This window comes from Nesoenas mayeri, assembly GCF_963082525.1.
Source record: "Nesoenas mayeri genome assembly, chromosome: 2".
Classification (NCBI taxonomy): domain Eukaryota; kingdom Metazoa; phylum Chordata; class Aves; order Columbiformes; family Columbidae; genus Nesoenas; species Nesoenas mayeri.
This window is the reverse complement of record NC_137543.1, coordinates 164,361,009-164,429,689: the sequence shown is the minus strand read 5'-3', so window position 1 is coordinate 164,429,689 and position 68,681 is coordinate 164,361,009. Positions and strand designations below refer to the sequence as shown.

Sequence of the window (68,681 nt, the reverse complement as noted above, 5' to 3'; positions counted from 1 at the left end):
GGGCGCGGTTGCCGTGGGGCCGGGCCGGTGGGGGAGCGCTCCGCCGGCTCCGCGCTCCCGGCCCCCGGGGGCGGCCCCGCGGGGCTGCGCTTCGCCCCGGCGGGAGCTGCCGCCGGGACCGCTCCGCCGGGACCGCTCCGCCAGCCCCGCTCCGCCGGGACCGCTCCGCACGGCCCGCGACACGGGGTGAGGGGACGGGCCGGCTCCGCCGCGGGCGGGCGCTCCGCTCCTGGGGCAGCCGCCGCCTCTACCGGGGCAGCCCCGCGGCGGGCGCCCGGGCCGGGCGGGGAGCGGGGCGCGGGGCGGCTCCGCTCCATCCTGCCCGTCCCTCCCGCTGACCCGGTGCGGAGCGGCCGCCCCGGCTGCTGCTGCAGCGCAGGGAGAGAGCGGCCGGGCTCCCCCGCTCCCCTCCCGCCGGGCCCGGCTCCAGCGGCTCGGCCTGAGCAAGGGGCGGGAGGAGACAGCGCTCCGGCGCCGCGGAGCCGGCCGGGGCAGCGGTGTGCGAATTGCCGTCTGAGATGGAGCGGGAGGACGCCGGGGGAGCGGTGCGTGAATTGCCGTCTGAGCTGCAGCGGGGAGGACGCCGGGGGTCGGGGGAGCGGTGTGTGAATTGCGGTGTGTGGATTGCCGTCTGAGATGGAGCGGGAGGACGCCGGGGGTGAGGGTGGGTGCTCTCCCCATGCTGCTTCGCGGGGTGGTGCCTGGGGCCTGGCCCACCCAGTGTGTGCTGAAGATCCAGAACAGGATTGAGCACGAATCCGTTACATTTATCATAGAGTGCATAGAGTTACCTTTCACGTGCTCGTCTTTAGGGAAGTTACGGGGGAACCTCAGTGTGGGGCGCACGGCCTGGAAGTTTCACACAAGCTGGTGAATTTGCTGTGGCACCCAAATATTCTGCAGTTTTCCAGCACAGCCCTTCGCAGCTTGAATCTGCAGTTTTGCCCCTTTACAATGAATAAGGGTGACCCAGCCACTGGACTTGCAAGTTTGTTGCTGTTGAGGTCTTGTCCTTATCATAAATATGATGAGCAGATGGAAAACCTCTGTGTTTGTCACACTTCAAAGGAAGTAAACTGAAGTTTTCTGTCCAAGTAACTTCAAGAAGGTGAGGGGCACGGTGAGATGTTGTGTGTTCTTAACGCTTTTCAGACGTTTGTAGGTTAGGACCTGCTGATGAAGTGAGCTCAAAGCTGGACTGAAAGTCAAACCTGGTTCTTAGAAAGCTGCAGCGGGGTGGTGGAGGGTGGTGTGACAAAGATCTAGCGTAGATGGTAGGTGGAAAACACTTGGCTGCAAGCGTTAAGGGGAATTAAAAACATCTGTAGATAGTAGAGATAATACAAGACTCTACATGGAAAGAACAGCAACAACAAAATCTTGGAATGATGAAGTACACAGTAAGTACAGAAATACAATCTGTTTATTAGAAACTTTTCTTCTGTTTGATTAAAAAAATATTATTGAAACAAACAAAAAGCCACTTTGTTAGTTTATAGGTAAAAAACAAGACAAAACCAAATAAACCCTGTTAATTAGCAGCTAAATGGGACACCTGGTTCACGATCAGTACAGCTGTAACTCCTACCAGGGCTGGAGTTCTCTGGGCTGCCAGTGTTTATTAAAATGAAAACCAAAAAGAGCAAGTAAAGCAGCAGGACGTGGTGGCGGATCGGGGGGAAGCGTCTCGGTGTGAGGAAGGGCGGGAGGGGGACGGCTCGGTTAGCTGTGGGTCCGCGCAAATGAAGGAAACCTGCTCTGAGCCCTGATAGCAAACTAAGGGGTTGGAACATCAGTAATTGAAGCGGTTTATGTAGACTATACCTTATTTTACTAAATAACAGGTTTGATTGATAATGCCACAGCCTTGTCATTTGTAGTTTTTAGAAAGATTCACTTTGGCTATAACGAGCTCTATGTGTGGGCTATAGAGCACCCAGCGGGTTGATTTCTCTGGGCTGTTCGGCGCTCAGCAGGTTGTGAACAGGCCGCAGTGGGGACTGTCCTGAGCGCGGCGGGCGCTGCTGCGCGGTGCTGTGCAGCTGGAGAGGCGACACCCTGCCGGCTGCTGCAGAGAGCGCGCAGAATGGCTTCAGCCTTCGCATCAGGTGTGAGGCTGGTTGGGCTGCGGCCAGACGGGTTATTTGGCGGGACTGGGGGCGCGGCTGCACCGAACGCGACCAGGAGCGAAGGCTGCGGGGCACGCTCAGAGCTGGGGTCGCCCTGGGAAGGAGGGCGGGTCCTCCCGCAGGTCTCCAGGCTCCTCGTTCCAGGTTCCCGGTTGCTAAAAGCTGCTGCTGACTCTGGATGCCCCACTGTTCCTCCCCAGGTGCCTCTCCCCTGTGCTCCGCACCCGCGCGGGTTATCGGCGCTGGTTGCCGGTTCGTACCAGTCGGAGCAGAGACTGAATCCCCGTGTCCGTGTGGCGCAGTTGGCAGCGGGTAGAGGGGTTTTCTTCTTACGTTTATAAACTGTTTTCAAATATGGTTTTTCTGGTGGGTTGTGGGGTTTGGTTTTTGTTTGGGGTTTCTGTTTCAGGTGCAGGAGGAAGAAACAGCTCAAAAGGAGCTGGACTGACAGGAGGAACAAAGGGAGTTTTCTGTTTAGGACTAGTGGACCTCATCTCTTCTTTCTTCCAGTGGCTTTGAAGAGACACCTTTGTCCTGCGGGGCTGTAAACAGGGCTGGGACTGAGCGTCCCATGCTCTGGACCGTCGAGCAGAGTCCGTCTGTCCCATGGAGCCTGTGCAGCCCGAGGCCCGAGCGCTGTGGCGGCGGTGACCGCAGGTGTGACCCCGCGGGCGGCGGCGCAGCCTGGCTGCCCAGGTGCAGGGCTGCTCCGCCGGGGCTGCCACCTCAGGTCTGTGCTGGAGAGGAGGGAAGATGAGGGTGATGTTCTGGGTGGACATGGGGCAAACATCCTTTGCCAGCTTCACATCGGGACTGGGTGTCCGGTTCTGAGGTCTTGTGAGAGTGCAGACTGGGGGGGAGTGCTGGGCGGAACCAGAGCTGTGGTAGGTCCCAGGTGACAGTGTGCGGGGTGATCTGGACCCACAAGGCTTGTGAGGTGACGCGGGGTCTCCAGAGCTATGGAGCTGTGACAGAGCCTTGTCTCTGGTCCGGCTCAGCTCGGGTCGGGGGGGTTGGCTGGACAAGACGTACGTGGTGCTGCTGGAGAAGCAGCGGAGGCAGCAGAGCTGGGGCTGAGTGTCACCCGTGGTCCCAGCTCTGCTGCTCCGGCGGGGGAGGACAAGGTTGTACCGGGTGCTCTGTTTCCCTTGGACACTGAATTCTGCTCTCTTCTTTGTAGTGCCCACCTGCCAGCTGGACCTGGTCCTGAGCGCAGGTGTTGGAGCAGCAGCTCGCCCAACAGGGCTGTACTTCCATTTGCTGTGGCGCTTGCAGCCGGCTGTGCTGTGGGGAGCGGCTGCAGCTGGTGCTGAGCAGCTGTGTCAGCACCGCCGGTGAGCCAGGCTCATCCGGAGACCTGGCTGGGTGTGGAGCGCGGGAGGAAGGCCCGGGGGAGTCAGGCGAAGAGCGGGGCTGTGAGCAGGCTGCCGCTTGCCGCTCCCAGGCGAGCCGGCCGTCCCCTGCCAGGTCCATTCCATCGCCCCCCAGGCCGCGGTGCCTGCCCTCGCTCCCCCTTCCGGCAGCGCCCCCGTGTCCCCGCTCCTGGGGTACGCGGTGGTGCTGTTAGAGGGATGGGGTGCTGGCGAAGAGCTTGGACCTGCAGTTCTGCTCGTGCCCTGCAGGTGGTTCTCTCTGACTGCCTGATGTCGAGCGTGTTTGTGCTGTGGGCGCAGCCGCCCGGCGCCCGCAGGCTGCCTGTGGACCGTCCCTTCTCCGAGCGGGGGCCCGTCTGCGCCGCAGGGGCGCTGACCCGCGGGGCGCTGCGCGGGCGGCTCCTGCGAGCGTCTGGCAGAGCGTCCAGCTCTGGGTGAGCCCGAGAGCAGCAAGGCTCGAGTCTCCAGCGCAGCACTTTGTGCATCCTGCCTCACGGCTGCCCCATCCTCACACAGTACTTTCCCCTCACTTTAAAGGCTGGAAGGATGGAATTAGTCACTGGCCTCATATCCCCCTTACCACCTCCCTGTGTCTGCCCACGGAGCTGCTCTGGTACAGCTGCACAGGCAGTTGTCCTTTCCTGCGCGCTGGTCTCGGGCTGTGTTTTGAGTGGGCTGTGTTTTGAGTGGGCTGCCCCACAGCCCGGGTTCCTCCAGCCGGGCCCGGCTCTGTGCGTGTGTGCCGCGCTGCTCCGGCGGGATCTGAGTGGCGGTGCTGTGCAGGGAGGGGCAGGGCATGCCAGCCAGCAGGGACTCACAAGACGTGAGGCGCTGTGAGAATGACCCAAAAGGACTCGGGTCACGGTAAAAGCCAATCTGAACTCGGCCCATGCGGGCACTCTTCCTAAGTGTCCTGGGACAGCCTTGGTGCGTGTGAGGCTTTTTCCAGGTCTGTGTCCTTGCGAGGCTCCCAGTGAGTTCTCGGTACTGCAGCACTGTCACGTTACGTGTCCCTCACCCGTGTCTATGTCCATAGACGTGTTCTTACCAAGTCATACATGCACATTGGCTAGAAACAATCTCTTTTTTTATCTTTGTCTGCATCAGTCTGCCCTTCAGACTCCTCACAACGAACACTATAGTGTGACAAAGTGAAGTGTTCATAGAACACAGCCTCTACTGGTATTTTCTGTTTCCTTCTGAGTTAAGAGGATGTGCTGTTTTCTCTCCCAGGGCAGGGGACCATGAGCCTGAGCATCTCTGGTGTGCGAGTGGCGCAGGTTCGAGGGGAGGAGGCTCTTTGGGAGGCGGTGCTGGCACCGCCGCGCAGCCCTGTGTGCGTTTGCGTCCCGGGCCGTGTCCCTCGGCAGCGGCGCTGCCAGGTGCCTGCCCTGGCGCATCGTTAGACACGGTTCCAAATAGTGTGGGCAGGAACCGTTCCGCACTCGGAGGTAAATGAGCTGCTGATGGATGGCTCTGGTGATGCCAAAGCTGTTAACATGTGAACCTCTGAAGTGCAGCCCGGGTTCCAGCGAGGGACTCTCATCGTCTGCGCTCGGCTGCTGCTGTGCGGGGCAGCGCTGCTCCCTCCCTGTTCTGGTTTGCTCCGGGTGGGCTCTGCCGTTGTCTCTGCGCAGTGGTAGCAATGGTAGCTCTGGGTGTGTAACTCACGGTGGGCCGCAGTCCCTGCCTGCAGAACGGGACTGGGGATGATAAAGGCTGTGCAGACGCTCCCTGCGAGCACACGCGTCGTGTCTGGGGCTCTGCTCTCGCTGACAGCTCTGTGATGGGACCGAGGAGCTGCTCTCCATCTCTGTTTTTGCCAGCAAGGACTGTTGCAAATAGTTTGTTTCCTTGTTTGTTCTCTCTTCATACTCTATTCTGAGTCCGGAGTGTAGCCAAAAATAACGCTGTTCACTTCATCTCCCTCCTTGTGATTGTGTGGTAGGGGTGGGGGAGATATTCACAACTTAATTGGGTGAAAAAGCACATCTTATTTGATATCTGTAGTTTTCAGGGCCGCATAACAATGGGGGGCAGAAGCCATCCTTGTTCCAGTGCCCTCTCCTTGTGTTACCTGCTGCTAAACGTGTGGGGAGACGGGGAGACCTGCCTGGTCAGCTCCTCTCTGATCCCTGTGCCCGGCGGTGCAGCCAGGGAGCCCCGGTGACCGACTCGTGGTGTCACCAATGCCGACGAGCTTGGGACGGGACAGAGTGCTTCCCTGGGGCCCGGGGACAAAGTGTGTTCTCACCTGAGCGCTGTGCGGGGCTCGGACAGTCACCCGGTGGTGCCCTGCGTGGTCCCCGGGCGGGAGGAGGATGCTTCCGTGTGGCCCCGTGCAGGGCGTGGGCTGGAGAAGAGGATGACATGGGCAGAGTGGCCCCATGAGGAATGGCTGCTGCAGGCCACACGCGGTTTTCCCATTAGCGAGTGTTTAGTTCAGCGTTTTAAATAATTGTGTCCTCAGAATGATATTTAAAATCCATTTGGGAGGCAATGAGGCGGGAAAGTGCCTGTGCCATTGTGATGACGCTGCGCGGGCCGCGCCACACATGCATATTACAAACTCGTTACAGGCTCGTTTACACGCGCGCTGCTACTCCCCACACAACCTCTTTCTGATGCTCCTAATGTTTCTTCCCCACCGTGGCTGCTTCTGCGTGGTACTCAGGAGAAAAGGACTCGATAAGGCAGGTCTGGTGTCACTGAGGAGCAGCGGGCATGGCCACAGCACTTGGGTGCTGCCCTTCGAGTGGGATGTGTGGGGCGTGCTTGGCGATGGGACTGTCTCAGATGTCCCGTCCTTCACCTGTGCTCCGTGCAGGACTGTGCTCATTGCTGACCAGCCCCTGCACTGGTGTCATCGCAGGCTCCAGAGCCTGCAGCCCCGAGGCTTCCGGAGAAGAGCTGCGGCTCCTGCGCCGGGCTGACTGTGGAGCTGAGCACCAGCGCCTGCTCCTGAGTGTCCCCAGCAAGCTGCACGAGCTGGAGGACGAGGCGATGGAGCAGATGGAGCAGCTCAGCAGCGGTTCCCCAGGTGCTGGTTAGTGGCTGAAGGGCAGGGTGGCCTTGTTCCTGTCCCTCTGTCCCCATCCCCTCTGCTGCACGGGCACCCACCACTGTCCTCCCAGCCTGTGCAGAACAGAAAACTGTGCGTACAAAGCTCCTGATACTGCTTCATCATTGTCCCGTTGGCCTTGGTGGTGTGAGCAGAGTTCCATGTTCTCCCCTTGTCCTCCCCCTCCTGATCATGCTCAGCCCCTTCTAGCCAGAGTCCCAGCTGTGGTTTTGCTTGGTGCCACCTGTGACTGTTGGTGGGCTGAGGATCGAGCCCCCAGGGGTACTTAATGGCACGTTGGGTTCTGACGTCTGTTCCCCTTGTAGTGACCTTGCTGCCTGCTTTCCTCAGCGGGAAATGGATGGCTCTAGCATCCTTGTCTCAGAAAAGACTGAGCAATATGAGGGCAAAAGCGAACCTGGAGTAGGGGCAGAGACTGTGAAACCAGGGGAGGAAGGGCAGGGTGTGAAACATGAGGCCCACCTGTGACTGTGGCGCAGATGTTCTCAGAGGTGAAGCTCTCCCCGTCCCGCCCAAGGGCTGGCGAGCGGGACGGCCGGCGTGCCTGGAAAGTGCATGGGCTGGAATGGCTCAGCATGGGGGGCCAGCTCCCACAGCCCTACACCGGGACGTGCTAACTGTGTAATCTGGGGCAAGGAGGCGCTGTGTGCTGAGCTGGGATGTGCTGCCCTCATCTGTGTTCCTGCCAGCGACCCACGGAGCATCCGCGATGTGCTGCCCAAGCCGGGGGGCTGCACGCTGCGCTGGGGAGGGGACTGGAGCTGCTGTAAATGCAACGCAGGTCCAGGAAGCAAACTGATACTTAATCTCTGGAACTCTGCAGGACTTACATGTGTGTGTCTGTAGATGGTTTATGTGGCATGTTGCCCTGATTGTTCCCTCCCTCTGCACACACCTGTGGGTGTCACAGGATCACAGAGTGTCAGGGGTTGAAGGGCCCTGGAAAGCTCATCCAGTCCAACCCCCTGCTGTGGCAGGAACAGCCAGATGAGGCTACACAGGAGTAGCAAGGCTTCAGCTGAAACCTTGACCCTGCTTGCAGAGAAAAGGACTGTCTGTGGTGGGTTTCACAGAAGCATAGAATAGTTTGTGTTGAAGGGACCTCGCCAGCCCCCCCTGCCATGACAGGGACATCGTCACAGCTCAGGGTGCTCAGACCCCGTCCAGCCTGGCCTGGGGTGTCTCAGGGATGGTTCATCCACCCCTCTCTGGGTACCTGGGCCAGGCTCTCACCACCCTCAGGGCAACAATTCCTTCCTCATGTCCGGCCTGAATCTCCCTCCTTTAGTTTAAGACTATTACTCCTTGTCCTATCTGTTTTGTTTTATTTCACAGGACACTACGTTTCACCTTCTATACAAAGGCTTTGGGTATCTGCTCTCCGCTTGCTGCTGCTTGTGCCTGCAGCTGCAGTACGAGAGATGTGAGCACGCCTCGGGTTTCCAGCTGCTCGCTTATTAACACGTCTTGCTGTGGGTGGGGGGCAGTGCCAAATGCAGGCGTTTGGGTTTGCACATGTATAGTTTCTTGGCTTGCCAGCAGGCTTACCAGTGAAACACAACCAGGCTTTATTAGTGCTTAACGTAAAAAATGAAGAGCGGGTAGTTCAAGACTTGAAAACAAAATGCACAGTATCGGCTCCAGTATCTTTCTATGTGTCATCAGGACCTTTTGAAGTTGGCAGCATTTAATACATCATGTTAGTGAATATGACCAGCTAATAGCTGCGTAAAATTGTGGTTTCGTGGGTAGTCTCTGGCCTGGTAGGGCTATACACTACATCTTTAGGCTTGTAGTTCACACAGATGACTCTGCCAGTAATGAGGTACTCTGCCTAAATCTGTTTTTTGGGGGCAACGTATTTTATCTTGTACTTGCAAGTGTGTCCATTTACACATGTTCATTACCGCTGGGCTAAGGATTCCATGTTCAATGCTTTCGCTCTGTCCCGTGTCACGGGCAGGTCCCCACCGTGCCTCTTCACACCAGCCTGGGTCGCTGCTGTGTTCTAAAGTCTCGTGGGGAGGTAGATGGAGCGATGCCCTCAGCTGTGCTGGCCTCGCTGTGTGCTCAGTGACTGCTGCCCATGGTGCCCGCGTGCTGTGCGGGGCGTCCCCGCAGCGGGTGGTGCCCGCGTGCTGTGCGGGGCGTCCCCGCAGCGGGCGGTGCCCGCGTGCTGTGCGGGGCGTCCCCGCAGCGGGCGGTGCCCGTGTGCTGTGCGGGGTGTCCCCGCAGCGGGCGGTGCCCGTGTGCAGTCCGGGTCGTCCCCGCAGCGGGCGGTGCCCGCGTGCTGTGCGGGGCGTCCCCGCAGCGGGCGGTGCCCGTGTGCAGTCCGGGTCGTCCCCGCAGCGGGCGGTGCCCGCGTGCTGTGCGGGACGTCCCCGCAGCGGGCGGTGCCCGCGTGCTGTGCGGGACGTCCCCGCAGCGGGCGGTGCCCGCGTGCAGTCCGGGTCGTCCCCGCAGCGGGTGGTGCCCGCGTGCTGTGCGGGGCGTCCCTGCAGCGGGAGGTGCCCGTGTGCAGTCCGGGTCGTCCCCACAGCAGGCGGTGCCCGCTCCCTGCGGGGCGCTGTGCGCTCCGGGTGTGCCCTCCCGGAGCAGCGGCTCGTCCTCCGACCCCAGGCGAGCCCACAGGCAGGACCGGACACCCCCTGGACTCCTCCGACACCTCTCGGTATGAGACGTGCCGACATCTCTCGTGCTCTGTTATACAAGAAACACGCTGTAACCTTTCTGATTCCATTCATCTTGGCCCCCCATAAGGCAAGTGTAAATGTAAAACAAACAGGTGATTTAGTAGGAGATAAAAGTAAATCTCTTGCGATGTTTAGAAGCGGACAGATTGCAGCACTGTTATTTTTCCTTTTCCCCAAGGATGTGCGTCTTCTTCCCTCTGGTCAACACTGAGTCGTGTGATTGCACGTGATCCCCTTCTGCTTCGAGGAGCCTCTTCTTCCTCACAAACAGATCCAAAGAATTTGAGAAAGGACTTGTTAAAGGCCTGAAATCGCCGGGGCTGGAAGACTTGGGGCTGCTGCTCTGTCGTCAGACAGCCCTGTGCCCTGGTAGGGACGTGTTCTGCAGCACCAGTGGGGAGGAGCTGCCCGTTCCCACCCGGACTGTGCAGCCCGCGATGCTGTGTGCAGTGACGGGGCCAGTAAACTGGTGTTGACGGTGAAACCCTGTGCCCGCGGCTGGACAAGTCCTGGCAGGTGACAGCGCTGAGGGGACAGATGGTCCCTGCTCCCTCCTGCGAGCTGCCGGAGCCAGCGGAGCCGCTCTGTGCGGCGGGGCCAGCGCAGGTGCCGGAGCTGCCGCGCCCCAGGGAGGGCTCTGCTGGGACGGGGGTGTGCTGCCTGTGTCTTGTGTGGGTGTGGTGGTCGGTGTTTTGGTGTGTGGTGGCGTTGGCCATGGGAATGGCAGCGAATCTCCAGGGTAGCTGGTGTAGAGGCAGAACTGCAGCCCCGCTCAGCCCAGGGTCTGTGAGACAGTGTGACAGCAGAGCCTGTCCCCGTGTCCCGGGTGATGCCTGGGGACATGGCCGTTCCTCCTGGGTGGCCGTGGGGGGTGTGAATAGTGCTGTGCATGAAGGACTAGGCTCGGACTCAGTGCCTGAGCCCAGGGCTGGGGAGCATGGAGCCATCGGTTCCAGTGGCAGGAGCAGCGGGAGGTGGAAAGACCAGCTGGAGTGAAACTGGGAGTTGTTCTTTTCCTCATCTCAAAGAGAGTCCAGCCTTCTCTATACTCCAGCAACACCTCGCCTCCCACACCCCCCAAAAAAAAGCCCCCGAACAACCCTCCTAACCCCAAAAATCCTTTTAGTCCCGTACGTATTTAATATGAAGAAGTGACACAGCTTGCCTGTTTTGCAGGATAGGTGGTGCAGTCCAGGCAATAAGTCAGGTGGGCCGACATGGTGGCTTCCGAACGTCTTTGTCCCGCGGGACAGTGCGCTCCAGGAGAAAGCCCCTGGTCGGCGCAGCAGCTGCAGGTAGCGGTGTGCGGTCTGCGTGCACGGCCGCCCCCGCTGCCCTCGGGCACTCTTGCAGGTCTGTGCCCAGTCACCCCCGAGACCCCAGACACTCCCACTACGGGGCTGGGGAGGGAACACCAGCTGAAATTCCCGCAGCAGCTGCTGAGTCCCCGTTGTTGCTGGCACGCACAGCCTGCCCAGCTGGGAGGTTCTCATGCTGGCAGGGACGCAGCAATTAACAGGTTAGTTACAGGAGAGCCATCCGAGGGTAAACAAAGCTTAGCAGGTCCCAAGCCTGTGCTGAGCTACCACAACGTTCTAGCTGGTGGGACCCACTCTGTGTCCTGCAGAGTGAGCTCTGGTCACTGCGGCAGGGGCTTCAGCGTCTTGCCCCTCCAGATGTGACCTGCTGGGCCGAGGGGGCTGGCAGAGCTGGGAACACCCCTCGGAAGACTGAAGACACTTGTCAGGTTCTTGAGGTTTGCACGGGAGACTGTTGCCAGGAATCGTGGTTCACGCTGCGCAGTTGCTGTTCCAGGGCTTTGCCCACCTGTGCCGGGCACCGGCCCCGCTGGACGTGCGCAGAGCAGTGTGGGCTTTGGAAGTGCTGGTGCCCGTGGGGACACCTCTGTGCTCAGTCCCATGTGGCTCTGACACCTTCTCTGGGGCCTTTCCCTGCCCGCCGTCCCGCGATCGTCCCGCCTCGCTCGGCCTTTCCGAGCGGGCGCGGGAGCAGCGGCTCTGCAGAGCGAGCCAGCAAGGGCACGGAGGTGCCGCAGGGCTGCCCGCTGCCCGGAGCGGTGCTGGTGCTTGCATCCAGCAGCTGAAAATAAGCTCTGGGAAGGAGGGGAGGTGAAGGGCAGCTGCCAAGCAGGACTATTTATACTTGGTGAGTCAGGTTGTGCTTGAGTCCAGCCAGACGCTGGGCAGCTGGAACCCAGGCACAACCTGCACAGGACACAGCCTTGGACAGGAGACCCTTGCCTGCAGCAGCTCGTTTGCTGCGACATTCAGGCTTGTGCTGCTTGCTCCCCGTGATGGACTGCAGCTTTCCCTTCAGCTCCACCGCACAACGCTTGCCGCGGCTGGATGAGGAGCAGCTGGATCCGCAGAAGGACTCTCGGCATCCAAGGTCCCGGTACCACAGCAGCGAGCACAACCTGGGCCCAGTTCACCAGGGACGCCGGGACAGCCGCTTGGAGCCACTGGAGTGCCGGGACCCACTGGTCCAGAACGCGCTCTTCACCGGGGACCTGGAGATGGTGCAGAAGTACTTCACCAGGAGCGCAGCCATCAACCTCATCATTGAGACCAGGGGTGACGAGCTGCACTGGATCAGCAGGAAACGTGGTGGGTGTGCAGGGCTGGGACATGGCGGGGTGGGAGGTGCCCGGGATGGGGACCAGAGAAAGCGCAGACACCTGAGAGCAGTGTTGAGAGGAATCCCCAGAGCTGGAGACAGGGTGGTGGGAGAAGCAGTTGGGGAGAAAGGCTTTTGGGTGAGGAAGGAGGATCCCAAGGCTGTAGAATGAATGGCAGCGGGCTTGTTGAAGGTGGCCAGAGGCAGATCTGCTGCGAAATGGTGAGAAGAGGGAGCTTGGAAGGGGTGGTGTAGAGGAACGCCATCAGGACTGTCCTGTTGGAGGCTGCTGGGATAGATATGAATTCGTGTGAGGTGGAGGCAGTGCTTGAGTGAGAAAGTATCGGGTGGCATAAGGATGCTTTTCCTGCCTCGTGTCTTAAGTTGGGTCTGTCGCTTCAGTTCGTTATAAACCGGAGGCTGTGACGTGCTTTGGGAACAACAGGGAGGACTTAGCGGAGCCCTTAGGGCAGGTTGGCTCGTGTCCTGAGGAAGAGCCGTGGCTGTGCTTCAGCCTCGTGTGCAGCTGCCTGGGCACAAGCCACAGCTGCTCCGTATCTCCCTCCTCCCGCCGCCGTGGTGAGACCCAGAGCGGCTGCGATCCCTGCTCCAAACAGAGACCTTGAGACCTGGGGGCGCTGATGCGGGAGGTTAACGGTGATCAGATGGGGGGGCGCTGTGCTACAGAACAAAAGCAGTTGCTGTTTTCTTTCCTTCACGTGTGGGGTACGCACCCCGCGAGCTCTTCTGTCCCGTGGGGTGGGCTGGGAGCCGACGTCTGCTCTGCCGAACGGCTGGTGGAACCAAGCGTGTCCTGCGGGGCAGGAGGTGGGAGCTGGTCTGTGGAGTTTCCTCCCGTCCCTACACCTCGCTGTACCTGGCCCAGGTACAACCTGTGGCTACCGCACGTGCTCTTCTGCACACTCTGGTCCTTGTTGCTGACCTTCTCATCAGTGTCATCTGTGAGCGTTTCAGTAAGCGGCACAGCTTACATGCGGTGAAGGGAGATGCGCTCAGCGACCTGGATGTGCCTTTGTCCGTGCTGCTGTCTGTCAGTCGTGTGGCGCGGACAGACTGCCGGAGTTTCAGATGGGGAGTATCAGCTATGGAGGGGCCATAACTGCCCCGCTCGTTCCTGCAGAGGTCGGTGACCAAGGCCCCCGTGCCAGCTGGAGGAGCCGCTGGTGAGCGCCGCTTTCCCAGGGGGGCGGCTCCTTTTCGGGTGGCCTGGCACAAAGCTCTGGCGCACACCAATGAACCTCGACCCTGACTGAGTGGTTTCGGGGATCCACACTTGTGAGAGACAGACGGGGTGGGCTTGCAGATGCAAGTGCTGCTGCTTGCGGGTGGTCAAGGTTAGTTACTGAGTTCCAAGGTCTTGAATTGTTACAGTCTACTTAGGAATAAAAGTACAAAAGGTATTACCCTTTGTGTAACTGGAAAATGTCAAGTGCACGTTTTGACTGCCTTGTGCTGGGCTGACAGACACTCAGCAGCAAGTCGGTCTGCTTGTGAAGATCTGTGTCCTAAAGAGAACAGGACAGCTCCCGTAAGACAACTTCACACAGAAATCGCTCTGATCAGTTTCCAGATGTGAAAAACCCAACCAAATGAGATCATTCATCAGCACAAACTGAAGATGTACTGTGAAATTTATCATATAAGGGTACAGAACAAAAACCAAACACAACTTTTGTGCTACCAGAGGCTTTGGTTCTGTATCTCACTGTCCAGCAGAACAGCTTCTTAGAACTTCCCCAGCCAGCAGCCGCAACAGTAGATTCTAGTGACCTGGTCTTTCCCAAGTCCCCCCGTTGGTGTTTCGGGAAGCCCCGAAGTGGACGGTGTAGACTGGTGTCACTGACACTAACGTGGCCTGTTGCCTGCCTGGTGATGCTGTTGTGGCTGGGGACCTCGGGCTCTCATGGGGTCCCTGCTTGTGTCCTTGGGGAAACAGATGCTGCTGTCAGGTGAGAGTCTGACGGTGCTTCCCTCTTGCCGCCCTTTCAAGCACTCCATTTGCTAGGCAAGGTGGTGAAGTCTGCACGGAGGATGCTGGACACCGTCAGCGTAAAACTTGGTCATTTATTTTCATTACCGAGAAGAGTCAGGTTCCCTATCTCACACTCTTCTCTGGTCGCCCAGGCAGTTGTTGCTTGGTGGTCCATTGGGGTTACTTAACTTGTTTTTAGCTGCATGATGTGCATAGTTCCATGACAAAATAAAGCTAACTGCTCCTAGTCTGCCATGCGGTTTGATGCGTTTAGAACATACGGTCTGAACGAGACGCACACGGTGCTGCTGAGCTGTGAGCGGAGCCGGGGATGTGGGTTTGTACTGCTGGGGGCGGGAAAGCGCCGCCCCCTGAAAGGACGGGGGGAGGAACCCCGAGTGAGGGGCTGTCGGGGTGCAAAGGGAGGACTGAAGCCGTGCAGGAGCAACCTGCAAAGCGGCGTTTCAGCGAACAGCAGGAAGGAGTCTAAAGGATAATTACCTTTTGTGGTTTTACATAACTTATAATGCACTGTTTCCTATCCTAACACCTCCTTCTACCTGTCCCCTGGCTTTAAGCTTTGATTAAAAGGACTTTCCCGTGCACTGTTTAAAAAGCCGTCTTGCAGCCAGGTCTCGGGTGGAGCTGCCGGACGGGGCAGCGGTGCCGGGGGTGCGCGGGGGTCTGGGCGCTGCTGGGCTGTGTCTGTGCCAGCCTCTTGGCCCGGGCCGTTGGTCACAAGGTTTCCCAGAATAGAACAGCTGAGACCTGAGCTGTGCCCAGCCCGGGCCAAGCGGCGATGTGACATGTCCCCGCTCCCTGCGGAGCGCTGGTGGGGCTGCACCCGCGGGCTCGCAGCCTGGCCGGGGGGCAGCAGGTCCTAGTTCCTGCAGAGGCTCTGGGTGCTGCATCATGGGCAGCATCACGGGCAGAGGAGCCGGGAGCCAGGGCCCCATCTGCACGCGGAAGGCGGACGGCCCTGCCCAGGTCTACTGGCAGGCCCTGCTGACGGGGGACCGCGCGGTTGTGGCCGAGATCCTCAGCGACGCTCAGAACAACCTGGGTCCCAACGCTGTGTTTGACACCAGTGACCTGGAAGAGTGGAAAAACTACCGCTTCAACATCCGCCGGCTGAGTATGCGGGGCAGCGGGCGGGCAGGCGCGCGGGGCTCCGAGCCGTGTGCTGCCGGGCACGCCTGTCGTTGGGATGGCGTCTTACGGTGCTGTTGGGTTACAGAGCACTGACGTGGGGGGGGGTCCCCTGCCTGTGTCTGGGGTACCTGCCCCTTCTCGCAGGACTTGTGCAAGCGCTTGGGAACTGCTGGGGTTCCCTGCCGGGCAAACAGGGCTCGAGCTCCAGGTCATGCTCCTCAGCCAGCTGGGCTCCGTGTGCCAGCTCTGCCTGTGTGCAGCCCGCGCTGCGCTGCTGGTGCTCTGTGCAGCCTGCGCTGCGCTGCTGGTGCTCTGCACAGCCCGCGCCGCTGGTGCTCTGTGCAGCCTGCACCGCTGGTGCTCTGCGCAGTCCGCGCTGCGCCGCTGGTGCTCTGTGCAGCCTGCGCCGCTGGTGCTCTGCACAGCCCGCGCCGCTGGTGCTCTGTGCAGCCTGCACTGCTGGTGCTCTGTGCAGCCTGCGCTGCGCCGCTGGTGCTCTGTGCAGCCTGCGCCGCTGGTGCTCTGTGCAGCCCGCGCCGCTGGTGCTCTGTGCAGCCTGCACCGCTGGTGCTCTGTGCAGCCTGCACTGCTGGTGCTCTGTGCAGCCTGCGCTGCTGGTGCTCTGTGCAGCCTGCGCTGCGCCGCTGGTGCTCTGTGCAGCCCGTGCTGCTGGTGCTCTGTGCAGCCCGCACCGCTGGTGCTCTGTGCAGCCCGCGCCGCTGGTGCTCTCTGCAGCCTGCGCTGCGCCGCTGGTGCTCTGTGCAGCCCGTGCTGCTGGTGCTCTGTGCAGCCCGCACCGCTGGTGCTCTGTGCAGCCTGCGCCGCTGGTGCTCTCTGCAGCCTGCGCTGCGCCGCTGGCGCGCTCTGCAGCCTGCGCCGCTGGTGCTCTGTGCAGCCCGCGCTGCGCCACTGGTGCTCTGTGCAGCCCGCGCTGCGCCACTGGTGCTCTGTGCAGCCCGTGCTGCTGGTGCTCTGTGCAGCCCGCGCCGCTGGTGCTCTGTGCAGCCCGTGCTGCGCCGCTGGTGCTCTGTGCAGCCCGCGCCGCTGGTGCTCTGTGCAGCCCGCGCCGCTGGTGCTCTGTGCAGCCCGCGCTGTGCCGCTGGTGCTCTGTGCAGGCTGCGCCGCTGGTGCTCTGTGCAGCCCACGCTGCGCCGCTGGTGCTCTGTGCAGGCTGCGCTGGGCAGGGAACTGTCACAGCTCTGCACTAGGTCCTCGAGATGGTTCAGTTTGAACCTGGCCCTGGGAAACACAGTTGGCCACGCACTGCTTCTGTGAGGAAGGGGAGAGAGGGATGTAGTGCTGAACGTGTCACCCAGTCTGGGATGCGGTTCCCCAGCCCAGCCTAGAAGGGCAGCGAGAAGCACGATTTAAAGAACCCTTTTCCTGTAACAGCTGCAGGCTGTTTGCCAGCAGACTGCGCCACCTCAGCAATGGCTCCAGCTGGGTCAGCACCTTTGAGAGCTAGCAGGTTTCAGCCCCTTGCTCTCTGCTAAATGTCCATCTCCGCTCAGCCTTCCTCATCTGCCCCGTGCCCAGGCCTTGTCTGTCTCCTGTGTGCGTGGCAGCCTGCTCCAACACCTGCGTTTTACTGCCAGGTTCTGTCTGTCTGTGCTTCGTGCACAGTGCCCTTCCAGCCACTTGCTGCTCCCGGTCTGTGCCCCGGGCCCTTCGTGCCCTGCATCCCGTCGGCAGAGCCCCGCAGGGCCGAGCCACACGGCCGTGGGCAGCGTCTGCCCCGCGGCTCCTGCCCTCTGCGCTCCCGCTCGGCCCCCGTGCGGCACGCCAGAGCTTCACCTTGACCAGCCCTCGCGGAGCAGGGCTGGCGGGGAGACGCAAAGCCCCGTGGGCAAACACACGCGTCTCGGGGGGCTGTGCGTCAGGAACCTGGGGGGAAAGGGCAGGTCTGGGCCCAGTGCTGGACGTGGCTCCCTGACCTCTCCGTCTCTGCAGGACTGTGGTCTCTGAGCTACGAGGAGGAGCTCACGGCGCCGCTGCACATCACAGCCAGCCGGGGCTACACGGACTGCCTGCGGCTGCTGCTGCTCCGCGGCGCCGCCGTCAACTTCGCCCCGGGGGGCAAGACCGCCCTGCACGAGGCCTGCGCGGCGGCCCGGGCAGACTGCGTGCGCCTGCTGCTCGGCTCCGGCGCCGACCCCGAGGCTGTCTCTGAGGATGGCTACAGGCCCCTGCACCTCTGCAAGAGCCCGGACTCCGTCCAGTGAGTTCTGCCCCGCGGCACAGCGCGGTCCCTCCCCTCCAGCCTCAGCCCCTGCCGAACGGGCTCCTGCTCATCCCGGGGTGGGCTGGTGGCTGCAGCAATGGCTGCACTGGTGGCCTCACTGCCTGTTCCTGGGCCAGGACCACCTCTGAGGTCCAACAAATGACTGCAGGCTCCAGTCTCAGCTCACGCTGAGCTTCGTGCCACTGTCTTGCTGCCCGCCAGCACTGCAGAGCCGACGGTTCACACCGTGGCGCTCAGGGCTGTGCAGACAGGGCCCCGTGGGGTGCGGGAGCTGTCTCTGGGTGTGACAACACTTCAATAAAGAGCTGTGGACAGTTAGCTGGAATTGGGATGACAGTGTCTCCGCTGACCACTCAGCCTGGCTTAAAACCACTGCTCCGGGGCACGAGGAGCAGGAGTTCTTGAACTCTTGGGAACAGTGAAAGATGTGGGACAGGACAGACGTGGGGGGTGGGAAGCAGGCTGGGAGCTGGACAGGGGCCCTGTCGCTGTCATCCTGTCCCACACAGGTGTGCCCAGCAGCTGCTGCAGCACGGTGCCAGTGTCAACAGTCGGACAGAGGAGGAAGAGGACACAGCGCTGCACGTAGCAGCACGGCATGGCCTGACAGACCACGTCCAGCTGCTGCTGCGCCACGGGGCAGAGCTGGAGGCGAAGAACGAGGAGGGGCAGACGCCGCTGAACGCTGCCTGTGCCCAGCCTCATCAGCCCCAGGACATGGACCGCTACTACCGGGTCTGCCAGCTGCTGGTGGAGAGCGGAGCCAGCATCAACGCCGCAGACAGGGACCGCCAGCACCCGCTTCACCTGGCCTGCAAGAACGCCAACGCTCGAGTGGCAGAGCTGCTGCTGGCCCGGGGTGCAAACGTCAACATCATGAACTACAGCGGCAACACGGCGCTGCACAATATCCTGCAAGCGGCTGCCTACAAGCTGGAGCATCACCCGGAGCTCGTGGTGCGAATGCTTCTCAACTACGGTGCCATCCGCATCTGGCCTGGCTCTCTGCTCAAGGTGCGGAGCTCCCGCAGTGCCGGCGGCGTGCGGGGAGGGAAGGCTGCGAGCATCGAGCCAGGACGGCAAGGCTGGTTGGGTCAGAGCAGAGCGGGGCCGGTTGGGTCAGAGCAGAGCGGGGCCGGTTGGGTCAGTGCAGAGCGGGGCTGGTGGGGTCAGTGCAGGGCTGGTTGGGTCAGAGCAGAGCGGGGCTGGTGGGGTCAGTGCAGGGCTGGTTGGGTCAGAGCAGAGCGGGGCTGGTTGGGTCAATGCAGAGCAGGGCTGGTTGGGTCAGTGCAGGGCTGGCTGGGTCAGAGAGGGGCTGGTTGGGTCAGAGCAGAGCGGGGCTGGTTGGGTCAGAGCAGAGCGGGGCTGGTTGGGTCAGTGCAGAGCGGGGCTGATTGGGTCAGAGAGGGGCTGGTTGGGTCAGTGCAGAGCGGGGCTGGTTGGGTCAGTGCAGGGCTGGTTGTGTCAGAGCAGAGCGGGGCTGGTTGGGTCAGTGCAGAGCAGGGCTGGTTGGGTCAGAGCAGAGCGGGGCTGGTTGGGTCAGAGCAGAGCGGGGCTGGTTGGGTCAGAGCAGAGCGGGGCTGGTTGGGTCAGCGCAGAGCGGGGCTGGTTGGGTCAGTGCAGGGCTGGTTGGGTCAGAGCAGAGCGGGGCTGGTTGGGTCAGCGCAGAGCGGGGCTGGTTGGGTCAGTGCAGGGCTGGTTGGGTCAGTGCAGAGCGGGGCTGGTTGGGTCAGTGCAGAGCGGGGCCGGTTGGGTCAGAGCAGAGCGGGGCTGGTTGGGTTAGTGCAGGGCTGGTTGGGTCAGTGCAGAGCGGGGCTGGTGGGGTCAGTGCAGAGCAGGGCTGGTTGGGTCAGAGCAGAGCGGGGCCGGTTGGGTCAGAGCAGAGCGGGGCCGGTTGGGTCAGAGCAGAGCGGGGCCGGTTGGGTCAGAGCAGAGCGGGGCTGGTTGGGTCAGAGCAGAGCGGGGCCGGTTGGGTCAGAGCAGAGCGGCGCTGGTTGGGTCAGAGCAGAGCGGGGCCGGTTGGGTCAGAGCAGAGCGGGGCTGGTTGGGTCAGTGCAGAGCGGGGCTGGTTGGGTCAGAGAGGGGCTGGTTGGGTCAGAGCAGAGTGGGGCTGGTTGGGTCAGAGCAGAGCGGGGCTGGTTGGGTCAGTGCAGAGCGGGGCTGGTTGGGTCAGAGCAGAGTGGGGCTGGTTCGGTCAGTGCAGGGCTGGTTGTGTCAGAGCAGATCGGGGATGGTTGGGTCAGTGCAGAGCAGGGCTGGTTGGGTCAGAGCAGAGCGGGGCTGGTTGGGTCAGCGCAGAGCGGGGCTGGTTGGGTCAGTGCAGGGCTGGTTGGGTCAGTGCAGAGCGGGGCTGGTTGGGTCAGTGCAGAGCGGGGCCGGTTGGGTCAGAGCAGAGCGGGGCTGGTTGGGTCAGTGCAGAGCGGGGCCAGTTGGGTCAGTGCAGAGCGGGGCTGGTTGGGTCAGTGCAGAGCGGGGCTGGTTGGGTCAGTGCAGGGCCGGTTGGGTCAGAGCAGAGCGGGGCTGGTTGGGTCAGTGCAGGGCTGGTTGGGTCAGTGCAGAGCGGGGCTGGTGGGGTCAGTGCAGAGCAGGGCTGGTTGGGTCAGAGCAGAGCGGGGCCGGTTGGGTCAGAGCAGAGTGGGGCCGGTTGGGTCAGAGCAGAGCGGGGCTGGTTGGGTCAGTGCAGAGCGGGGCTGGTTGGGTCAGAGCAGAGCGGGACTGGTTGGGTCAGTGCAGAGCGGGGCTGGTTGGGTCAGAGCAGAGCGGGGCCGGTTGGGTCAGAGCAGAGCGGGGCTGGTTGGGTCAGAGCGGGGCTGGTTGGGTCAGAGCAGAGCGGGGCTGGTTGGGTCAGTGCAGAGCGGGGCTGGTTGGGTCAGCGCAGAGCAGGGCTGGTTGGGTCAGCGCAGAGCGGGGCTGGTTGGGTCAGTGCAGGGCTGGTTGTGTCAGAGCAGAGCGGGGCTGGTTGGGTCAGAGCAGAGCGGGGCTGGTTGGGTCAGTGCAGAGCGGGGCTGGTTGGGTCAGAGCAGAGCGGGGCTGGTTGGGTCAGTGCAGAGCGGGGCTGGTGGGGTCAGTGCAGAGCGGGGCTGGTTGGGTCAGTGCAGGGCTGGTTGGGTCAGAGCAGAGCGGGGCTGGTTGGGTCAGTGCAGGGCTGGTTGGGTCAGAGAGGGGCTGGTTGGGTCAGTGCAGGGCTGGTTGGGTCAGAGCAGAGCGGGGCTGGTTGGGTCAGTGCAGAGCAGGGCTGGCTGGGTTGTTACCGGCAAGGGATTCCTTGAAGTGTTCTCCTGGGGTATGTTCTCCCGTAGGACTCTCCTGCCTCTGTCCGCTAGGCTGGGTGGACAGTACTTACGCAGTTTCCATATCCCCTTGCCCCGGGAAGCGTTGGCCCATTTCTTCTCAGGGGCTGTGTTTCCTCTTTGGGACGTGCCCTCCAGCTCTTGCTGTCTCTGCCAGACACTGGCAAATGAAGGGTTAATTTTCTGTCTTAATTCCTGAGCAGTGCAATAATTACCCAGCCCGGAGATCAGCAGATTGCTCTCCCCTTTGGGAAAATACAGGAAAATCAACAATTAACACTAATTAATCTCCTATTAACGCCAGATAATGAGGATCACTGGTGCAGCCGGAATAGACTCTGACAGCTACTGCTGGCCCGGGCCGCGGGGAGTGGGAGCCGAGCGCCGGGGGATCTGCCCGTGGCGCTGGGACGGGTGGGAGGGCTCAGAGGCCGTGCTGGTGTAAGGGGCACACGCCAGTGCCACACTTGCACCTGCGGGATGTGGTGCACAGCAGAGGTGTGTTGCACTGAGTACGTGTGGTGTCTTCCTGGGGCTCTGCGTAGCGGCTGCCACGGGGACCACGCTTGTAAGGACACCTGCTGCACACAGCACAGGCGCAGGGGCTCTGCAGCCCCATGCCCAACAGGCTCGTGTGCTGAGACCCTTGTGCAGCCCTCACCAGAGCCGTGGCGGCCCTAGTGCTGCTCATGCAAAACGGGGGTTGGCGCCTGCCCCAGAACGGCTCATGCTCCAACTAGAAACCGTGAGGAAAGAAGCCTGGTGTGGGGCAGAGTGTGGGTTGCTCGTGCGGTACTTGCAGCCCGGAGGCAGGTGAAGGAGATCTGCGCCCCAGCCGTGCAGTCCCTGAGGAGAGGCTGTGGGGACCCAGCTGCGTGCTCAGCCGCCCTCTGTGCTGGAGCGATGCTCTGCCGTTTCCCAGCATCAGGGGTTTGACGTCCCGGGACAGCGCAAGGGAAGGACGTGAGCTCTGTAGCTTTACCGAGTCCGGTTTTGAGGACGCGCAGCCCTTGGGAAGCAAAGGTGGGGCTTGCAGGACCTCACCCGAGGGTGCGTCCTCTCCCCGCGCAGGTGCTGCGGTACTGCCACGCGTGCCCGCGGGCCGTCGAGGCCCTGATCAACAGCTACGCACACGTGCGCGTCTCCGAGGACTGGGCGGACGCGGTTCCTGCGGCGGTTGTGCAGGTGAGGGAGCGGCCGCGGCCGCAGCGGCTGCCGGGGGCCCGGGGAGGCTGAGCGGGCTGGGGCCGGGCTGGGCGCAGACTTGCAGGGCGCAGGGGTGCTGCTGCGGGACAGGGAGGATGCACCGTAGCGACCAAGGTAAAGGGATGTCTGCTTCTACCTCTGCTCCCAGCGCGATATCAGCGTTATCTGCCTCTGGTCTTCTCTCCTCTCTCTGTAGAAATACCCACGTTTCTACCAGTCACTTTTCTCTCTGGGGCAAAGACCTCGCTCCCTGCAGCACCTGGCTCGCCACGCGCTCAGGACCTTCCTGGAGGGCCGGTTGCTCCTGGTCCTGTCTCAGCTGCACCTGCCAAGCGCCTTGCACCGTTTTCTGCTGCTCAACTTCGAGGATGTTCTCTACTAGGGGTGCAGTTCGGTCCTGCTGTGCCTTTCTGTGCAGATGTTCCGTCCCTGCCTGTGCCTTCCTCACTAACCCTTTCCGTCGCACACCTCCCGCCAGGCCACGTCAGCCCCGTGCCAAGCCTCCCTGTGTCCCGTCCAGCTGCGTGCTCCGCCTTGTGCGCATGTTTTGGAGCCTTCCCTTTACCCATACTAGTCAGGACTAACTCCAGAGTCACTAGGAAAAGCAAGATATGGGGACTAGGGTATTTTGTGGGACATGGGGCAAATACACTGCACCGATCACAGATTTAGTTGTACAATATCAATCTCTGTATCCCAAATCTGCAAACTAATCTGAACCAGGCAGCTCTGGTGCCCTCGCATCTGTTGAGATCCTGCGTTTAGTCAAGTTGTTTACAGTTTGTACCCAAAGGTGTTCAGAATAAGCCCTAGTCTTTGTCTGTACAAACCAGAACGCAGGTCCTGGCTCGCCTGGAGGACTGTCCCGGCAGAGCTCGTCCCTGTGCCGCGCCACACGTTGTAGCGTATGTGCTCTCAGACCTGTGCACCCGTTTGCTTTCAGAGGACACAGGGCAGTGTGGTGGGTGTGGGGCTGGGGCTCCCAGACAAACCCGTCCCACCCAGGGCAGCGCCCGGGGTGCCTGGCATTGCAGCTTGGGGCAGGGCAGCAGCGCTTGCGTAGCGCTGGACTCGGGTGTGCGGCCAGGAGGCAGCGTGTCCCAGGGCCCGGCGGCAGCGGGGCTGAGCTCGGGGGCGCTCAGAGGGACAGACCATCCCCGGGCACCACTCTTCGTGGGCTGGGTTTCACCTGTGCTCCCGCTGAAATCAAAAGGGCGATTTCATTGTGAATAAGGATACCACTGAGTAACCATTTCCAAGGAATGTGGGGCTAGCAGGAAAAGGGGAGTGTCTTTTACACGCTGATTTAGCTGGGGGAAGCAAACCAAACCCATCCACCAGAAAAGCTTTGGGGCATTCAAGCCCTTTTCCAGAGCAGAAACAATCAGAAACTTTCGAACTAAGTACAGGCTGAGAACAAATGCTCGGAGCTTAACTCAGTTGTGCTAATTGATTAGTAACTGATCTTTTTAGTTCTGTTTTTGTAAATGTTTTTAAAGGTTTTATGTTCCAGAGCACATTTTGGCAATGTAACAAGCTACGCTGCTCTTTCTCGGGTTTCCGAAGGGCAGTATCTAATGCAGCACTGAATGCACTTGCTGGGACGGGAGTGACGCCGGGCACGGGGCTGTGCTGGGTGTGGGGCTGTGGGACGTTACCAGCACGGGGACACGCGGCTCTGAGCTGCTTGTACCGACGGCCACAGGCGGCCGCCGCTGGCCCCGTGTCCCAGGTTCACCGGAATGTCTCGGGCACGGGCTGTTGTTCCCGCTTCAACAGCCCCCGGGGTTTTTGGCAGAGCGGTGCGCAGGAGACGCCCTCACCCTGCGTCGCAGCAACACGGCTCCGCTGCCACGTGTCAGCGCGGCTGCCCGAGTGATGCTCAGGGATAGGAAACGTCCCACTTCTAGACAGACGTGTCCATCCCCGGTGCAGCCACCGGCTCTCACTGAGCCTCCCTGTGCGGTCGAAGTGTTTGCTGTTCCCAGTCGCCCCTTCCTCGAGCGGCACCAGCGCCTCCTGCGGGCTGCCCGGCTCAAACGCCGGCCCAGCCTCTGCCGGCTCTCGTTCCTCGGTCAGAGCGCGGTGTGACACAGCGGGTGGACTAGGAAACCGCAGTGGAACTTATCGAAGGGCACAAGAACAAAGCGAGTGTAGCAAAGCCCTTTCCTGTGATGTCCATCCCCACCCCTGAGCTCTGCAAGTCGCATTCGAGACATTTTTGAGTCAAAAGGGCATCTTTGTATTTAGCAGTCATAGAGAGAATTTATTTTTCTTCCATCAATATGATGTCACTTTTTGGCTCCATGTATGTTTGAGCATCCTGATATCTTCACGGCAAGGATAACTTAATTGCATGTTGTGTGGATCACCTCCTTTTATTTGCCTTAACACGGTCACCTTCTTGTTTCATTCGATGCTCTTTAACTCTTGTATTCTAAGAATATGTGGGCAACTCCAGTCTGTTCCTCTTCATCATATAATTCAAAACTATGTACATCGTTTGTCTCCGTACTCAGGCTGGAACTGTATTCAACTGTGTCATTCCCCGCCCGGGATCTGTCACCCAGCCCTTAACCACGAGCACGAGCTTCCCCGTCCCTCCGGTGATCCCAGTGCATCACTTTGGGATGAGGGACTACAACACGGCATTCCACGTGTGGCTGTGATTCTGTGGGAGTTACTCTCAGCCATGCGGACGTGGGATCTGCGCCAACGCCCCGGAACCCTTAGGCTCGTGTTCCCCTTACCTGAGTGCGTGCAGGGCCGGGAGAGCGGCGTCGCCAGCGCTGCCCTCCCACCCAGCAGCTTTGCTGCTCAGATGGCGTGTGTTGCAATGTTTAAATGTTTTTCAGACTCATTACTGTCCAGAATGCCACCCCTGTTTTAAAGTTAAGCCTACATGCTCCTTTCCGATATGTTGCACCTTATACTGGGCTGTAACAAACCAGTTTTCACATTGAAGTGGTGTTTCGAGCAATCCGGATCAGGTTGTCCTGTGCAAGTGCCAGCTGTTACTTTCACCCTCCCAACAGCTAACTGTTACCCACCTCAGCAATTTTACCAGCAAGTGGTTTTTATTTTCTCTCTGGTTGCTAATAACATATAGCATTGATATGTGACTAGGATACGTCTGTCAAATGGCTATATAGAATAAGTCTTTCAGTTATCCAGTTTTTTCCAATCTGTTACCACTGATCACACTGTAGAATCCAGCTCATTGTTCTTATTAGAACACAGAACTGAGTCAACTGATGTAGAGGCATGCCATGTCTATCCAGTTAGCTCTGTCAAACTTGTCGCCTTACAAACATTTACATAAAATTAGTTGAAAGTACCTTTTCCAAATGACATGAATTTGAACGACATTAATTTGGGTTCCGGCTTTTACTAATTTACCCCGGACACCCTCTGGCTGCTCGTGTGTGGTTGTGAGATGTGTGTTGAACTAACGGCTCTGCAGCGCCTTGTGAACACGTTTAAATAGTAGCAAGACATCGGATGTTTTTTCTCCCAGTTGAGTTCCCAGTGTGCCGTGATTCATTAGAAATAAAACAATCCATGGTTCCGTGAACTCATTAGTCGACTAAATACTCTTGGATGTAAGTTGTGCTCCTGAAGATTGTAGAAAAGGTAACTTAAACAGTTTCCTTCAGCATCTTCCTTAGTTATTGATGGAACAGTAAGTATGTCATCACCACTATAAAATATTCATATTATCCATTGTTGTTTCAAACACGGAGCAGGAATATTTATTGAGCTCTTGGTTTTCATAGAATCACAGGATCATTTGTGCTGGAAAAGACCTTCAGGATCCCCAAGTCCAACCGTTAACCAGCGCTGCCATCACACAGACGTGTTTACACAGACCCCGGCACGTGCCCCTGCAGTTCTCCGGGTTTCTGCTCTGGGGATCCTGCTCTGGGCCCGTGTTCCAAAACCACAGAGAACTTGCGAGGGTTCGGGAGGAGCCGCGGGTGGGCGGACACACGGTCCTGGAGCCTGGGCAGTCCTGGCCGCCTGTTCTCTCCCGGGATACAGGCAGGAGGGGCTGACGGCTCCTTCCCACTGCCGGGGGAATGGGGTGAACCCCAAACCCCCGGTGTCAGTTGTACCAGCGGCAGCTGTGGCACCAGGTGAACCCCAAACCCCCGGTGTCAGTTGTACCTGTGGCACGGGGTGAACCCCAAACCCCCGGTGTCAGTTGTACCAGCGGCAGCTGTGGCACGGGGTGAACCCCAAACTCCCGGTGTCAGTTGTACCTGCGGCAGCTGTGGCACCGGGTGAACCCCAAACCCCTGGTGTCAGTTGTACCTGCCGACAGCTTCAGAGCTTGTTCAGCAGCTCCAGTTCTTCTGGGTGGCACCGGGAGCCAAAACTGGATCCAGTGGCTGGAAACTGAAGCTGGGCAAACACATATTGGAAAAGAGACTTATTTTTAATAGCAAGGGTAATTAATCTGCTAGTTAGTTGCATCTCAGGTGAGTTTGTCATGGTGGATGTATATTTCTCATCTCTGGCTTTTTTAAGATCTCTGGGAGATCTGCCCTGCCCCAGACCGGGATTCATCCTGCACGGTGCTTAGCCCAACCCCAGAGAGATCGGAGCGTTTAACTACAGCTCTCTGACCCATCCTCCTGTCACTGTCCCCCCCGTCTGCTCCGGCCTCTGTCGCTGCTGGGCTGTTTGGCCTCGGGGTAATGAAGCACTTTGAGTTTCCCTGGGCAGCGCTGCTCACCGCACTCATGTCCCGACTTCCCCTTAGTTCCCGTCGTTTTGAAACGAGTGGTTTGCGTGGTGCTATCAGCTTCCTTGCCCTGAATCTGCTGCCTGTGCTGGTTTCTGAAAAAGGCATTCTGAAACAAACGGTGATGCTGCTTTATAGTTGTGTTTAGATATTTGCTCTTACTGAGTTTCTGTCACAAGCTTTAGCTCTGAGACTTCAGCCCCGGGACGCACCAGGCGGGTTTCAGCTGGGGGGGTTGGGCGTGCTGGGGCTTCCCGAGGGAGCTCGGGGCCGGCCGGCCCGCGGGGCCTCGGCCGCTGGTGCTGCGCCGGTGGGAGCAGCGCTCCGAACGCTCCCGTGTCCGCCCGGCTCCGCAGCAGCTGCCCAGGCCGGCGGTGCCTGGCTCTGCAGGCTGCGGGGCGCCCGCCCGCTGTGCACAGGCGCCCGGGGCCGCCCCCCGCTCCGCTCCCCCGGCTCCTCTGCAGCTGCCAGCACCGCTGCTCACATCTGCACCGTGCCGAGCTCCCGGCTGCGCGGCCGTCCCCTGGGCTCCCGGACACTCGGAGTACGCACAAGCACGTGTTGGAGGGTGGCCTGTGACTTCTTCAATCCAGCCCTGTGCCTGGTCGGCCTTATTGCGATTCCTGGAAAATACTACAGCAAGTACCTGAACAATTTGTAAATGCTGGGACACGCAAAGCTGGTCAGACCGATCCTGCTTCCTTCTGTATCAGACCAAAGCACCTGCGGGAGAGGGACAGAAGGAACAGATGTTATGTGTCTTAAACATCTTCATTCCATGCTCTTTCACATAAGTTCATCTGAATGGAATTAAGAAAAGACAATGTGAGTCAGAATATCTTATTCAGAGTCAGTTATCAGCAACGAAACCGCAGTGATACAGAAAGGCTGTAACCTGGAGGTCTGTCCTGCCTCTGGCACTCTTCCAGAGTTGTTAAAGACCTGCATGAAGAAATAGACATAGGGTTTCTTTAATCTACAGAAGACACTGTGCTGGTTGGGGTTGCGGCCTCAGCTTAGGCAGCAGGACCAGTACCAAGTTGTCCCCTAGAACCAGTGCAGCCCAGCCGCAAGAGCCTTAGTAAAGCCTGGCCTGCCAGAGGTGGTGCAAGCTGAGCTGTGCAGCAGCGAACATGCCCCATGCTGCCCATGAGCAGCCGTGTGCTGCGCGGAAAAGGCGCAGCTGTCACGGCACGCAGGAAACCCTGCCTTGGGACAAATAGCCCTTCTTCTGCTCCGAGGTCTTGTCAGCAGCAAAACTGCACCTGGGAATGCTGTTAACCGGGATCCTGAATTCCTATTGCTCCAGCTGGACCTGCAGCGTGTTCCCGGACACGAGGGGGTGCTGCTGGGGCAGGTTTTGCTGAAGAAGGGAGTGCGTGGGGCAGCGGGCAGTGGGTGAACCCCTGAGGCCGCGTTTGCAGAGCGCAGCTGGGTCCAGCCGGGTGCCCGTGTGGGGCAGGACCCGCACACGGGCTGAGGGGGCCTGCAGAGCCCACGGCTCACGCCGGTTTGTCTGCCTGGAGCTCTTCGTGGGCCTGGGCCAACAGCAGAGTACGTGCCTGATACGAACACGGTTTCTATTAGCACAACATTGCAGCCAGCCCATTCTCTAGACTTTCCCAACTTTGAGTAAATAATTTGGCAACATTACCCTTGCTTGTAATATGTTTAGTAGCGATATTGCAGGAATACCTAGAGGCCGTGACTAGGTTTAGTCCTGTTGTGCTAGATTCCATGTAGAGATTGTAAGTGGAGCAGGTAGAGGCATAAAGTTAAGCTTGCATAGCAGTTTCCATTAGAAAGACCTGCTTTCATTTGCCAGTCGGTTATTAAACTCTAACTGCTGCAGTTGTGGTTTGCCATGCTCTGTGCTTGTCTCAGACCGAACTTCTCCCATTACAGCTGCAGCAAAAATTAATTGGCCCGTACTTCGCCAAGAGTCTGTGTACCAGGAGTGCGCCCTCGGCTCTTCACCTTGGGGCAGCAGTTACGGTGCAGGAAGGAGACCTGGCCTGTCTCTTGCTTCTGTCCAGTAGCTCGGGATCAGCTTTTCCCAAATCACCCCCGGGGACTCTGCTTTGCATGGACCAAGCAAGGACAGTTTTAGAGGCCACCAGTTCTCTTCCAGGAGCCTCTATCTATGCCGAGCAGTTTGAAGTCATGGCAGACGGTCTATGCGGAGCAGACAGGTCGTGTATCACCTTCAGCACTGACACTGTCCAGGGTTGAGTACGGAGCAGGACACTTCCCAGTCTTGTCCACTGGCTCCAGAAATCAGGCAAACTGACTTTCCTGTGCTCACGTGTCAGCCGCAGGGGACAGAGAAGAGGAGGAGGAGAAAGCTCCAGCAGTTCTAGCGCAGCAAACAGCCAAAAAGAGCGGTGGGAAGGCAGGGCAGGCTGAGGAAGGGCAGCTCAGGCAGGGATGTGCTGGAGATGGCACCGGCTGCGCTGGGGTGCTTGAGGGCTCGGCTCACAGACACTGGACATGAGTTCAGCACATGGGGCCCAGCCTGGAGACTCGGGGCTGATGAACATGGAGCTGTGACCCAGCAAGCCCAAAACAAAGGCAGAGAGCCTTTGGTCTCCTCCCAAGATTCTTTTTTAGCTCCATGTCTGATAATGGGTCCTGCAAGGTCCTGAGAGGTCTCTGTCAACAGCTGAGGCTGCCATGAGACCGGGGGCTTCCCAAACTGCACACACAATTAACCTTTCTCATGTATCTGGTGTGCTGGATGGTGTGCAACGGGCGTGTCACGGGAACACACCAGCTACTGGTGCAGGGATGGAGCCCGAAGAAAGGAACGGAGGGGCGCCCCGCGGGATCGCGGTGGGAGGAGGAGGCGCCCGGGAGCGCGGCCGCCTGAGCCTCAAGTGGAAGCCATGGAAACTGCATTTCCACCAGACAGCGAGAAACGGTGGGAGATCAGATACCGGGTACGGAAACTGGGAAAGGCCCCGGACGTCTGGGGTGGTGGAGTTACTGTGGGCAACCTGGGCCCTCACCCTTCCAATGGGGCTCGCCCTGCAGGGATGGTGGGTGTGGGAACTCTCACCTGCATCTCGTTCAGTGTGCACACTGGAGTACAGGAGTTCAGTATTGGCTTTATTTTGCTTGCAACCTTTTTTTTTTACCAGTCCTTCAACATTTTCTCCTCTGGATCTTTGCTTCAAAATTTGGCAGATGAATTTCTACCTTGTTTTACTGCAAAGTCTTATGAGACAAAGTGAACTTGAACGGAGTAAGTTGTCAGGGCCCCGAGTACATTGCCCTCCTCTCTGTGGTCGGGGCCAGCTCCGATGATGCAGCTGGCTGTCCTCGGGGAACCTCAGCAAGAACCTTCCCCTTTTAAGCTCAGGCTCTCACCCTTAGTCTCTGCCTGACCTAAGCGGGAGATGCTCCCTGCTGCTGACAATGATCCCAACCCACTGACTTGACTTTCTGACCTGGCCTTGTACCTGTCTCACCACTCGGAGAGTGGGACTTACTGGGTGACCACTGTTACCGCTACCAGATCCGCTCTGCTCACGTTGCTGGAGTCCCGTGGGACTGCACCCTGGTCAGGGAGGTGACTGCACCCTGGTCAGGGAGGTCCCTGCCCCCCGCCCCGCTGCAGCTCTCGCTTCCCGGCTCCCCGGCCCGAGCCGCCCCTGCTGCTCCTGGCGCTGAACCGGGACAGGGCTGCACGCCGTGCACGGGTCTGATCAGGCGAGCAGAACCTTCCTCTTGGAGGCATCTGCAGGGACTTGCAGGGCACAAGCTATTGGTTTGCAAGGTCAGTGTGTGAACTTGTGTTGTTGGCTTCAGGGGGGAACCTGCTGCTTTGGGCACGGGCATCATCCCTCCTCGTGGGAGCTGGAGAACATTCCCCAGCTGGAGAACATTTCCCCACCAAGGTCACTGAAGACAGCAGTTTCCTGTTGCTCTCAAGTATCTTGCTAACTTATGTGAGGGTGTGAGGTGTGGGTTGAAGGTCCATTGAACAACTGCTCAGGAGTTCGGAAGTTGCTCCCACACCCTTGAATTGGACCCTTTTGTGTACAGATCTTGAGACCCAGTAAGTTACACATGGATGTGCTTTCATTTTCTCCATGGTCTAATGTGCTTTGAAAGCAGTGGAATGAACTCAAGAACTGTGAAGAAGGTGACGCCAGCCTGGAGGTTGCGTTCCCACAGGGACATTTGGTGGATGAGGCAGAAGAACAGGGACAAGCATGGACAGAACAGGGATGCTGACCTGCAGACCTTGACTGTGTCACTTACCAAGTCACAACTGATTCCTAAGGTGGGATTCACCCAAATGCTGTCACTGCCAACCGCCTTCCCAGCCTGAAGTCTGAGCCCTGGTCCCAGCCCAGTGGCCGGATGGCCTCTGCCCTGCAAACACACAAACCTCTGCCCTGCAAACACACAAACCTCTGCCCTGCAGACTCACAAATCTCTTCCCCAGCCATCCCAGGGCCATTGTTTGGTGTGGGGCGTTTGCATCAGCGTGGTGAGAGGGATTCTTCTAGCAAGGCCTCAGTTGTACGATTCAATATTTGTGTCTAGATGATTATTTTGACATTGACTTCTCCACACCTGTTTCCTTGGCTGAGAGTGGGGCACCCTCCTCCACAGAGGGATATTTCCTCGGGACTGCAAGGATGTACCACAGAGAAAGGCATAAAACACAAAAGAAGGAGGCTGCTCTGTGCAGGCCCTCGGTACTGATCTCCTGGCTGGCCCCTGTGGATTCAGGTTGTGCCTGTTTAGTGCAGAAAGGCTGCATATCACACCGTCAGCCTGTGGACGCATTCGGCCTCATTTACATGCTCTGTGTGGGATTCAAGTGTCCAGCTGCACAGCTGAACCGTCAGGTGCCACACAGAACATGATTCAAGGCTGCAGCAAAGTGGTGCTCAAACCTGCTTGGGGACAGAGTGGGAGAGGATGGTGGTGCAGAAATCCACGTATTCACGTAGGTATCGGTGCCAGCAGGAGCCAGGGTAGCTAAGCAGCCAGAGATACTGCATCCCTGGTAAAAGCGTGGACGCAGACAGGAACATGCAGGAGTCCTGAGAGCAGGACTACCCTAGGAGAGAGCTGGAGGTCTCGTGTGCAGCTGTGCCGCTGAAATCGCAGTCAGAGTGAGTTTAAACATGACTTCAGATCTGGCATTTCTCAGCTTCCGAGCGTCTTACGTGGAAATCCTGATGCTTTTCTGAAGCAGAGCTTCGGCTTGCTCTGTGTTCAGCACATTACAGCTCCAGCGAGCACCTCTGTAAGTGCCGAGCTGTGGGGATCAGAACCCCATCTGAGCGCGGGGACTCCGCGCGGGGCCGGGCCGCGCTCTCCAGGACACGCAGGGCGAGGCGGGGCCGCGGAGCCATCCCGCAGCTCAGCGCCGTTCGCCTGGCCCTGGTGTCACTGGCGCGGCGGGCTGAGCGCTGTGCGGAGGGGCCCATCGACAGCCAGCCCGGGTGCGCGCGTGACACACGAGTGCGCGGGTGGGAGGGGCAGAGCCCGGGGCTTTGTGCCGCTGAGCGCAGCGCGGGCAGGTTCGCCAGCCCCGGCGCGGCCGGCCTGGGGACGGGGGGAGCGGGCGGGTCCGGGCAGGGGGCGGCGGCCTGGGCAGGACCCCCCGGGCTGCGGGCCCGCTCAGACGGGGCGCCGCACCGCCTGCCCGATCCTGCCCCGACGGAGCCGGGCACCAGGAGACCCCCGCGGTGCCCGGGGTCGGGGAGGCACAGCCAGGGAGCCGGGGGAGCCGGGGGAGCCTCATTCCGCTCCCGGGCTTCAGCCCCTCGTTCCCGCTCCGGCCCCAGCACGTCTCTGGGCAACTCCGGCCCCGCGGCGCCCACGCCCTCCCGTCCCGCGGAGACCCCGCTCCGAGCCCGTCCCCGGGGCCCGGGCCGGGAGCTGGACGGTGTTCGGCTCAGCGCGGCAGCCCCGGAGCGGCGGGGGCGCGCCCGGCTGCTGGACCTGGCCGGTGCCCTCCGAGGGCCGGTCCGTCGGGGCACTCGAGCCCACCCGGCGCCAGCGTTCCCGGGCCGGTCCCCGCCGGGCTCGGCCCTCAGGAGCCGTCAGGAACGCAGACCCCCGCCGGCTCCAGGAGACGGTGGGACCGGGGCGGAGCGCGCTCGGCTCGCCCCGACCGTTGTCCCGGGCTCGGTGACAGACCGAGGAAGGATGTGCCGAGTAGCACAGCCCCATCCCGTCCCCACAAAAGCGCCCTTGTACTGGCCCCATAATTGCTAATCATCAATCACCATTAATAACAGCTGATGAGGCGGGAGGGGGAGGCGCCTTCCCAGGGGCCGGCCGCGCGGGGGGGAGCGGGGAGCCTTGCCCCGTCGGAGCGGGCGCTGAAGGAGGAACTCGACCGTGATGTGCAGAAGATGGATGAGAGCAGAGGGCGACACCCCCGCCCGCCTCCCCACCCCTCCCCTCTGCGGCCCGGCCCGGCCCCCCCGCGGCGGGGCGGGCGGGCGGCTCCGAGCGCGCCTCCACTCCGCCGCGCCGAGCCAGCGAGCGGGCGGGCGGGCGGCAGCTCTCGCCGGGCGCCGGAGCCCACGGGAGGCGGCGGGCGCGGGCCGGGGCCGCGGCGGGGCCCGGCGGAGGCGGAGGCGGCGCGGCGAGTTGGCGGCGGCCCGAGCTCGCCGGAAAGTTGGTGCCGGCTGAGCCAGCGGCGCCCGCTCGCCATGCAGAGACCCAGCGGCCAGGGGACCGCCTTCTCCATCGACTCGCTCATCGGGACTCCGCCGCCGCGCTCCGGGCACCTGCTCTACACCGGGTACCCCATGTTCATGCCGTACCGGCCGCTGGTGCTGCCGCAGGCGCTGTCCCACGCGCCGCTGCAGTCGGGGCTGCCGCCGCTGGCCCCGCTCGCCTCCTTCGCCGGCCGCCTCACCAACACCTTCTGCGCCAGCCTGGGCCAGGCCGTGCCCTCCATGGTGGCCCTCACCACGGCCCTGCCCAGCTTCTCCGAGCCCCCCGACGGCTTCTACCCGCCGCAGGAGCTGCCCCCACCGCGCGCCACCCCCGACGCCGGCTGCCGGCGGGGCGCCGAGGGCCTGGAGGCGGAGGAGCTGCCCCCGGGGCGCGACAAGGGGCCGCCCGAGCCGCCGCTGCACTTCCCGGACCCCTTCCCCGGCCTGGCAGGTAAGAGCGGCGCGGGCCAGCCCGCGGAGAGCAACTCTCCTGCGGCGAGAGCCGGCCCGCCTCGCCCGGCACTCCCGCAGCCCCGGGGTCCCCGCGGCGGGCAGCCCCGCTCACCCGGCCCCTGTCCGGGCTCTCCCCGCCGCCCCAGTGGTGGCTGCGGGCGGCACCGCGGGCTCCCGAGCTCTCCAGGACCGGAGCCGGGGACGCTGGGGAGGCCAGGACAGCGGGACCGCCACGAGCCGTGGCGGCGGGACCTGCTCGCGGTTGAGCTCCCGGTCTGTGCTGTCGGGCCGAGCCGGGGGGACCGAGCCGGTTCCCCTCTATTCCGACCCGGCTCCGCAGCACCCGCAACTTTCGCGCGTGGGAGACCAACTCCGGGCCGCCGGTCGGGGCGACCGCCCCGGCGGGACACGGGCTGCCCGGCGGTACCGGAGCGCCGCGGACCCCGGAGCCGAGGTTGGCCCGGCGACACGGAGCTCTCCTTGGTCCTGGCACCCGGCCCGGGGCGAGCGAGGCGGAGGGCAGGGGGACGCCGCCGGATTGCGCGCAGCCCTCCCGTTCCCGCCCGGTCCCGCCCCGGTCGGTGCAGCAGCGGCGCGGGGCTGCTCCTCGTCCCCGGCGCGATGCCGCGTCCCGCGTGGACCGGACCGCGGAGCTGGGGGCTCTTGTTCGCCCGCAGCCCGCTCCGGGCTGGGCTCCGCTGCCCTCTCGGGGTCGCCGTGCTGCGGACACCGGCGCTCCGGGCCCGCGCCGCGGGGACATCGCGCGGGGCCGCTCCCGTCCCAGGCGGCCGCCCCGCTCCCCGCGCCGCCCGGAGCCCCGCTCGCCTTCGTCTGTGTCCGCCCCCCGCGCTGCTGCCCCCCTGCGCCCGCGGGCTCGGCACCGGCTTTGCCCGACGGCGCGGGCAGCGGCGGCTCCGCTCCCGGGACCCCGCTCGGCGCTGCCGGGGGCGGCTCCCGCTGCCCTGGTGGGGCCCTCGCCTTTGTGAGCCGCAGCCGCTTCCCGAGCGCGCAGCATCAGCCTCGCTGACTTGTTGCTCCGTGTTTCCCGGTCAGCCCCCGTTCTTGCTCTCTTACACCCCAGCTCCCGCGGCATGAGGCTTGGGGTGTCTCTTCTTCGGCGAGATGGAGCCAAACCAGCCGCTAGCTTTTTCTGACACGACCTGTCCTGCAGCTGCCTTCCCTGGTCACCCGTGAGATCCACCTTTGTCTCACAGGCTTCCTGGCATGGATGCATGCGGAGAAGTCTCTGCTGCTTCTCGCGGTGCCTTGCTGTTTGTTCTCTATCCTCCTGTTAGCCTCTCCTGGTTAAGCCTGGGTCTTTTTCTTGCCCTGCCTTGTTCTTCCCTCAGAAGACTGTTTCCCTCACTCAGGTACCCCTTGAACCTCACCCCTCTCCAGGACAACCAGGGCATTTTGCCTCTCCACTGCCTTTGTGGATTATTGGAGCCCGGTGCTCCTCTGGTGCTCCCAGGCCTCCGTGTCCAGTGAAAAGCACAGTACGACCTCACTTCTGTTGTGCAAATCTCCTTAGGGACAGATCTGCCCTGGCCAAAGCCGGCTGTCCGCATGGCCACGTCTTCCCAGCCCACGTGAGAGTGACCTGCATTGTGCTTGATCTTCCCCCGTGGCTCCTCCACAGCGAACCCATGGTCTCTGCTCCTGAGGTGCTCAGGTGTTCTGTCCCAGACTGTGGCCATTTCTGATACGGAGAAATTGTATCTCTAAGACTTGCCCTGTTGTGACTGGCTCGTACGATGGAAGGAAATGTATCGTACTGCTCTGTTCATTCGCGGCTGTCTCTTAGCACCGTGCTTGCTCTGGAGCCAGGAAGGATGCTCGTACTTCTGCCCACGTGCACCTGACTCTGGGCTGCTCTGCCCGGGTCCAAGAGGATTTGTTAGGCCAAATGTACCCACCTTCTGCTTTACCTAATGGTTCTCCTGACTGTAGCAGCCAGGGCCCCTGCAGATGGACAGTAGGGGTTTTTATCAACCATCCTAGATGAAAGCCAGGATGGTTCCACAATTAAGGAAGAGAAGGCTGATTTGTGTCTAAAGGAGGCATCAAAAATTGACTCTAATGCAGTTTGTGCTGGCATCCTATCTGTGGCCCCGGCCAAAAGCAACTGTCTAGTGAAGAGAAAGAGAGCACAACCTGTGCAACGCTTCCTAAAATGACCCTTCCTTAACACCCAACCACCTGCACCTCAGGGGCTTCCTGAGCCAGGTGTTGGTTTTCTATATTTAGTGACCTTTGACCAGCTCCTCTTCTGCGGCTCTATCTACCCTCTTTTGGAGATCTACCCTCTTTTGGAGATCTACCCTCTTTTGGAGGAGTCCACCAGAAGGGTGAGAGAAACCTGGCATCGGCCACATCCTGGGGCAAGGTATTCCAGAGACCTCTTACGTGTAGAAGAACCATGTGAAGAGGAAATGTCTCCTCGTGTCTGTTTTGCTGACACCAAGTGAATTATACCCTAAAGTGACTATTTCTGTCCCTGGGCTTCATTAGTATCTCCATCATGCAGGTGTCTATGGAGACGAGATCAGTTGCTTGCTGGATCAGCCAAGGGACTCAATGCTCTATTTTAGGGTGTCTCTCTCCATCTAATATGTTTTAAACTTGCTTCCAGCTGTTGTCACACTTCTTGAGAGGGGAGAAATGTAGGAAACTGGTTGTAAGAAGCAGCAAAGCTTGGAGTCTGGTTTGTTACTCCAGCTGCAACAAAGAGTATGACCCCAGGACAGAGACGCTCAACACCTCCATCTCCCCAAAGCTCTCGGAGGCCCCACCAAGCCCCAGGTGGTGCCCTGAGACCCTCCTGGGCAGATGCAGTAACTGCACATTCCATCAGGGACGGGGGAGTTTTGTGTCGTTCCCTATGAGCATAAGGAGAGCACTCGTGTGCTGGGGCCCTTCTGGCTGTCACAGCACCCACTCGTGGTCTGGGTCTCCCAGCCCTGCTTGAGTAACCCTGTCACCTTGATGCCCAGTTCTCCTCACCATGCTCGCCACATCCACAGTAAGATCCATGAACAGCTGAGACTGTGAAGAGCAAAGCAACGGGTCAATCCTCTTCTTCTTCATCTACTGATTGATTTTTCAAAGTCACAGAGACTTCATGGCAGTTTCCCTCCCTGCTCAAAGGCCTCCGGAGCTCTCAGAACACTCTTCCACCGAATGGACGGGTTCCCCTGCTGCCGTCACTTCCTCACTGGGCACTAACAGACCAGTTCATCAATTTTCTTTGCGAAAATCTCTGGTTTAGACTCTATACTTGTATAGTTCTGAGTTCTTTACTGCAAACACAGCCCTTTTATAAGACACAAAAGCGAGACATGTTAGTCTGCTGGAGACCACTTAAAATTTGGGGTCTGTGTAAGAAGGGTGTTTCCAGGCAGTACCTGTTTCACAGTGACAGGCTGCAGGTGGAGGCTCAGCCTTCTTCCAGTCTCCTGGGCACGGTCTGAGCCTACAAGGCCGAGCTGCCCGCTCAGCGCCGCGCTGTGTTTGATGGGGAGGCTGTGGCGCGAGTCCTCCGGCGCGGGGGAAGGCGAGGCCCGGCAGCACCAGCAGGGCTCGCGGTGAAGACACCGGCATCCCTGTCACAGCTCCGTTGTCTTGCCAGACCTGTGCTCCAATGGACAGGGGTGGTGCACAGAAATGAAGGCTCTCCTTTTCTTCAGCAAGTGCTTGATGAGACTGCACTGGCAGCCAAAGTGCTCCATGGCACCTGCTGCTAATCCTCAGCCCCATGAGCAAGATTTTCTGGGTCTTTACCTCCTGTGCATATGGGAGATTTCTTTTACCAACCCTGGCCCTCAAGGAGAAAAACGTTACTGTCTATTCTTCTGCAGCAGAATAGAGAGGAAGGTGTTTCTTTCGTGCTGTATGAAGCAGGATGAGCAGGGAGATGATCTCCAAACCACCCACCCCCTCCAGGAAGCCATAGACTTGCTGCAGGTCTGGCAGGGCTTGTGGGAGCTCCACAGCAGCCAGGTGCCCAAGAATGTCTTCTGGGCTTAAGCAGTTTCTTGCAGCTGCTGCTCGCGTATTTGCGCCCCTGCACTCTCAGGTGCCTGAGGGCTGTTGTGCCTTCCCCGCTGAGGGGAGCTGAGCTGCCCGGGGCGCAGGGGCTGCACGTGCAGGTACCTGGACACTGCCTGGGAGCTTGGAGACCTGCTGCTTCTCCTGCATGTGGGGTTATATTGTGAGCGGCAGCGGTACGCAGCCAGCTCCTGCCAGCAGCGGTTCCTGCCGCTGGGCCGGACTCGGAGGGTTTGCCGGTCTCTTCTAGTCTCGGCATGACAGAAAAGCCTCTTCATCTGCTTGTGCATAGCGGCGGGCCTGTCTCTCCATGACCCCTGGCTATGGTGGGGAGCATCTTATCACTGTGAGGTCTTTGTTGGAGTCCTTCTACCAACAAAGTGACTGGCTTCCTGGCCTCTTTCCTCTTCACTGCCTCCCACCCATATTCTCCCTTGCTCCATGTCTGTATAATCATTCAGGCAGCAGTTGGGGACACAAGAAGCTGGCAAGAAGAAGATTCATGCCCTTATACCCTATCAATATCCTTGCAGGCAACGTAACGGAGGTGTCTGCAGTGGCCCAAGCCCTCCCTCCTCTCTGGGTGGGCTATGATGGGCTCCTGTGAAGCAGCGACATCAGCTGCCTGAGCACCTTGTTCCCTGGCTGCACAACTCCGCTGTTGTGCATCCCCAGGTTAGGGAGGGAGAGCTGACAGCAGACACCCCATGTGCTGCAGAGCCCTGCAGAGAGGTTTGCTGGGCTGGAACTGGCTCAGGCTGCTGTTTCCAGGGTGGCCCTTCAGCTCTTCTGGGTGAACAGCATCGATGGTCTGATGCACTGGGAGGGAACAGAGTGGGGCCTGATTGGAGGGGCATCTGGATGTAGCGAAGCAGACAAGCCCTAGAAGGGCTGCAGTCTGCCTTGCCGGAATGAAGCAGAGATGCTGCTACAGCTGGGTTGTGCGATGGGGCGGTGGCAGCTGCCGTGGCTCACAGCCCAGGGTGCCCGCGGGTGCAGCGGGGTTGTGGGTGCTGCCCCACGGAGCCGGCCGGGCTGGGTGCAGCGGGGTTGTGGGTGCTGCCCCACGGAGCCGGCCGGGCTGGGTGCAGCGGGGTTGTGGGTGCTGCCCCACGGAGCCGGCCGGGCTGTGGGCAGTGGGGTTGTGGATGCTGCCCCACGGAGCCGGCCGGGCTGGGTGCAGCGGGGTTGTGGGTGCTGCCCCACGGAGCCGGCCGGGCTGTGGGCAGTGGGGTTGTGGATGCTGCCCCACGGAGCCGGCCGGGCTGCGGGCGGCGCAGAGCGGACTGTGCTGGGGCCTCCGCAGCGGGGCCGAGCGCCAGGGAAGCTGCCTTTCCCGTGGGAGGCGGCGGGGGGGCCGGCGGGGCTGCGGGAGGCGGCGGTGGCGGGACCGGCCGCCGCGGGGGGGCGGCCGGGGGACCCCCCGCGGTGTGGGGCTCGGGGGACCCGCGGGGGCGGGGGCGGCGGGCCGCGCCGGCGGGCGCTGACGCTGTTTCCCCGCAGATGGGAAGGCGTACAGCTCGGACGAGGAGAAGCTGGAGGTGAAGTCGGCGGCGACGCCGTGCAGCGAGCGGGAGGAGGAGAGCTCGGCGGGGGACAGCGAGGAGGAGCCTTTCCTGGACGGGACGGCCGCGGCCGCGCTGGGCGCCAAGGCCAAGGGCAAGGGCGGCCCCGCGGCCGAGCAGGCCCCGCCGGGCTCGGGGGCCGGCAAGAGCCGGCGGCGGCGCACGGCCTTCACCAGCGAGCAGCTGCTGGAGCTGGAGAAGGAATTCCACTGCAAGAAGTACCTGAGCCTCACGGAGCGCTCGCAGATCGCGCACGCCCTGAAGCTGAGCGAGGTGCAGGTGAAGATCTGGTTCCAGAACCGCCGCGCCAAGTGGAAACGCATCAAGGCGGGCAACGTGAGCAACCGCTCGGGCGAGCCCGTCCGCAACCCCAAGATCGTGGTGCCCATCCCGGTGCACGTCAATCGCTTCGCCGTGCGCAGCCAGCACCAGCAGATCGAGCAGGGCGCCCGGCCCTGAGCGCCGTCGGGGCTCTCGGACCCTGGGGCGGGCGGGCGGCCGGCGGCGGGGGGGGGGCCGGCGCAGCCCGAGCGCCCGCTCGCACTCCTCTGTACATGTCCCTTATTTATTCCGTGTAAACTCTGTACATAGGGCAGCGTGTCCGTCTGTCCGTGCCGCGGGGAGCGCGGGCTGCCTGGCCCCCGCGGGTCCCGCCGTCCAGCTGCGCCGGGCCTGGGCCGCGCTGCCCGCGGCGCCCACCCGTGTATAGCCGTGATTTCAATAAATTATTTTCTATGGAGCGAGGGGACGTTCTTCCGCGGTGCTGCCCCCGCGGCCACGCTGCGGGGACGAGCGGACGCGGCCAGCAGCGCCCTGCGGCCCCCGGCCTGGCAGGGACAGGGACAGAGACAGGGACGGGGCAGGGACGGGACAGGGACAGAGACAGGGACGGGGCAGGGACGGGACAGGGACGGGACAGGGGCAGAGACAGGGACAGCGGGCGGCGCCGCCGACTCCGAGGGGCGGCCGGGGAGGGCGCGCAGCCGGGGACCGCGGGAGGCTGCGGGGCCCGCCCGCCTCTCGGCCGGTGCCGGTACCGGGGTCCGCGGATCCGGTGGCTGCGCGGAGAGCAGCGGTGGCCTTGCGGCCTCCATCGGACCCGGTCAGGTGCCGCTGTTGAGACGCGGAAGGCGGCAGAGAAAGGAAGGGGCTGGGAAGCGCCCGGGAGCATCCCCGGGTCCGTCCTCTCGCCGGCGGGGGGAGGTTCACGGGCAGGGGCCGGGACCGGGTGTGGGGCTGGGGCCGGGGCTGTCTGACACCGTCCCCGCAGCCCCCGGGGCCAGCGGCGCTCCCACGGTGGGCGGGGCGTGAGCGCTGGCCCCGCATTCCCACCACGGCCGCGCCCCCCGCTCCCCGGGACAGCCGGCACCCCCGGTGCCCCAGGCCTGGGGAGGAGCCGCCCTCCCGAGATCGGATCCGCACGGTGGCAGAGCTCCCCTGCGGGCAAAGCCCTGCCCGCCCCGCGGGCCTTGCGCCAGGACCCGGCCGGTTTGGCCGCGGTGGGAGGAGGGTCCGTGCCCGCAGCCCCTTGGCGCCTGCCCTGCCCAGGGCTGCCCGGTGCCCTGAGCCAGCTCTGTGCGCGCTCCGTCCCACACGCCAGCGGCGCCTCTGAGGGGATACGCGATGCCCTCCACTCCTCAGGGCTGCTCTGCTCTGGAAGGGTCCCACCTTGGAGCCTTTCCGCCTCCTCGGAGCACACCCGAGCCCATTCCTGCATGGGCAGTGAACAGGGAAATCCTCCCTCAGTTCATGTGCCTTGTTGCCACTGAATCCCGGGACAGCGCCAGCTGCCAGGGCTGCCTGTCCCACGGGTGGGCTGAGGGGAAGGTGAGGGTCTTGCCCTTTTTGGAAACCTCAGCCTGTCTCACCGGAAGCTGCTGCTGTTCCCTCGTTGCTGCAGCGGTGAGCAGGGCCAGGGTGCAGCGGGCGCCGCTGACACCGCGCCTCCTCGCCTCAGCCCGGAGCAGCAGCTGGGTCTTGCTGCACTGATGCAGCAGAGCGGGGCTCAGTCTCCCTGAGCAGGGGTTCCCACATCTAGGCCAGCTGAGTGGCCTAGTTTGCTCGTGAGAGCTATCGCATGGGATGCTGCTTCTGAAGCCAGGGGCTATCTCAGATGACCGAGAACCTGACGAAGATGCAGTTTTGTATGAGGCACAGCTGCATACACGGTCCTCAATCAACAGTGCAGAGGACCATGTGGTTTCACTGCTAATTGGGTGTCCAGCCATAAAAGCCTCTTGCTGGACTGATGAACACCAGCCAGCCCAGCCCACAGAGCAAGGGAGCTCACCCAGTGGTGCAACACCCGTTGCAATCCCAGCAGAGGTGCCTGGACAAGGAGAAGCTCGCTCCAGTGATGTGGGACATGCTGCTGCTGGGTCACCCGTTGCTCCGAGGTTTCATATGGAGTTTGGGCCTCACAGGGTCCTGTTGGCCCTTGGCACTGCTCCCTGGGACATACAGCTTGTAAGAGTGGACAACACCGCTGAGCCCAGAGCCGGCGTCAGCCCCCGGGGGCCCTCCCTGATGCCGCAGCGTGGCTGGCCCATTGCCATGCGGGGCTCTGCTTCCTCCCCATCGCCCGCCCCGGCAGGTGCATTTTCTTCATCTGGAATGTGGGGCTGAGCTCACCCTGCACAGCTGAGTCCCCTGCAGCCTCAGAACACGGGTGGGTGGCTCTCCCTGCCCCACGGCCGCCGACTCTGCCTGGCCTGTGTGGGGACATCCACAGCTCAGCACGGGGCAACGGTGGGGACAAAGCTGCTCTCCTGGGTGTTCCAGGTGAGGGCTTCCTTCCATGGAGCCGTTTGCTGCAGGTCCTGAGCCAGTTCTGCAGGATCCTTCCATGGCCTGGGCTCCAGAGCAGGTGCTGGGGCAGCAGAGCGCCGCTGGCATCCTGCGGCATGACAGTCTCTGTCCCTGTCCCCCGCACCACGCTGCCTGCACGCAAAGGGGGTAAAATGCCATTTGCAGTGGCTGCAATAGCTCCTGCATGAGTTGATCCACGTCCATGTGAGCCGGCGGGGGGAGGGCAGGGGCAGGCAGGATAGTGCAGTGGTGCAGAGATAGGCAGTGTCTGGCACTATACGTGTGTCCAAATGACAGGGCTGTGCCGCTGCCACCTGGCACGGCGCAGCAGTGCAAGACCAAGCGCAGCACTCTGGAAAACGTCCCCAGCTCCAGGATTGGGGCAGCGGCACTGAAAGAAGTGAAAATTTATTTTAGGGTCCAAGAACCCCTTTATTCTCACTTGACTTTCTAGCTGACACCGTGGTTTGTTTGACATGTCCTCTCTCAGCAACAGCATCAGTTTGTTGTGCTCTTAACCCACCACCCCCGCCACGCATGCTGAGCCAGCCTGAGCTCTCGTGCACAGCAGCCCCGGCTCCGGCCGCCCGCTGTTCGCCCGCTGCCTGCGGGCTGGACTGGAGAGCTGGAGCCTTCAGCTTCTTGAAAGTTATTTGGATCTTGGCCGTTTTGTTGTTGCGTTAGATCAATCCTGGTGCCAGTGCCCAATGCAACCCTGCAAACAGTCGAGTCAATGTAACTGCAAGTGCAGCCGGTGCCGAGGGAGGTGGCAGCCTCGCCGTCCCCAGCGCTGCGGGACTGCAACGCGCCTGGCGCTGTGCAGAACACGGCTCCCGGGGAGCCCCGTGCGCCGCAGCCCGTCTGCTGCCTCCTGCACGGCACGGGGCGCAGCGCTGCAGCGCAGCACAGAGGGGCTGCGGCACCCCCCAAACACAGGAGCTGCTGTGGCAGAGGGTGCAGCATGCCCCACGCTCTGGACATGCTGCATCATTTAGGCTGCAGTGCGTGGGAGGAGAGCAACGGTGAGAAATGGAGCAGTGGAGACAGACCCTGGGATAACAGAGCCACGCAGACGGGAAGGGAGCTGGTCCCGCTCCAGCACCTGCTCAGAGCTGCTCCCATCGGACCAGCATGCTGAGGAACTTGGCCAGCTGACTACAGGTATCTCCAAGGATGCTGGCCCCGCCTCTTCCAGTGTCTGACCACCTTCCTAGTATTTTTTTTCCTTTTTATCTGATTGGAATTCCCCATGTACCAATTCCTGCCTGTTGTGTCCTGGAATAGGAACCGGGGGGGAGGGACTCTTCTGTGGGTACCCAAATGCACACAGATACCCAAATGCACGCAGGTACACATGTATGCATGCACACACAGAATAAAAGGTAGAAACAGATGGAGACAGAGTTATGTATATACATGGCCATGCATTTATTTATACATGTGTTTGTACATATATATATACACATACCTACAAACAAGACCGATTTTGCCCTGAGGAAGACAGTGTCATCATTTACAAGGGAATTCTCTCTACCCAGACCCGCCCACTCATTTACCTGGACAATGGTTCTTAAAGGAGCAGGAAAGGAGCAGTGATTGAACCCGTGGGGTGTTTATTCATGCAGTGGTCCCCTCGTGGGAAAAGGCCCTCGGTGCAACAAAGCTGGCTCATGGCTTTCTCCAACAAGGGGCTTGTGTGACGATTTGATGAGCCACGACACGGTGCTGGTGCTGCTGCTGTTCAGCAGCCGGTGCCCCGGACGCGGTGCTCAGCTCGGCGATGCCTCACGGCGCGGTGCCCCAGGAGGGCACACAGGGCTCTTCCCAAGGCTGGTGCCCAGCGGTGGCTGCGATGGGCGCTGGGCACGGGAGCAGGGGCTGCGCTGTGCTGCCCTGCAGGGACCCTGCTGCTGCGGCTGCCTTAGGGGGCGGCTCAGCAGCTCCGGGCCAAGGGCTGGGGACGTGGCTGGTGCTGCCTGTGCCTGCTCTGAAACAAGGGTGCCCAGCCCTGTCCGAGGGTCCGCGCCTGAGGGAGCAGACCCTTTGAGGCCAGTTGCCCTGTGCAACGTGGGTGTCACCACCGCAGGAATCCTGCAGTGCAACGAGCCTGTACCGCGTGGGTAGAAATCAGGTCCGGCTGCTCATGGGCAGGAGGGAGACGCTCTCCCTCCCACGGGCCTGGCACCCGGAAGGGTCGTGAGCACCCCAGCCACCCCTCCTGGCTTGGCAGCAGCTCCGCAGCAGCACAGAGCTCAGGGGTGGCTGCAAAGGGATTTGGGAGCCATTCTGGTTGCAATGGCGGCAGCAGCAGAGCACACACTCGGGGGCTTCTCCAGGGACTCTGGTTCAGTGGGAACCCCTTCCCGCTGGGGACAGCGCGGGGACAGTGCCACAGCTGGGGGGGCCCATGGCGAGCACAGGTTCTGCACTGGGGCACTGCACTGGTGTGGGGGACAGTGCACTGGTGGGGGGACAGTGCACTGGTGGGGGGACAGTGCACTGGTGGGGGGGACAGTACACTGGTGGGGGGACAGTGCACTGGTGTGGGGGGGCAGCACTGGTTGGGGGGCAGCACACTGGTGGCGGGGGGGCAGCACACTGGTGTGGGGGCAGCACTGGTTGTGGGGGAGCACCCTGGTGTGGGGCGGCATGCAGCCTCCCTTGAGGACAGCACGGCCACCGCGGTGCCAGCAGCCCGGAGTGGCCTCGTCTGCCTGCGCGTGGGCTGGAGAAAAGAGCTTTTGTTTTGGCTCTTGGGGACCACGTCAGCGCTCCCGGGAAGCTGCTGGCGCTGCTCTCCCCAGACACAAACCGAGGGGCAGCCCCCGGAGCCCCTGTCCCCGCTGCGCGACACGGGCAGCAGCAGCAGGCGGGCTCTGTCCCCGGCGCTGTGCGCTGGCAGTGGTGCCACCAGCGGCAGGACCCGGCCGTGGCCGTGGGTGCCCCAAGGGCTGCTCAGGGGCTGCTCCCGCGCGGCTCCCACGGGCACAGCGGCTGCTCCCGGCCCTGAAGGTGAAGCGGGGGCGGGCGAGGGGTTTGCGTGGGACCCTGGCCCAGGGTGGCTCTGGCGTGGGTTCCAGGGACACCCCGAGCCGGGGCAGGGCTGGGATGGGAAGGGAGGTGCCGGGGCTGGGCCGGGCGGGATCCCGCGTGGGAGATGATGTATGGGCAGATGTATCAGATCGCACAAGATAAACAAGCAGTGAATTTCATCAGGGCCCATCATGGCTTTAATTTGGCTGCCTAATGAGTCAGATCCAGCCGCGCAGATAAAAGTTGTCAGAGCCGCAGCCCTAATGAATTTCTTGCCACTTGTAATCAAGGCAGCTTGTCTGAGGGGGATGATTAATGGGCCCCAGAGGAGCTGCCGTCCCTCGGCTTCCATTCCCGCTAATGCAGTCGCCAGGAAATTACCCAAACCTGGCACTGGGCTGGTGCAGGGGCACCGATGTCACCGCGAGGGAGAGGGGACGGGGAACGAGGGGCAGACACGGGCACGGGGCTGGGACGGGGGCTGTGGCACCAGCACACGCCGCCGGCACGAGGACAAGAGGAGGGGCTGGGGCCGCCGTCTGCAGCCCCAGCGCGGCAGCCCCGCTCTGCCATGGCGGGGAACCGGGGCTGCCGGCGGCTCCCGTGGCAGGTGGGGTGCCGGGGGACAGCGGGGTGTCTCATGGCGTCCCTTCCCCTGGCACCACCCAGGGTCCAACAGCCAGACCCGCGCGCAGCCTCAGCGCAGGGCAGAGCCTGGGCCGCCCCGGCACGGGGGACACGGAGCCCCAGACTGTCACTTGTGCTGTGGCCTTGCGCTCAGCCAGCGGAACCAGCAGCACTGGGGCCAAAACCCGGGAGAAGCGTGTGGGGTCTGGACTGGGAGCGCAGAAACCCACGGCTCCCTGCAGCGCCCGGGGAGCTGCGCCGTGGGACTCCATGGCACCCAGCCTTCGCAGCCATCTTTTGGCCACGGCAAACCACCCCGGCTCCTTGTCTGCGGGGACAGCCAACCATTCCTTCTGCCCCCTCCTCCAGCGCCAAACCGGCAGTGTCGTGCACAGCAACCAGCTGGCCCCAGCACTTCTGCCCGGCGTGTCCCTGCCCAGTGCACCCTGTGCCGTGCCCGTGTCCGCGCCGTGCCGCCCTCCGAGGCCGCGTCCCCGCGCTGGGTGCCGGGATGGCACCCCTTCTCCCGTGCTGGCGCTCTGCCGTGTCCCGTTCAGCACGGGACGGCCGCCACCAGCTCCGGACCGGAGGAGAAGAGGCGCGCGGCTGTGAGCGCGGGAGGAAGCCCGGCGCAGCCTGCGGCGCCGCGGGACACACACGGCGCTGCGCTGGGGCCCGATGGCAGCACACAGAGAAAGCGCCTGGCAGAGGGGGGTTGCTTTATTGGCCTTTATCTCCTTGGCTGCAGGTAACACACACAGGGCAACTCATGGCAAAGAACCAGTATATACAGAGTGTCCATATAAATATTTCCAATGTACATTTTATACACGAGTGACAGAGACATTCCACAGCAGCGCCCAAAGCCTTGGGGTTCCAGCGCTCAGCTGCAGGCTTGGCCCAAAACCCAGGGGAGCCGCTCAGCTCCCCTCTCCTCTCCTCTCCTCTCGCTCAGCCGGAGACCAGCCCCGCCTGGGCAGCAGCCGGAGCCAGCGGGGATGCTCTGGTGGAGACACTGTGTATGGCTTTGGGGCTTGAACCTGGAAGGACAGCGACTCTACAGACAGACAGACACAGCTGGGGGTCCCCGGGTGACCATCCTCTTCCCCTCTAGGTCACCAGGGAGGCTGGAGGGGCCTTTGTCCAGGGGCTGCGTGGGACAAAAGCTCCCTGTGCATCAGTGCTGGGGAGCAGTAGCCACAGCGGGCCCCTCCCTGCACTGGGCAGAAGCAGAGGGGAGCACGGGGGGAATGCACCTCCCTGCAGCGGGGCTGAGCCGGGGAGCCCGGGAAGGAAGGGCCCAACCTGCCCTGGCCGGGGCCGGGTGCAGCCACCGCCCTCCCCAGTACCAGCTGTGCAGGGAGGGCCTCACCCCTCCGTTATCTACACGTGTGCTGGGGGCACAGAGGAACCGCCTCCCCTCCCCCGTACCGGCCGTGGGGACTGGAGCCCCCATCCCCGGGACTGCGGGAGCCGCTCCGCAAGCACGGCTCCCACAGCCGTGGGGAGAGCCCGCGGGGACCAGTGCGGGAGCAGATGGTCCCAGGCCTCCCCCAGCCAGGACATGGGGCCGGGGGGCGAGCGCAGCGGGTGCCCCGGCCGTGCTGCTCTCAGACCCGCTCCCGCAGCCCCGGTCCCCTGGCCGGGCTGGCCGGGGCTGTGCTGAGCGCAGGGCCCGGAGGAGCTAGACGGCGCTGGGGCTGGAGCCCAGCTCGGCCGGCGCCGCGGCGCAGGCGTTGTTGTTGGCGTTGGTGTTGCGGCGGGGCAGGCTGGGGGTCAGCGTGGTGCCGGCGCTGTCGCTGGGGCAGCCGTGCTGCAGCAGGATGTCGATGCACTCCTGGCTCCCGGCTCGCCGGGCGTAGGCCAGCGGGGTCAGGCCCCGAGCGTCGCGGCTCTTCACGTCCACCCCGTACTGCGCAGGAGAGAGAGCAGCCGTCAGCAGCGCCGGCGCCGCGGGGCCACGGGCACAGGGCTGGCGTGGCAGGAGTCGCGGCAGAGGCAGAGCAGCTCCGTGGCGCTGGGGCGGGCAGGGGGAGAGGCGGGAGGGTGGGCAGGGCAGGACCAGCGGGCATATGGGGAAACCCGTGGGAGGAGGATGTACAAACGGTGTCCCAGGACCTGGGGTGGGGGTGCTGCGGTGGGGAAGCGCCGGGACAGGACCAGAAGCGCCGCGGTGGAGGCTGCGGGGCCCCATCTTACCCAGATGAGCAGCTGTGTGAAGACGACGTTGGCCATGGCGCAGGACAGATGCAGAGCTGTGCGCCCATCTCCATCCCCGTAGGTCTCATTCACCTCCTCCTTGGTGCCGTGGGCCAGGAGCGTCACCACGAGGCGCAGGTCATCCTCCACCACGGCCCGCAGCAGCTGCTGCCCCAGCGGGATGTCCGACTGCGGCAGCGGCGCCAGGAACAGCTTCTGCTCGTACTTGGCCCGGATCCAGCGCTCCTTCTCCTCCCTGCAGATGGGACACTGTCACCGTCACAGGTGGGCCAACCCGCCTGGGCTCCATGTTCAGAGGGACAGCACGGCCACCCTGACCGCCCGCTGTGTTAGCAAGGAGTGTTTGCCACACACCGGCACAGCCCCGGCTGCAGACACCTGCCCCTTGTGCCCCCTGTGCACGTGGCTGTCACCACAGCTCTGTCACCAGGGCTCTGTCACCTGCTCCAGACACAAGCCCGACACAAATTGTCTCACGGCACCTCCTTGGAGGCCCCTGTGCACACTATGTGCTCACGTCCACGCACATAGAGCAGTGGTGTCCCACACCTGTCACTGCGCAAAGGGACACCAGCACCTCCGTGCTAGTGCCCTACACACTGTCCCGCGTGCCCGTCACCTGGTGGCACAGGGACCGGCTCTGTCCCGCGCTCGCGTGCGGGCCGTGGCCAGCGGCAAGAAAAGGTTCGCTGCTGCAGGCGACAGCGGTGCCAGGGGAGGCACGTTATCGCTGCTGCCGTCTCGCCTGGCGCAAACAAAGGCTGCGGCAGCGTCCGTCCCGCCTGGGGCTGCGGGGCCGGGCGGATCGATGCTTGCCGTGCCGCCGCTATCTGCTGCCATTCTATCCATCTGCATCTGGCGGGCGGCCATCAATGCCCCGCGCGGAGCATGCTCACTGCCGCCGCCCCCTGACCTGCTCTTATCCGTTGATAAGCTGCAGAATGGGCTCTTGTTGGGATGAGTGACAGGAGAGTCACTCCGATAGGGACAGACAAGGGCCTGAAAGGGACGCACCCTTGAGACCCGCAGGACGCTGCCAAGCCATCTCTGTTAACCCCTTCTGCTGTGCAGCCAGCCCCGGCTCCAGCACTGGCCGCGTGGCCGTGGCCACCAGGAAGGCTCGCTGGCCCATGGGGCGCTGGGAGAGACCTCCGGAGCCCCACGGCGGGCAGGACCGCACAGCGCAGCACATCCGGGGCTCCTGCCCACCTCCGTTTGACCGGACACCGCTCCCAGCCTCCTGTGGTGCCCTCAAGCCCCACAGTGTGGTTGTCTGAGAAGCGTCTCTGCAGTTCCCCGTCCTTACCGACTGCTCTCCGGGGTGGGCTTGGGGTAGCCTTCCACGGCTCCTTCCCAGACGGCGTTGGCCAGGGCGTTGCCGATGGCCGTCATGACCATGAGCAGCTCGCTCGGCCAGTCGTCCAGGTCCAGGGAGCGCACGCGGGACAGGTGGGTGCCCAGGTTGCGATGGATGCCGGAGCACTCGATGCACATGAGGGAACCCAGGTTCAGGCTCGCCCAGTCTGGATCTGCGGGCGGCAAGATCAAAGCGGGAGAGTTAACACCAGGACGGACGCACCAGCCCGTCTCCTGTGATCCAGGAGGCCACGTCCGCAGACACCTGCCCCGCAGATGTCCCCAGGCCAGTGCCCAGCAGCACAGGGAGCTGGTCCGTGTGGGGCCGTGGACCAGAGTGGCCGGCGGGTCAGTCCGGGCCCTGAAGAACAGGTCCAGTGTAGGAGGGGTGGGACAGCCCCACAGAGGAGGCTCTTTGGGGTAGGAGAAGCAGTGGCTGGGGAGGGGTCCCCAGCGCAGCGTTTCTTACTGGGTGCATCGCAGTCCACGCAGAAGCTGTTCCCCCGCGCGGTGCGGACGGCCTGCATGGCCTGCGCGTCGCTCTGGCTGCCCAGTCGAGCCTGCACAAAAATGCACAGGAACCCTGTTTACTCAAGGCCAACTGGCCCACCACGTGTCCTCAAAAGCCCGTCAGGGCCCTCCCAGCACCTCACTCATCGGGCACCCCGCAGCCCCTGCTGCAGGAGGGGGGTCCGGCACGGGGGTCGGAGAACAGGGCACAGGGAGGATCCGCAGCCGGAGGTGCCGGGAGGGTCAGGGGGAGCGAAAGGGCAGAGCTGCCCAAGGAGGGAGCGGACAGGGCAGGACGCAGCTCTGGGGCATGCAGAGAGCTCTGGGCGCCGGAGCCGGGCCGGGGAGGGGACGGGCGCTCCGAGAGGTGACGGGAAACCCGGGGCAAGCAGCACAGTCCCCGGATGGGATTAAACCTGCTGGGAGCAGAGGGATCAGGACGGGATCCAACCCAGACAGAGGGGAGCCCAGGACAGGGATGGACACAGCAAAGCAGATGCCAGCGAGGAGGGAACAGAGCAGAACTCAGTCAAAGCCTCTTACCTTATTTTTGCTGCTCTCACAGCCCTGCAGGCTGGCCAGGATCTGGCTCTCGATAGCCTGGACCCAAAGTTCTCGCTCCTCTGACGTTGAGGCCTCAAAGAGCCATGTCTGACCGGTCAGGGACACGATAATGAACTCAAACGGTTCGTCTGGCTCTGGAAAAGAGAGGCGTGCCACGGCGTGGCTGAGTGGAGGGGATCCCGGGAGGCTGCAGCACCGCGGCGCTGGGAGCCGCCAGGGCCCCGCTCTGCACAGCCCCAACAGCCCGCCCCGGGAGAGCTGCTGACCCCGAGCAGGGACACCAGCTCCTCGGCATGGCCAGCGCCCCCAAACACCCCATCACACCGACCCCCGAGCAGGGAAACCAGCTCCTCGGCATGGCCAGCACCCCAAACACCCCATCACACCGACCCCCGAGCAGGGAAACCAGCTCCTCGGCATGGCCAGCGCCCCCAAACACCCCATCACACCGACCCCCGAGCAGGGACACCAGCTCCTCGGCATGGCCAGCACCCCAAACACCCCATCACACCGACCCCTGAGCAGGGACACCAGCTCCTTGGCATGGCCAGCACCCCCAAACACCCCATCACACCGACCCCCGAGCAGGGAAACCAGCTCCTCGGCATGGCCGGCACCCCCAAACACCCCATCACACCGACCCCCATACAGTGAAACCAGCTCCTCGGCACGGCCGGCACCCCCAAACATCCCATCACACCGATCCCCGAGCAGGGAAACCAGCTCCTCGGCATGGCCAGCGCCCCCAAACACCCCATCACACCGACCCCCGAGCAGGGAAACCAGCTCCTCGGCATGGCCAGCACCCCAAACACCCCATCACACCGACCCCCCGAGCAGGGACACCAGCTCCTCGGCATGGCCAGCACCCCCAAACACCCCATCACACCGACCTCTGAGCAGGGACACCAGCTCCTCGGCATGGCCAGCACCCCCAAACACCCCATCACACCGACCCCCGAGCAGGGACACCAGCTCCTCAGCATGGCCAGCACCCCAAACACCCTATCACACCGACCCCCGAGCAGGGAAACCAGCTCCTCGGCACGGCCGGCGCCCCCCAGCAGCCCCATCACGCCCCAAACGCCCGCAGAGCGGGAAGAGCCCCGCACACTGAACCGGGAGGCACACGAAGGGCTGTGCGAGGGCTCAACGGCAGCTCCCGGCAGCCTGGGCAGGGGAAGGGGCCGGGCCGCGAGATGCAGGATCCGCCCGGGCAGCCCGGCGTGCTCCGCGGACACACAGGCCGGCACAGCCGCGGCTTTCTCATAGAGAAACACCGAGTCACGAGGACCTGGGCAGCAGCCGTGCAGAGGCAGCAGTGACGCCATTCTCGGCTCTGGCACCTCCCGGTGCCTGCCGGTTGGGCCATCTCTGGCTCCCGGACTCGGGCAGCTGGTGGCCACAGGGGTCCCTGAACCGGCTGAGTGGAGCAGAGCGCCCGGGAGGGCAGGGCCGGGTGCTCCAGCACCAGCACCTGTGCCCCAAAGCAGCCCCACCAGATACAGCCTCCGTGTTAAAGCACTTCTGTGGCTGCCAAACACCTGGGGACAGTTCCTGACCTTCTGTCTTGAGGGGAGGTATTTCTGTGGGGTGTGAGGGTTGCTGCGGCCGCCAGGCGCGCGGAGGCGGGTGCGAACGGCAGCGTCGGCACCCCAGCAGTGCAGGCTGCTGGCGGGTGTCAGCGCTGGCTCCGTGAGCCGGGCGGCAAAGCCAGCAGCAGCGATGGCCCAAACAACCAAGAGCCTGCTGAAAAGCCAGGCTTAGAACGTGGTGGCCCGCTCTGGCTGCCGCTCTGTTGCTGTGACGCTCGCGGTTGGGCTGTGGGGCCAGGCTGTGCCGGGCTATGCTGTGCTGCCATGGGCTGTGCCAGGCTGTGCCAGGCTGTGCTGTACTGCCATGGGCTGTGCCAGGCTGTGCCAGGCTGTGCTGTACTGCCATGGGCTGTGCCGTACTGCCATGGGCTGTGCCGGGCTGTGCCAGGCTGTGCTGTACTGCCATGGGCTGTGCCGTACTGCCATGGGCTGTGCCGGGCTGTGCCAGGCTGTGCCGCGCGGGCGCGTGGGCCGCACGTCTGCCCTGCCTCGGCTCCGCACCCAAGTACCAGCATTTACCTTTTATTGCCAACTTCAGTAGTTAGTGCAGTAAATGACTTAACTAAGCGGGGCCTGAATGGAATGACTAATAAACGTTATGTCACAGCACACGCTTCAGCTCATAGCAAAATGATTTGTAATTACCTAATTAGCGTTATGCAAATAACACCCTCATCTCCATAATGTGCCTTCCCAGCTCTCTATTAAAAGCAGGGAGTCAGCGGCGCAGCTCCAGAGGCACCGGGAGGCCGCGCTGGCCCAGCCTGGCAGGGCTGTGTCTGCGGGCGGGCACGGGGCAGAGTGGGGTCCTCTGTCCGTCCCCTCCTCTGCCCGAACCCCCGCAGGCTGAGCCCGAGAGTCTCGGTGTGGGGAAGCAGCGGGGGGCAGCGAGCAGGGAACCGCCGCAGGCCGCGGCACCCAGCGGGGACACGGAACCCGTGCAGGGGCCACCAGCAGGAACCACCAAGGGCACGGCCACCCTTGGCAGCCCCCGGCGCCGGCTGAGCGGGGTTGTGTCCACACACATGACATGTGCAGGCACGGGGAGTCTCTAAGGGAAGGCAGCCCTGGCGTGGGGTGACACCGCACACCACGGCCCTTCCCCCCCCAAGTGCTCCTCCAGACCCGCGCTGCCTCCACCGGCACCGGCACCGGCACCCGCACGGGCCAGCACTGGCCAGCACTGGCCACGGCAGCCGGCTCTCACATCGCTCACACCTCCTTGGTCCAGAACAACCCGAGGGCAAAGCGCCGCGCCTGCAGCTGTGCCGTGCTGGCGTCTCATGCTCCCACGAGGCTCAGTCTCGCACTTCATGGGCCTTAAAAGCGTGCATGGCGTGGGGCTGGCAGGACGCCTGCTCTTCGCTGAGAGCCCTCCGTGCTGTGTCCCGCACAGACTCCGGCAGCAGCCGGGGCCTGGAGGCCATCAGCGCTGGCGAACCGGGCTGGCGCAGGAACGCAAGGCTGGGTGTGCACACCAGCAGAGCCCTGCGAGGATGGAGCGACCCCGGCGCCAAGGGGTCTCAGCTGAAGTGCCAAATGACCTGCCTTTCCCACACGGGAAGGGGAGGCTGTTTCACTCATTTCACCCTAGAACCAGCTTGGGAGTCTTCCTCTGAGGAAGGACATCTGCAATGGCCTTTCTCCTGCCGGGAGCGAGAAACGCCGGGGCGGCGGCAGGACAGGCTGCGGTGCCGGCAGGACAGGCTGCAATGCCGGCAGGCAGCCGCTGCCGGGCTCTGCCTCGCTCTGTGACGCTTGCCTGAGCGGGACATCACGCTTGCCCAGCACCCGGCCCTTCCTGCAGCGCCCAGCGCAGAAGGGACAGCGCAGTCCCTGCTCCCGCAGAGAACCGGCCTCCTCCCCGCGGAAACTGTCGTGGAGGCTCCAGAGACACCAAACGCCAGCTCGAAACCAGAGTCTTGGAAGACACAGAGCTGGTAACTTCTGAATACTGGAGGAGAAATAAGCCGGTAATGGGCAGGCTGACAGCCACTGCCTCCTCGGCAGTGATATCCCCGGTGACGCCGGCGTGCCCGGGACACGGGCAGGGAGCGCCCAGGCCACCAGGAACCCCCGCCCGGCGCTCGGCCGGTCCCCCCATCCTGCTTGGCCGGTCCCCCAGTTCCACTCAGCCGGTCCCCAGCCCCACTCAGCCAGTCCCCCAGCCCCGTTTGGCCAGTCCCCCCATCCAGCTCGGCCGGTCCCCAGCCCCGCTCGGCCACAGCTGCCCCAGGGCCAGCAGCTGCCCCACCGCCCCACCTGGGACCGGGACCCGAGGGCTCCAGCTGTTCTGGGAGACAGCTCCTGCTGCCCTGCGGGAACCGACACAGCGCGGGGACCAGGACGGACTGCTGCGCAGGGACAAGCAGCAACTGCCGGGAAGGACAGGGTGACATTTCTTGCCTTTCTTCCTGGGGGCAGTGCCTGCTCAGGTGCCTGAGGGAGCATCTGCAGCTCTCAGATGGGATCAGGCCACGCTGTTGGAGCAGCGATCAACAAAGTCACTCCCAGGACACCTCGATTTATCAGAACAGGCCTCATTCTCCTTAAATCTGTCCCATTCTTGTTCTGAGCCGCCTGTGGCTGCTGTCAGCACGTTGCAGAGCTCAAGTCCTGCACTGGCTGATGCATGTCAAGCTACTGAGCCACCACGGACACAGCAACCAGCAGGTCGGTGCCGTCCCCAGGACGCGGGAGGGACCCTCCACGGGCCCGCACGCTCCACCGCCCCGCTCGCTCCCCTCGCCGAGTCGGTGCCCGCGCAGCACACACGTGGGGACCCGCGCCCAGAGCTCGACCTCCAGCACAGCCAGGCCCCGCACCAGCTGCCCCGGCTCCCCGCGGCTCGCTCTGCTGCAGCACGGCCCCGCTGCCGCCGCCGCACGCGGGGACACTGCTGTCCCCATCCTCTGCTCGGGACGCAGGGGAGGGACGGACGGCTCCGTCCCGCTGGTCCCGACCACGGGCAAGCAGTGAGATCCCTGTGGCCCCAGCCACACTCAGACCTTCCCCCGCCACATCGCGGGACACCCCGGAGCCCACGCTGCCCGGTCCAGCCCGGCACAGCCCCGGCCAGGGCAGAGCCCCAGTGCCGGCCGCGGGACCACCGTCCCCGTCCTCCTTTGTGCCTCACGGATTCCAGCTTCCCGTGGAACAAAGGGCCTGCTGCCCTCAGCAGCGCCCGGGAAGAGCTAACAAAGGCCGGCAGCTTTTCCGCCGCACTAAGGCTCCTTCCACCAGCAAACCCAGCACCTCTCCTTCCTTGCAGCCGAGCAGGGCGGCCGTGCAGGGGACGGGGGCTGTGGGATCGCACCTTGGCTGCGCACACAGGGCCTGTCAGAGCCGGGGCGGACGCGAGGGCCCAGAGCAGCTTCAAACGGTGCCCAGACCCCGCTCCTGGGACAGCCTGGGACTGCCTGAGCTCCGTGCTGGCTCTGTGCAGGCTGCAGCAGGCTCGAGCCGCAGCTGCAGGGCAAGTACGGGGCCTTCTCAGATTTCCTGGGGACACGCAGAGTGTCTGGCGCGGCACAGGCATTTGCGGCCAGACGAGCAGGCGGCACAGAGTGGGTGACCCGGGCGGAAGGGCTGCGGGGCCTGTGCCGGCGGAGCTGGCAGAGCGCCCGTCCCTGCCCATCCCGGCGCCCACAACAGCCCCGGCGCTCGGCAGCCCTGGCCGGGCAGGACTGGAGCCTGTTCCAGCTCCTCGGGGCACAGGGGCTGTCCCGGGCCCATCGCCCTGGCTCCGCAGCCACCGGCAGGCATGCTGGTGGGAGTCCATTACGCCAGCTCCATTAGAATTAGTGGGCAGTGGAAACGAACATGCTTGTCTCGCTCTCTCTTGATGATTTTTTGATGATGTTTTAAAGACTGAGCTCCGTGAAGAGCAGCTGAGCAGAGTTCGGTGCGAGCCGGCTCTGCTAATGGGCGTTAACCCCGTGACCCAGCTCCAACACCGCCCCGCCGCGAGAGCTCCAACAAGCTCAGAATCAGCGAGGGCAGCGCAGCGCGGCCGGGCGGGCGGCACCCAGACGGCCGGCAGCCGAGGCACCGCCGGAGTGCGCACGAGGGCCCCCGCGGCCACCGCGGCCAGGTGACGACCCCGAGCCACTGTCCCCTGCTGCGCTGGAGGGGCCGCCAGCAGCCCCGCAGACAGCCCTGGAGGATGCGGGTCCTCAGGACCAGCAGATGAGCGCCATGGGACTGGGAAGAAACGGGGACACGGATCCTGTGTGTCCTGGCAGGAACCGGCCCAGGGCGAAGGGAGGAGGGGAAAGGGAGGCCTGACCAAGAAGCGCAGGGGGGACAGCGCTCCGCTGCCCAGAGGAGTGGCGAGGGTGTCACTGTCCCCTGCGGAGGCGAGAGGGGACGCTGGGGTGGAGAACAGCACAGGGAGGACGGGCAGCAGCGGTGTCCCGGGAGTGCCGTCCCTGCGGCTCGTGCCAGGACCTTCTCCCTGCTCCAGCGGGAGGGAGCACAGCTTGGAGCGAAAAGCACCTCAGGTCCAGCGCAGGCTGGGCACAGGGACCTGTCCTGCTCCGTGAAGGGCTCAGACACCGCATCACAGCCCACAGAGACCCCACCGCGGGGATCTCAACCCGGAGCCAAGGGCCTGGCACGTCCCACGTCCATCCCACGGACACGCTGCTTCTCCCGGCTGTGGGTGACAGCGCAGGCTGGTGTGTCCCCAGGGAGCTGCAGGGGGACAGGACGGCCACACTACCCACCCTGTGCCCCACACGGGCTGGGCAGCACCCCAGCACAAGCTGCAATCCGGGGAGTGCTGCTCCCCTGTCCCTCAGCACCAGGACACGAGGCGGCTCTGGGGGAGGACACAGATGGAGCGATGCTCCCCCGGTCACTGTGGGGATGTGGCGCGATGCTCCTCGCCCCGCGCGGCAGGGTGGTGGTTCTCCTGCCACTCACACAGGGCTGTGATCCTCTCCACACACCAGGCACTGGACGGAGCTGCCCCACACCAGCCCACACGTCACAGGACAGCGGGGGGACAGGAGGGAGCTCAGCACGGACGGGCAGGGAGCGCCCTCCCAGCTGTCCCGGCGCAGGGCTGCAGCCCGGCCCCGCGGGCAGGACGGCGCAGGGCGGGGAGCGGGGCTGCCCCTGCAGAGCTCCCACCAGCCATGCCTCGCTCCGCTTCCACCCCGGGGCCCAGTCCCAGCACACCAGTCTGCCCCATCGCGCTGCCCTCTGGCTCCCGTTCCTGCTCCCCGCGGCAGAGGTGCCCCTGGACGCCCCACTGAGGGGGGGCTCAGGCGGGGAGGGTCCAGGGGACACCCCCGGCATCAGGGTGCATGGCAGGGAACGGAGCGCTGGTCCCGCCTCTGGAGCGGGGGTGCCCTGGCCCACAGCTCCGCTCCCCCCGCCGAGCCCGAGAGGGGGTCCAGGAGCAGGGCAGCCGGAGCCCCCAGCCTCGGGACGCTTGTTTGCAAGCTGCCACTGTACCACATCATTACGAGGTGTTTGGGATATCAACAAATTAGCAGGCGTCTGGGAAGAGAAGGATGCAGCACCATTCGTAAATGTCAGCTCGCTGCCTCCTCATTTTGCAGATCATTAAACCCAATATTCCTAACCTGTATTAGTGCAACGGGGACAGGCCCCCTCTGCAGCGACACGCCGCCAGGAGAGCTGCAGCAAGAACACTGCTCTGGAGACCCCGCAGGGCCTCCTGTCCCCGTGTCCCCTGTCCCCAGAGCGCCCCAAGCTGAGCTGCATGGCCCCTCCACCTGCGGGGCCTGCGCTGCCCACAGCGACACGCGGGGTCAGCGCCGGGATGGGCAGGGGCCTGCCGGTGACACCAGCCGAGTGGGCACGTGGGCAGCGCGGAGCACGGTGAGGGGCACGTCACGCGTGTGACCGTGCACACGGCGGGCAGGACGGCAAAGGAGCTGAGTCGGCGCGTCAGGAAGGGAAGGCGCTGCTGCGGGGCGCACGGGGGGCTGCGATGTACAGAGGGGTCACCGCGAGGGACCAGAGAGTCAGTTCTTGGGCAGGGGCAGATGCCACACGGGGTGCCGTGTGTTCAGAGGGGCCGGGAAGCGGCAGAAGGGCCGTGTGGGGCAAGTGGGGCTGGGCCGGGGTCCTGCTGCGACTGGGAGGGAGCGCACGGGCTGCAAGACACGGGTGGGCGTGAGGGGCTCTCAGAGGGGCAGCCCGGAGCTGCGCAGGGACCCCAGGAAGCACAGCACGAGGGGAGCCGCGGGGACGGGGGCACAGCCGCGGTGGGGATGCCGGGGCACAGCCGCGGGGACGGGGGCACAGCCGCGGGGACGGAGGCACAGCCGTGGTGGGGATGCCGGGGCACAGCCGCGGGGACGGGGGCACAGGCTGCTCTGCCCGGCCAGGACGGAGCAGGGAGCTCCCGGGGCTGGTAACGAGCAGGAGGGACTCGTTAGCACTGGATGAAGAGGCTGGCGGAGGGAGCGCCCGGTGACACGCGCTGCGTGGGGCAGGCGGGCGCTGAGCAACAGCAGCTGGAATCCCTGGCAATCTGGTAAGCGCGGCTCAGCGCCGCACTCCCAGCTCACCGAGATCGGCCTCCGACAGCCCCTGACAGTTGGCATTAATCACGCACATCGCCCCAACACAACTCTTTACTGGCCATCAATTTCCCGTGGGTTTTAAAACTAAAAAACAAAGACAAAACCGCGTCGTTTGGCCGCCACTGAGAAGCACATTAAGGGGCTGTCAGCTTCTCGCCATGCACCCTGCATCACTCTTTAAGCACATGAGAAGTTCATTATCCCCGGAGCTCTGGCAGCCATGGGGATGCTGGCGCAGGGAGCGTCGCGAAGGTGCTGCTGCCGTCAGCCGCGCCTGGCGGCTCCGGGGACCCCGAACCGGGAGCCGGAGCCCTGGCGGGGAGCAGCGCTGTGCCGGACTTGCGCTCGGCAGGACGGGCACTCCTGCCCGCCGCGCTCTGCTGGGCTGTGCTCTCCAGCACGCTGTCCCCACGGTCCCCGCACGCTGTCCCCGTGTTCCCCACAGGCTGTCCCCACGGTCCCCGCACGCTGTCCCCGTGATCCTCACAGGCTGTCCCCGTGGTCCCCCCAGGCTGTCCCCACGGTCCCCGCAGGCTGTCCTCATGGCCCCCGCAGGCTGTCTCCGTGGCCCCCGCACGCTGTCCCCATGGCCCCCGCAGGCTGTCCTCGTGATCCTCGCAGGCTGTCCCCGTGGTCCCCCCAGGCTGTCCCCACGGTCCACGCAGGCTGTCCCCATGGTCCCCGCAGGCTGTCCCCATGGTCCCTGCACGCTGTCCCCATGGTCCCCGCAGGCTGCCCCCGTGTTCCCCGCACGCTGCCCCCGTGTTCCCCGCACGCTGTCCCTGTGGCCCCCGCAGGCTGACGCTGCAGCCCCACCGCGGTGACGAGCCCTTCCCGGGGCTGCTGCGACGTCCCCTGACTGACACCAGGTCTGCCAGCCGGCGGGGGCTCCCTGACAAGCTGAGCCGCACTCGGGTTTGGTGACATCCCCGGCAGCCCAATCCCACGCTTGCCATAGTTTGCTGATGCTCCCTAGCAGCCTGACACCCGCTCTCTTTAACATGCGACCATGTAAAAAAGCAACAGCTCGTTTGATTTATGATACTTCAGAACAACTAAGATTCAATTGCTCCGCACGTCCCTGGCTCTGATTACCTCCTAAATGAGATAAACTGATGGCAATTTATCCCCAGACCTCACCAACTTTCCCAGGATGCTACCTGAGCCGCTCGCGCGCTGCGCACGGCGGGTGCCCCGCGGGCCCGGCACAGCCCCGGCTGCCCCGCGTGCCCCGGCCCAGAGCGCGGCTGCGCCCGTCCCGGCCAGCGCGGCTGGGGGGGACAGGGCTGCAGGGTCTGGGGGTCCCATCACGTCCCCACGTGAGCCCACGGGGAGCCCAGCAGGTGCTGGTTGTCCCTGCAGTCCCCGGGCTGGGGGCTCCACGGGGACGGCAGCTCTGCCGTGCTCAGCCCGGCTCTGCACCGCCGTTCCTGTGCCTTCGCCGCATTCACTGCGCAAAGGCTAAAAGCTCGGGTTGCCCTGCTGTGAAAAAAGCTGCTGGAACTGTTCAAATATGGCTAAAAAAGATCCGAAGAAGAACCAGACACACTTATGGACACCAGCCCAGGACAGTGCCATCAGTCATGCCCACGATGTGGGCGATGCTCAGCCCCAGGTCCACGCTGGGACCAGGCGCTGACCGTTCAGACTCCAGGATGGACCCTCATCATCTCTCACTGCTCGCCAACAACCCCACCTGTGGCGCGGCTGCCAGGCAGGACGGACCCGCTGGGGCTCCAGCCCGGTGGCGCCCGAGCGCCCGGGACACCGGCAGCCCCAGCACCAGCCCCGGCGCTGCGCCGGCCCTGGGGAGCAGTCGGGGCGCTGGGGCAGGGCAGGGACAACACGAGTCACCCAGGGAAGGCGACACAGGCCCGGGGGGCATTTTCCTGCTCCCGGTTCCGGTGTCAGAGGCTGTTGGCAGCAGGAGGAGCAGCCACGTGCGAGGTCGGTGCGGTGACAAATTATGTTGGGTAACTGACACTTCACTGGCAAGTGAAGCTCCATGTTGATAAATGAGAAGTAATGCACTTTGTAGGAAAAAATTACATTAGTCCAACAGCTGACAGGGCTCTAAATTAACTGTACGAACCCCAGGCGGGGCCGGGCACCCCTGCGGCCAGTACAGGATCCTGCGGCCAGCACAGGAGCCCTGCGGCCAGCACAGGACCCTGCGGCCAGCACAGGACCCTGCGGCCAGCACAGGACCCTGCAGCCAGCACAGGAGCCCTGCGGCCAACACAGGACCCTGCGGCCAGCAGAGGAGCCCTGCGGCCAGCACAGGACCCTGCGGCCAGCAGAGGAGCCCTGCGGCCAGCACAGGACCCTGCGGCCAGCACAGGAGCCCTGCGGCCAGCACAGGACCCTGCGGCCAGCACAGGAGCCCTGCCCGCACCCACGCGGCCCAGCACCGGGGCGGCGCTATCAGAACACGCTGCTGCCCCCGTAGCACCGTGCGGCACCACATCCTCACAATGTGCATCCTCGGCCACCCCACCTCCCTCGGCAAAACAGCCAGAGCGAGCACGCGTCTGCAAAACACCCTCCAGGAAACCACGGGAGAACTGGAGTGGCTCAAAGGGTCAGGGACGGGGACTCCCCGGAGGGCCACAGTCACTCGGTGTGCCCAGCTGGGTGCAGAGGGGCCGCATCACACACGTCTTGTGGAAAAGTAACTTGATTAACACTTTGAGCAGTGGTTAGTCCACTACTTCATAAAGCGTTCCCATGTTTAAACACCTTTTCCATTAAGAAATTGTACTCAATTTTGTGTAACTCGAGATCTCTGCGCCCTCTGTCGCCCCGTCCGCTCTGCAGAACCGCCTGCCAGGCCCGGCCTTTGTGAGCGCTGAACATCGGTCCTTTGCTCCTCAGCCTTCATCCTGGCAAGCTGAACCCCCTAACGCCGACATCCTGAGCGCGTTCATCAGACCCGGGTCAGTTCTGAGGTAACGCACCCCTCTCCCCAGTACTCCCAGCTCTCCTGCAGTGCTATTCACAGGGTGGTACTCCAGCACATACGTACTTTGTCTCAGGTGTAGGTGCCAAGCTGTTCTACCCTCTGGTCTCCCACCTTTCAGACATACAAACAGTCCATCTCCCTTTTTGCAGAGCGCTGGCCTGAGAGCTGTGGACTGAGAGCTGAAGTGGGGAAGGGCAGGAACGCCTGAAGAGCCAACACGAGCCCGCGGCTCAGAACGCACCAGTTTAACAAGACGTCGTGCAGACAGTGCCGCTCGCTTTCCACCGGACAGCCGGTGTGCAGCACAGGCTTCAAAGATGCTCGAGCTCCCTGAACCAACCACCACAAAGGCAAAGTCTTCCCTGAGCTCAGCGGTGCTGAGTGAAGACAACCACAACCGAAGGATCTGAACAGCAAAGAGCTCCCGACAGAGCTGCCGAGCTCCCCCGCGGACCGTCCCCACGGCGCGTGAGACGCCTGCGGAAGGGACGTTCTGCCCCGGGACAGCGGAGCTGCTGCTCGGCAGGCTGAGCGGGGCTGGGGGAGCTGCCGCAGCCCCCGCAGGTCTGTCAGGTACAGGCTAACAAACACACGGGCTAAAAATCTCCTGGTTTGTCTTACAGCAGCCACTAGCTTCAAACAGCCGTACTTCTCCTCTCAGCTGTCCGAATGAAACCTTTATTTTGGTTTATCACGAAAGCGTATTGAGCGCTGCGGGGCGGGATGATCCAGGAGAAAGCCAGCTCTCAGACACCGGGGATCAGCCTCCCGGGGGCTGAGCACAGACAGGCGCCCCGAGGACGCGGCTGCCCAGCCCGTCCCTGCCTGCACACCCGGGATGTTTGTGCTCCACAGCCAGCGCACGTCCCTGCGCGTCCCTGCCCGGCTTCCGGGGCCTCGCCAGACCCGCAGAGACACCAGGACTTCTCAACAGAAAAGCCATCAGTACTGTCAGAACAGGTAAAGTTACACATAGGCCTTCAACTGGTTTCCTGAAGTAGATAAACTCCTCCGAAAAGCCCTCAGCTTGAGGAGAACGGCCGGGATAGCCTTTTAAATGATGAAACTTTGGCAAATTTACAAGCAAACAGAAGCATGTTCTGTCCTGTGGCAGAAGGTGTCCGCACACCTTAGGCACAGTGAAGCGTGCGTAACTGCGCGGCGTGTTCCAGCTCTGCTCATCCAGTCGGTAATCACTACCACCAACAGCAGGTGCAGTGACGGGGGTGACGGCCGTGCTGCTCCCGGCGCGGCTCAGAGGCACAGGGCAGAGCGGGGCACGCGGCGCTTCGGGCGAGGAGCACCCAAGCCCCGAGGAGCCGCGGCAGAGCCCGGTGCCGGTGCCGGTGCCGGCAGAGCTGCCCAGAACTGTCCTACCTTCTGCAGCTGCGCTGGGGCCGTCGGGCCGGGTCGTCCCCGTGCTCTTTTTCCTGCGATGCTTCTTCCTATTCGCATGTGGCGATGGAGGCGGCTCCAGCTTCGGGCTGGCAGCACTGGAAATGTTCGGGCTGGAGCTGAGAGAATCGGCAGTACCGTTAGCTGGGAACAAAGATAAAGAAAGTAATGTATGGCGACTGACAGTCTGCTCTCAGAGACATCCGAGCGTCCTGGAGACACCTGGTGCTCCGCTGGGCTCAAAAGGCAGAACCCAGGAGACGGGGGAGCGCCCGCGCTGGGTCCCATTGCACAGGGCAGCTCTGGCCCTCGGGCAGGGCCGGCGGGACGTGCTCGGCACCGGGATTCCCCTGGGATGATCGCGGCCTGTGCCGGCGTCTGCATGGCCGGGACAAGTACAGCGGCACCACCAGGGCAGCCAGACCTGCCGAGCCCTCAGCACACATCCCTGTGCGTGCTGCTCGTGTCCCTGTGTGTGCTGCTCGTGCCCCTGTGCCTGCTGCTCGTGCCCCTGTGCCTGCTGCTTGTGCCCCTGTGCCTGCTGCTTGTGTCCCCATGCCTGCTGCTCGTGTCCCTGCGCGTGCTGCTCGTGTCCCCATGCCTGCTGCTCGTGTCCCCGTGTGTTGCTCGGTGGCGACGCATGCATTTTGGGAAGGGACAGTCCCGGGAGGTGCTGCGGGCCCCCGGGTGCAGAGCCGGTCCCGGGACCGGCACGGCGCTGCGGCAGCACCGGTCCCGCGGCACCGCCCTGCCAGCCGGGGTGACGGGGGCTGCCGTGCTCAGGAACCTGAGCATGATGGTCTCAATAGGCTTCCGATACGGAGCTGAAGAAGCTGCATCCCCAGCAGCAACGCACCAAATTTATCCTCAATCATACTGTTCCTTACAATTAATAGCAGAATTAGAAACAATCAGGGAGCTGCCTAATTACTGTCAATTAGAGCGCGCTAATCAAGCTCCGATCACACACACACACGCTGCCGCTGCACTCACCATTAAATGTCAAATTTCATTAGAGACCAGCAACAAAATCAAAAGCCTGACATTCAATTTCAGCAGCACACACAGCGCAGGCTTCCAATCAGCATAAAAATGCAGACTCCGGGGAAGGCAGCGAGGCGCAGGAGCCCTCGCTGCAGGGTTAACCCTCTCCGAAATGCACCCCTGCCTCTCCTGCGCCCCGGCGCGGGCGGCAGCTCCCGAGCCCTCCGCAACAGCCCTGTGTACAGCCCAGCCCCCATCGCCGGGCTCCGAGGCGCCTGCAATTGAGAGCAATCGGGGCTCTGCCGAGGGCGGCCCCCCTGCAGCGGGGACCGCGGGCGAGCGCCCCTCCGCCCCGGCCGGCTCTGCTCCTGCTTCACCCGGGTCGCTCAGACTGGCCCTTGGGGTCGGGCTGTGTCTGGGGGGCAGGACAAACGTGCTGCCGAGGACAGACGGAGCCGGGCAGCGGCCGGGGTGCCCCGCGCAGGGTCTGTGCAGCCGTGGCCCCGCGCCGGGCTGGAGAGGGTGCCGCACCGGGCTCTGCCGCCTCTGCTCTCTACCGCGTTTGACATACACCAGTAGGGTGTTTCTGCTGCTATTTATCCACAGGGAAATAGTTCACTCTTGACAATTAAGAGAGATAAAGCTAATAAAATCAGACTCCGTTTTTATAAATATAAATTACTGATACTATTCAGCAGGCCTGCGTCAGAGCAGGTGTGAGGCACGCTCATCTCCCAGCCCGGGTGTCGCAGGGGACATGAACTTTCTGAGGCTGCATGTGGCGCTGCCCACCTGCTCCGCAGGGCGTCCCCGGGGCCGCGGCACTGCGGGCCGTCCCGCCGCTCCGGCGCAGGGCGAGGGGCCGTGTCCTGCGGATCCTGCGGCGCTGAGCCGACACCGCCAGCTCCGTGGAGCAGAGACCGGCGTGTCCTGCTCTTTGTAGCACCGGCAGCTAAAGCCTCAGAGCTGGGGCTCCCGGGCAGCAGTGGGACGGGGATGGGGCTGCAGCGGGGCAGGGCAGCCGTGAAACACGCTCCCTCTACGAGATCATGTACTGCGGGTTCTTCCTCCTTCTTCCCCAGCAGCGCAGAAGTGACTCACCTGACCCAGTGTGAAGGGCGCTGCTTTTCCCGAGGTTTCCCAATGCAGAGACTCGTCCCCAACACCCACCCAGGAGCTTCCAGGTCCCTGTCTCACCACGGGACCTCACGTGGTGTCTCCTGGCTCCTCCTCAGCCCTGGGTCCCCACACGGGGGCCGCAGAGGTCTATAAGGGCCAAGTACAAGATGTGCCGGAGCACGTTTGCATGACCTGCACAGCCCATGACCCCTCTGCGCTTTCCAGCGCAGCAGCCCGGGGTCAGCCCGTCCTGGGAACCAAGGGCACCCCTGCAGTGCTGTGGGTCCGCCCCGGGCAGAGGGACATCCCCCCCTGCCCCGCCACCCGCACCTGCAAACGGCACCGAACTGGGCCGGGGCTGCAGGCAGCGGCACGGCGAGGTGCTGAGGGCTGAGCTCACCCCGCACCGCAGGGCCGGCCGTGCCACCCAGTCCGGCACGCTGGTGACATGGCAGGAGCTGCCTGTCCCCTCTCCCGGCTGACACTGTCAGCCCCTGTCAGCCCCACACCGGGGCTGGACAAACACACATCGCGGCCACGCCAGGCCCGGGCTGTGCAGCAGGACAGAACCTGCCCCCACGGCCCCGAGCTGGGAGCCCATCCAGGCCGCAGCTGCTGTTCGGCACGGCCGGGACACAAAACCCACCTGTGCAAAGCAACAGGGGTGCCAACTGCAGCCGGCTGCTCCCTGCACCAGGCACCGGACGCTCCTGCTGCTGCGCCTGGCGCCCGTGGGCTGGGCACAGTGCTGCCTGTGATGGGGACACCCCTGTCCAGTGCAGCGACAGCCTCTCAGTGCAGGGACACCATCTCAGTGCAGGGACACCCTCTCAGTGGAGGGACACGCTCTCAGTGCAGGGACACGCTCTCAGTGCAGGGACACCCTCTCAGTGGAGGGACACCCCTCTCTGGCACAGGGACACCCCTCTCTGGCACAGGGACACCCCTCTCAGTTCAGGGACACCCCTCTCAGTGCAGGGACACCCTCTCAGTGCAGGGACACCCCTCTCTGGCACAGGGACACCCCTCTCTGGCACAGGGACACCCCTCTCAGTTCAGGGACACCCCTCTCAGTGCAGGGACACCCTCTCCAGTTCAGGGACACCCTCTCAGTGCAGTGACACCCTCTCTGGCGCGGGGACACCCTCTCTGGCACAGGGACACCCTCTCTGGCACAGGGACAGCCTCTGTGGCGCGACTGCCCCGCAGCCCAGCCCTGCGTCCGTGCCAAAGCGGGTGCGGGGCCGCGGTCGCCCTCGCAGCCGGTGCTGGCGGTGGAGGCCGCCCCGGTGCTGGCGGTGGAGGCCGCCGCGCTGCAGCCGCGTCCGCGGTGGGGAGCGGGGGGGCTGCGCACATTAATGCTCAGAGCTGCGCCCTTCCGCTCCCGTCGCCTGCGCTGCCCCATCAGCAGTAACAGTCTGATTAATTCGCTTCCAGCAGGGAGCTGATGGGGCCAATGATGGAGCCGCTGCATCAGGCGCGCTGAAATTGATAGTTTTTCACAGTTACAAATGAGGAGCCTCCTCAGCTGCAAATGGCGCCCGCACAGTCGGACTCCGGTAATGATCATAAAGAGGCTCTCTTTAAACTGCGAAAGCCCCTGGGACCGAGCGGGGGGGCGGCTGCCGCGCTAATGAGAACTACAAGGGGCGAGCAGGCATGGAAATGGCTCCTCCACTCTTGATGTGCATTTAACTGCTTTTTTAGTGCGGCGGCAGAGCCAGGAACGAAGGAGTGATGAATGCAGCACAAAAGCATTTATTTTCCAATTCGGCAAAGTGGCTACGTTGGGAAATGTATGAATTATTTTAATTCACTCAACTGTCCTGAAACATCACAGAGAATGAGTGAGCGTGGGGGGAGGGGGCCGCCGCGCTCGGTGTGCGCTCCAGAGACAGGAATCGCTCCTGCCCCTTCAACCGCCCCGAAATCGGGGAGCGGGGTGCCGAGGAGGAGCAGGGACAGGGCGAAGCAACGGCCGCCGCTCGCGCGGTGCGCGGGGAGCAGCGTCCCTGGGCCGCGCCGCGCCCGGGAACGCTCGTCCGCCGCTGCGGCCCGCCGCCAGCTGACAAAGGTGACGGTCCCGGCCAGGCCCCAAGGGCCGTGTCGCACACCCGTGAGCAAACTCGGGCCGGCAGAGCTCAGGGCTGCCCCAGCACCGCAATCCTCCTCCGCGCCCGCGCAGCCGAGGGGAGCGGCTCCAGGCGGCACTTACCGGGGCTGGCGCAGCTGCTGGGGATGGCCACGGCCTCGTTCCACTGGTCCGCGCTGGACACGGAGTAGGAGCGCTGGTGCATGCCGTCGGGCTTCGAGCTGAAGCCCACCAGGTTGATGCCGCTGACGGAGCGCTCCGAGTGCAGGGACGTGCTGCTGGTGGAGTGCGGAGCCCCTGCAAGAGAGACGCGGCCTCAGCGCGGACCTGCTGCTGCCCGAGCGCGGCGGGAGCAGGAAAAGTCCCTGTCCCCCATGCGACGCGTCCCCGGGGCCCTGCGTGAGGACAGGCCCTGCTGGCTCTGCCCTCCCACGGGGTGCCAGCCAAAGGTGCTGAGGAAAGAGTCCTGCCGGCGCACAGCCCGGTTCCCAGAGGGACAGGAGCCGGGGTCCCGGCGCAGAACCGTGTCCGTGCCCAGAACCTTCACCATGGCCCCGGGCACCCGCACAAACACGCCCCGGCCCTGGCCAGCGCCAGCCCGCACTCCAGCTTCACTCCACGCGTGGTCCCAGCGAGAGACACAGCCACGCGGTGCCCTGGAGCGAGCGGAACATCACACGGGGATGTCCAGGGGACAAACACGAAAACCCGTCTGTAAGGGGGGGTTGTGGGTGGAAAAGCCTCTTCCCGACAGCTGGAAACCCCTTGAGCTGAGCCCAGACCTTGAACCCCAAATGAAAGGAGCATTTTTTGGGACCGGAGACCATCATAGAAGACAAGATCACTCCCGAGATTCAAAATGGGTCAAGTGTTTGTGGATTACAAGAACATCCAGAATTTCCAGAGCAGCAAACAGAGCAGCTCTGACGGGGAGCGAAGCTCTTGCTGCTCGGGGCTGCAATCTGTTGATGGTGACACTGCCCAGAGGGACGGCCCCGCACACCTGCCACCACACGCACCTGCGCCCTCCCAGGGCTTCCCGCCTCGCCACCGCACCACGGCTGGAGCCAGGGAGCGAAGGACACGCGGGTCCTCCTCCCGTGGCCAGAGCCAAAGCCGCGGAGCTGGGACCCCAGGGAGGGCAGGGCCTGTGGAACAGCGCGGCAGCAGCGTGTCCAGCTGGGGGACACGGCCACACCTGACCTGGCTGGGGACACATCCACACCTGTCCCGGCTGGGGGGACACGTCCACACCTGTCCCGGCTGGGGACACATCCACACCTGTCCCGGCTGGGGGGACACGTCCACACCTGTCCCGGCTGGGGACACATCCACACCTGTCCCGGCTGGGGACACATCCACACCTGACCTGGCTGGGGACACATCCACACCTGTCCCGGCTGGGGGGACATGTCCACAGCTGTCCCGGCTGGGGAACACATCCACACCTGTCCCGGCTGGGGACACATCCACACCTGACCTGGCTGGGGACACATCCACACCTGTCCCGGCTGGGGACACATCCACAGCTGTCCCGGCGGGGGGACAC

At 63.0% G+C, this 68,681-nt stretch overlaps 2 protein-coding genes across 2 annotated transcripts; both read left to right on the top strand.

Moving 5' to 3' along the window:
* Positions 1–11,591: 11,591 nt before the first annotated feature.
* Positions 11,592–22,179, top strand: ASB10 (ankyrin repeat and SOCS box containing 10; the record flags this gene model as incomplete). The annotated part of the gene is made up of 5 exons (XM_080364256.1): positions 11,592–11,904; positions 17,010–17,277; positions 17,811–18,315; positions 21,663–21,776; positions 21,994–22,179. The coding sequence occupies 5 exons, from the start codon at positions 11,592–11,594 to the stop codon at positions 22,177–22,179; spliced, it is 1,386 nt and encodes a 461-aa protein (XP_080220382.1).
* Positions 22,180–33,230: 11,051 nt separating this feature from the next.
* GBX1 (gastrulation brain homeobox 1) lies at positions 33,231–39,763 on the top strand (the record flags this gene model as incomplete). Its single annotated transcript, XM_080338748.1, has 2 exons — positions 33,231–33,690; positions 39,243–39,763. 2 exons carry the CDS (start codon positions 33,231–33,233, stop codon positions 39,761–39,763), a joined length of 981 nt encoding a protein of 326 aa, XP_080194874.1.
* Between the last annotated feature and the right edge of the window lie 28,918 nt (positions 39,764–68,681).